At 40.1% G+C, this 60,948-nt stretch overlaps 1 protein-coding gene across 1 annotated transcript; it reads left to right on the forward strand.

Annotated features, from left to right (window-relative positions):
• Positions 1–32,236: 32,236 nt before the first annotated feature.
• Positions 32,237–59,091, forward strand: tekt3 (tektin 3). Its single transcript, XM_052033335.1, has 8 exons — positions 32,237–32,519; positions 35,721–36,310; positions 38,235–38,318; positions 38,406–38,476; positions 41,604–41,747; positions 43,843–44,065; positions 47,483–47,637; positions 58,875–59,091. The coding sequence occupies exons 1-8, from the start codon at positions 32,237–32,239 to the stop codon at positions 59,089–59,091; spliced, it is 1,767 nt and encodes a 588-aa protein (XP_051889295.1).
• The last annotated feature ends 1,857 nt before the right edge of the window (positions 59,092–60,948 follow it).

Raw genomic sequence — 60,948 nt, forward strand, 5'->3', positions numbered from 1 at the left:
AATAATGTCAGTAGGTGGGCAAATACCATAAAAATCATTTCCTTCCATAAATGTGTGAACTTCCTGGATAGAAAATTTGGAAAATAAGTTAAAGTGAACAATACAAAACGTCAGTGTTGTTAATTATTAATGCTTGCAATCCTAATGCCATTGTAGTAATGGACACGTGTTGAAGATTGGCAGTGTTCCCACTTTTACAAACAACAGGTCTTTGCATTGCAGCCCCCTACAGACAAGGCATGAAAATCCGATGGTAAGTTTACCAGTGTAGCGGCTGCTACCGCGATGTGAAAGCAAGACACTAGTCGGTGGGCTGCAGAACAAAAACTGATTTATTTCCTCGCCTTGCGCGGGCCTTTTAAAAGGAACAGTTCCCGCCCACCAAAAATGGAAGTGACGTATGCGCTATGTTGTCAAACTTTTCCCACACGCGGGTTCTCCCCATCGCTTGGGGAAGACGAAGGCCCAATGCCATTTTGGGCCTCGCCGCTCCGATGACGCGCGACCTGACTGCCGAGCCGGTTCACTTGCTCGGACGGTGAGTCGCTACACAACACCCCCCAGAACCAGCGATATGGTCCCCAAGGTTCGCGGACTGTGCTAGCCGTTGCTTAGGAGGTTGGCCTCTGCGTCACAGTGTTGGAATCTCGACCGGTTGTTGTAGACCTAAATGGGCTCGTTTGAGGCGGTCTGTCGTATAGACCTCTTCCTTGCCCTCAATGTCAAAAATAAAGGTGGACCCATTATTCCTGATGACCCGGAACGGCCCCTCGTATGGTCATTGCAATGGTGCCCAGGGTGTGCCCCTGTGAACGAAAACGAACTTAGTCTTGTAGTTCCTTGGGCTCGCAGGACGGGGCTTGACCATGCCGCGAAGTGGGAATCAGTGCCAAGCTGCCGAGCCTCTCGGGCAGTCTTTCCAGGACTGCCGTGGGTTGTTCCTCTTGGCCCTGAAGGGCGGGTATGAAATCCCCTGGGATGACCAGGGGCGCCCCGTACACGAGTTCAGCTGACGAAGCATGGAGATCTTTCTTGGGGGCAGTGCGTATGCCGAGCAGGACCCAAGGCAGTTCGTCGATCCAGTTAGGACCCTTCAGGCGGGCCATCAGGGCTGATTTTAGATGGTGGTGGAAACGTTCCACCAACCCGTTTGATTGAGGGTGGTAGGCCATGGTGGTGTGCAGCTGCGTCCCTAGCATGTTTGCTAATGCAGACCAGAGGCTGGAGGTAAATTCGGTGCCCCTGTCTGAAGTGATGTGGGCTGGAACACCAAAACGTGAGATCCAATTTGTGAGCAGTGCCTGGGCGCAGGAATCAGTCGTGATGTTGGATAGAGGGGTTGCCTCTGGCCACCTCGTGAACCGGTCCATGATGGTAAGGAGGTACCGGGCTCCTCTTGAAACTGGCAGGGGACCAATGAGGTCGACGTGGATGTGGTTGAACCTTCTACGGGTAGGCTCGAACTGCTGTGGCGGGACCTTGGTGTGTCGTTGAATTGTTGATGTCTGGCAGTGCGGTCAAGTCCTGGCCCACTCACTGACCTGTTTGCGCAGGCCATGCCAGACGAACTTGCTGGCGACCAGTCGAACAGTTGATCTGATGGACAGGTGCGCCAACCCATGTACCAAGTCGAAAACGCGTTTCTGCCAGGCTGCAGGAACTATAGGGCGGGGTTGACCTGTTGCGATGTCGCAAAGGAGGGTCTGCTGACCTGGACCGACTAAGAAATCTTAGAGCTGCAGGCCTGAGACTGCAGTTCTGTAGTTGGGCAGCTCGTCGTCGGCTTGCTGTGCATCAGCCAGGGCCATGTAGTCAACACCGATGGACAGGCTGTGGATGGTCGGTCTGGAAAGCGCGTCAGCAATGACATTGTCCGGAGACATGTTGGATATCCGTTGTGAATTTGGAAATGTAGGACAAATGTCACTGCTGACGAGCTGACCAGGGATCGGGGACCTTGGAGAAGGCAAAGGACAAAGGCTTATGGTCAGTGAAAGACCTGCCTTCTAAAAAGTACCGGAAATGCCGGACCGCCAGGTACAGCGCTAGAAGCTCCCAATCAAAAGCGCTGTATTTCAGTTCAGGTGGTCTAAGGGGCCTGCTGAAAAATGCCAAGGGTTGCCAATGGCCTTTGATTAGTTGTTCCAGTACTCCAACCCCAGTGTTGGATGCGTCCACTGTGAGGGTGGTTGGGATGTCTGTCCTAGGGTGTACCAGCATCGTGGTGTCTGCGAGGGTGTCCTTGGCCTTAACGAAGGCAGCCGCGGCCTCGTCGTTCCAGGCGATGTCCTTGCCCTTACCAGACATCAGCGAGAACAAAGGGCACATGATATGGGCTGCTGCAGGGATGAACCGATGGTAAAAGTTGACCATCCCCAGCAATTCCTGCAGGCCTTTGACCGTGTTGGGACAGGCAAAATGGTGGATAGCATCTACCTTGGCGGGTAGGGGTGTTGCTCCTTTGTTGGTGATTCTGTGGCCGAGGAAATTGATAGAGTGAAGTCCGAATTGGCACTTGGCCGGGTTGATAGTGAGGCCGAAATAATGGAGATGGGAGTACAGTTGGCGGAGGCGGGAAAGGTGTTCTTGGCAGTCACGGCTGGCGATTAGTATGTCATCTATGTAAATGAACACGAAGTCCAGGTCTCGGCCTACTGCATCCATCAGCCGCTGGAAAGTCTGCATGGCGTTCTTAAGGCCGAACGGCATTAGAAGGAATTCGAAGGGGCCGAATAGAGTGATGAGCACAGTTTTGGGGACGTCGTCAGGGTGGACCAGGATTTGGTGGTATCCCCGGACGAGGTCCACCTTGGAGAAGATGTGGGCCCTGTGTAGGTTCGCCGCGAAGACCTGGATGTGAGGGATGGGGTAGCGGTTTGGGGTAGTGGCATCATTCAGCCTGCGGTAGTCACTGCAGGGCCTCCACCCGCCGGTGGCTTTGGGGACCATGTGCAGGGGGGAGGCCCAGGGGCTGTCTGAACTGCGAACGATCCCCAGCTCCTCCATGTGGCGGAACTCTTCCTTTGCCAGGCGGAGCTTGTCTGGAGGTAGTCATTGTGCTCGGGCATGAAGGAGTGGCCCTGTGGTAATGATATGGTGCTGCACTCCGTATTTGGGCATCGATTTTGTAAACTGAGGTGCCAAAACTGATAGGAACTAGGGGCTTAGTGAACTCATTGCCAGACAGGGTAATGGAGTCCAGGCGCGGGGCTGGTAGTCTGGCTTCTCCCGGGGGTAGGTTTGGAAAGTTCTGGAGTGCACTAGCCGCTTCCCTCACAGGTCGACTAACAGGCTGTGGGCCCAAAAAAAATCGGCTCCCAAGAGTGGCCTGGCGACGGTGGCAAGGGTAAAGTTCCAGGTAAAATGGTTGTCGCCGAATTGTAATTGAACTGTACGGGTACTGAAAGTCCGTATCGTTGTGCCGTTTGTGGCATTGAGTACAGGACCTTGTTGCCTGTTACGAGTGTCGCGGCCAGTCAGGGGCAAAATACTGACCTCTGCTCCAGTATCAACAAGGAAACGATGCCCGGACTGCTTGTCCCGAAAGAACAGGAGGCTGTGTTGGTGGCCAGGTGCCGTAGCCATCAGCGGCGGCTGGCCCTGGCGTTTCCCTGAAACTTCCAGGGTGGGCAGCATCGACGGGCCTCCGCGCGCCACCTCTGATGGTAGAAACACAGCTGGTCGCCAGTGTTGTCATCTGTGTTTCTGGGGTGTGGTCGCTCAGTTGCTGGGACTGGTTTAGGTAGGCGTTGGGCTCGCGGCCTAGCGATTTGGCCGACGGACGACCCGCTCTCGCGTTTGGCCTTTCACAGGACATCTGCCCAGGCGGCTACCTCACGTGGGTTGCTGAAATTGGCGTCGGCCAACAGCAGGTGAATGTCATCAGGTAGTTGTTCGAGGAAGGCCTGTTCGAACATTAGGCAAGGCTTGTGTCCCTCAGCCAAGGCCAGCATCTCATTCACTAGGGCCGATGGGGATCTGTCCCCCAGGCCATCGAGATGAAGCAGGCGAGCGGCGTGCTCGTGACGGGAGAGGCCGAAGTTCTGAATAAGAAGGTCTGTTGAAAGCCTGGATGAAGTCTCCGGCCTGGGTGGCTGTCTCCTGGTCCAGAGAGCTGATCACATAGTAGTACTGTGTGGAGTCAGAGGTGATCTGCCGAAGTTGGAATTGTGCTTCAGCCTAGTCGAACCAGACGCTGGGCCGAAGCTTCCAGAAGGTGGGCAGCTTGAGTGCCACTGCGTTGGCTGCTGCATTGTTGTCCATTGTGCGGGTCCAAAATCCGCTTGGACTGTTGGGGTCACCAATGTAGCGGCTGCTACCGCGATGTGAAAGCAAGACACTAGTCGGTGGGCTGCAGAACAAAAACTGATTTATTTTCCTGCCTTGCGCAGGCCTTTTAAGAGGAACGGTTCCCGCCCACAGAAAACGGAAATGACGTATGCGCTACGTCGTCAAACTTTTCCCACGTGCGGGTTCTCCCCGTCGCTCAGGGAAGACGAAAGCCCAACACCATCTTGGGCCTCGCCGCTCCGACGACACGCGACCCAACCGCCGAGCCGGTTCTCTTGCTCGGACGGTGAGTCGCTACACCAGCGTGGTTTCAGATACAAATAGTTACAAAATAGAACACATTTTATGTAGCCGTGTGAAGCTAAATGGTGATCTGTGACATCCTTGAACTAGCCCTGTTTGCTGGTTTTCTACTAGTCAGTATCCAGATGTGTTTGTTAATAGGCACATTTATATATCTTGAAAGCAATTTAGATATTCTGATTATTGCTGCTTCACCACTGAAAGGTGATGACAAAACATGTGCAGACACTTGGACTGTTCATTTTCTTTCCAACTTTCATGTGGTTACTGAAAGCTGTTCTGTTGTTTCATCCTGTGCATTATATTTCTGAAAATGAGGGATAGTTCCTTATTCTGATATTTATCCAGGCTTAAATTGATCGTTCTGTATGCCTATAGACAAAAAGACAGACACTAATGGAAATCTGCTGTGCAACACCATCATTTAAACCTGTTCAACACATGCATTAAAAAACGTGTGGCACATGAAAAAAGGGGAAAAATTCCTTAGCAGATTTTGTGCCAATTACCCAGTTTTACACATGCAATTAAGTGTGTACTGCACAAAAGACAAATCAGATCCCCAAACCTTATTTCTGTTTATTAATCTTTTGATATTTTATATTGTAGTATTTTTTCCAATATCATTTAAATGTCTGTCTTCACCTGACAGAACTGATGGAACTGTGGGTTCTTTCCTTGGTATTTGATTCCTAATATTGCAGTTTCTCCTTTGACTTCTACAAGCTTCAGTTTTACAATGGTTCACAGATAAATCCTTCTCTCAACTTGAGGGCAGCTATTATCACGTGTCCTCTGTCATTCAGGTTCTGCTTACTTGTCGAGATCAGAACCATACTGGTGTATAGAACCCAAGTGGGTCCAATGAAACTGAAGTTGACAGACAGATTGTTAACGAAGAGATGTTATTTAATGCCAGCATCAGCAATCTGTTTACTGTTTATTATGAGGAGGTAGGTAGGAAATTTGTTGGTTAATATTTCCCTTTTCTTCTGAATAGAACATATCTGGGCAACTTTACAGATTGACACTGCCATACTGCAAAAACTGGTTAGCTAACCTAACTAATTCTGTTGCACAGATTTTCTGCACTGTATCCATGACATTTTACCCTCACCTGGAAAAGGATCCGTATAATGGAGACTATGGATGACCTTGCTATTGTAATTCGCCTGGATATCCATTGACATTCTTGGTGAGCTGTAGCAAGACTACTGAGGGTTGTTTCCATCTTCTGATCATTGGATCTTTTATTTCTAACCCTTTCCTTTGCCTACTTAGCAAAAGACAGCAAACGGGGAAGTTTTTTTCCCTTTTCTTCATTGGGCTATTGCATTTCAAGGGAAGTTAGGCTTGGCTAGAATGCAAACTGCTAATGGCTCCAACCTGCTTTACCATCCTATGGCTTGAATAGTAGGAAAATAAAACTGATTCTCTTCCTCGGATAGTGGATTGATCCTATCAGGAGAGATTCGGCAGAATGATCCTGTAATCCCTGGTGTTTAGATCCAGGGTTCATCATCAGAGTTCGGCATTTCCAACCCAAAATGAGAAGAATTTTCTTCAAGGTGTGGTGAATCTTTGGAATTCTCTATCCCAAGAGGGTTGTAGAGCTCAGGCACTGACTTTATTCAAAGCAGTGATCACTCGATTTTTAGGCATTAGAGGAACTAAGGGGTTAGTGCAGGAAAGTGGTGATAAGGTAAAAGATCTGACATGATCTCATTAAACCCATTACAGACGTGTGCTCCTCCTAGCCTGATTACCTTTTTTCACTGCATCCACATGACTTAATAACCCTGAACGCAGAACCAGGAAAACTTTCTCCTGGAATATGTTATAAACTGTTATATTGTTGGATTAATTCCATTCTTATTTACTTTAAAGTTCCAATTAGCATCCATATTTCAGAAACATAAATTTAAAAATATGTTGCTGTTAGCTAACTGATAATAATGGATGATTTGGAAAAAATCTGGAGATACAGAAATTGCTCTAATCAGTTGATATACATTTCAAGTTCTGAGTAATAGGGCACCAGTGATGTTGAAAAGTAAGTACTGGAGAACATCAACATGTCATCAAAGGAAATTTTCATTTGCCAGAACCATGCTTATTTCTCTGCTGTTAATGCAAGTACAATGGGACAATTCATTAAGTGCATAATGACATAAAGACATAAAAATTAGGAGCAGGAGTAGGCCATGTGGCCTTTCATGCCTGCTCCACTATTCACCAAGATCCTGGCTGATCTTCTACTTCAGCAACTATCCCCAGATTTTTGATTCCCCTTGATACCCAGAAATGTATTGATCTGTGATTTGAATGAATTCAACAACTAAGCCTCCATAATAATGGAGCATGGAGACATACAGCATGGAGGCCATTCCACCCAGCCACTCCATGCTGACCATCAACCACCCACTACACTAGTCCTACATTCATTTTTTATTCTCCCTGTATTCTCATTAAATCCCCACAGATTCTACAACTCACCCTCACACTAGTGGCAATTTATAATGGCTAATTAAGTTACCAATCTGCATGTCTTTGGGATACGGTCATAGGGAGAATGTGCTAACTTCACACAGACTGTACAGAGTATACCTGGAGTATTGCACATAGTTTTCGTCTCCTTATCTAAGAAAGGATCTAAAAGTATTGGAGGCTGTTGAAACAAGATTGACCAGGCTAAGTCTTAGGGTGAGACAATTGTCCTATCAAGAGAGTATAAATTTTCTGGACCTGCATTCTCTGAAGTTTAAGAGAATAAGGGTGATCTTATTGAAACATAAAAGCTCCTAAGGGGGTATGATAAGATAGATGTTGAGATGTTTTCACTTGTGGGAGAGCCTCGAATTAGGGGACAGTTTCAATAAAAGAGGCTGCTCATTTATAGACGAGGTGTGTAGAAGATCCTTCTCGCAGAAAGTAGTGAATATTTGTAATTCTTTTTTCCCGAGAGTGGTGGAGGCCAGATTAATAGAAGTATTTTAAGTGGAGGAAGGTAAATTTTTGAAAGATCAGAGGATTGAGGGCTATAAGGAAACTGGCACATAGAAGGAATTGAGGCCAGGGGCAGACCAGCCATGATCATATTGGTATTGGTATTGATTTATTATTGTCACTTGTACCGAGGTACAGTGAAAAGCTTGTCTTAAAAACCGATCGTACAGGTCAATTCATTACACAGTGCAATGCAGTTACATTGAGTAGTATAAAGTGCATTGATGTAGTACAGGGAAAAACAGTAACAGTACAGAGTAAAGTGTCACAGCTAAAGAGAAAGTGCTGTGCAATAAGGCAAGACAGGCTTGAGCCTATTCCTGCTCCTATTTTCTTGTGTTCTTGTGGATGCATGTCATCACCAATCCCATGGTGGACCACAGAAGAGAAGATACAAAGCTTTAACCCCCTCAAAACCACAGCCTTGAAGTCTTTCAATTATTTCAATTTTATACCAATTATAATGTTCTTCATCATTAAATTAAACTATTTAATCACATTTCAGTCTAAAACAAGTGACTATTCATTGAACATTTTTGCACATTATATAGTGTTGTTACCAAACAATGGTATTAGTGGAGAAGGACATGATGAATGAATCATTTAGCAGAGAAAACTAACAGGATATTTATTCAAAAGCAAATAACTTGCCACATTTTATATAAAGCCAATTAAAGAATCATTTCCATCTCCAGCTGTTTTGTTGTTTTCAGCAGGTCAATTGAATAAGGAAACAAGTAACTGAGCTCCTTGGTAATCAGACAGTTATGTCACTGGCACAGCACCTTTTCAGCTGTATCACTTGTGTATTCCACCTTAATTAAAGTTTCATAATTCACATCTATTTTCTACTATTCCCCCACATAATTACTTCATTTCAAAATAATGTTACAAGATTAACAAACCACCTTCTAAAAGTCATACAATGAAATGTATCTGCACGTGATTCATTATTGAAAAGATTATTCAATGTTTATTAATGTTTGTTGATTGACTGTTTTGGTGGAGAAAAACTATTGTTAATTTTTTAAAATATTAAAAGAGCACTTGGCAAAATGTTGATATGATCTGTAAAACACATCTGACAATTGGTTATCTTTGATTACTTTAATGCTCTAAGTCTAAATATCTATTTGCTATTAAAAATTGACTACACATATTGGCCTACTCCTTCCTCAGGCATCACCACTCTACATACCAACCATTAGATGGAGCTTCAATTGCTTCAGATCTTCTTAGCTCAAGTTTCCCCATTTCTCCACGATTACTGTTCCCATATTTTAATTGCTCCTCGATATAGCTTCAGCCAAGGGAGAACCAAACTTCGTGCCTGAAAACTATGTCTGTGTAAGCCCATATTGATTATTCTTCCCACATCATCTGTAATCTGTTTATATTTTCTCATTACGTTACTCCCACTTAGTTGGGTATTATTTTTCACCTTTGCGTAATTAATTTTTAAATTATTCCAGCTGAACACCAATGGTAAGACCAGGTTAAAAACTAACCTGCATCTGTAGAATGCGATATTTAATATCTTTGCATATGGGGCTGTGACTTTTTTCAAAGGTTGGCATTTTGAAAAACAAAATGATCAGCATTTGAATCTGGGCCAAAATGAGATATTCATAACTAAATCTAAAAAAAGCCAAAATGAGATTGCAGTATTTTTAATAGTTAATGCTTTTTGTTGCTATATATCAATTTACATAAGCCTAAACTGATGTAATAATATGTGAAGTAATACCTGATAAAACTCTGAATTATATGCCAACCAACATTAATTCTGTTACAGGCAATGACATTAATAGCAGCAGAGCAGCTGAGCTGTGCAGTGAACAATAAGTTGGCTAAATTACCACAACCATATTCCAACAAACCAGGTCATGGAGGTTGAGAAATAAATGTTAAACATTGTGCATTCTACAGCCATTTATAATAATTAACAGTTTTATCACAAACTTATATGCGTGCTTTCACACACTTGTCTTTGAACACTGGCCCTTTCATAGATGATAGCCATAGCAAATTTGCTTAATTTGTTGTTTATTTAGAGGTTAGAAAGAATTTGTGTTTATTTGGCATCTTTTCTCAGGAAGCCACCAAGCACTTTTACGACAAACAATCTGCTGGAGGAACTCAGCAGGTCAAGCAGCATCTGTGGGGGGGATAAGGAACTATCGCCATTTCAGGTCGAGACCCTGCATTAGGTCTGAGAGTGGAGAGGGAAGACAGCCAGCATGAAGCGGAGAGGGGAAGTTATGAGAGCAGAGGCAGGTGGATGATAGGTGGAGGCAAACAAAAAAAAGGCAGATGGAGTCAGGTGGAGGGAGGGGAGGGTGAAGATGGAGGCAGCCAGGTGAATGATAAGTGGGGACACAAAGACTACCTGTGCTGGAATCTGATAAGTAAGGAAGGTGATAATAGGAACCATAAGGGGAGAGGTAAGCAGATAGAATCAGATGGAGGGAGGGGGGGGGGCATCTGGTGGGTAAAATGTGTGGATGGAACCAAGATGGGGAGGGGGACAAAATGGGTGATGTAGGGCAAGGGCGGAGGGGATGGTATGAGAAAGGGGACAAAAATGAGTGGACCAGAGGTGGATTGGAATGGGGGTGGGGAGATAAAACCACTTTCACACCCTATAAATCAGAATGGCCAATCCTTCCACAGATATCAAAACATAACTCTTGGAAGATACAAGAAATTTAACCCCAGTCAAAAGCACTAAATAGCATTGTGTCATAGTGCCTTTGAAATTCTTTGGACTGAGAGTGAAGTTCTAATTCTTTTCAAATCCTTCTGTTGCCTCTGCCCTTCTTATCTCAAACATCTCCCAATATTGCAAGCCTCCAAGATCACTAATCACTAATATAGATTGCTGGCCATACCTTCAACTATTCTTGAGTTCTGGAATAAAAGAGAATTCTGGAAGACTGGGCAGAGAAGATACAGGTTGAAGGAAGAAGCAAGAGAGAGACAGCAGAGGTGGTGAAAGTGCAAGAGGCCTAAACTAAAGAACAGAGATACGTAATAATAAAGGAAAAGTGAGACAGGATGCTGGATAGCCCATGAGTAGGAGAACTTTGGATGGGCTGGTTTATAGAGGTCGAAACACAGAGACCGGGCAAGAGAAAAACTGAGTTTAAAGATGGCCAAGGTATGGATGGGAATTGTCACAGCACATGAGCTGTGGCAGGGGTGAAATCTGGTAATGTTCCAGAGATGGAGAAAGGCACTCCCAGTGTCATCTACCTCTGAGTCCAAATGCAAGATCACAGTATAATAATGAACTTAAATTTTAGCTTCAAAAGCTAACTGATCTGCTCCATGTGTCCAGCATTTTATGTTTTATCCTGGTCTAACAATATCACTCAATTCATGATTTTCTCCTAACTTTTGAATACAAATGTCAGTGATATCTTCAGTAGAATTGCTTTGACAAGGTTAACAGGTCGAACACAAAGAGGCAACTGAATTGGCAAAAGTGATTACAGCTAAAATGTCTCTACACTTGTGATAGACATGTTGCCAATCCTGATTGAACTTCAATATTTCCTTCAAATCAGCACTACCATCGTTGATGGGAAACATACATCAGAGACCCATGGAAAAAAGTGAAAGGATATTACAGTTACTTGTGTTTCCTTGTCACTCTCCTTTTAACTTTGAATTCAAGAACAACATGAGCATTAACATGTTCCTCTCACACAGTTATATCTTTTGTCTTCCACGGTAAGAAGTGACTATTTGTGACAAATAATCAACATTAAAGTTTTACTGAACATTGAAATATGGTAAGTGCCACAACTGAGGAGCAGCTAGTATTCAGCTTTCCACCACTAATCTGACAGGACGTAAAAATAATTTATCAGCCACGAAAAGATTTTGTTGCGCGATAGCTAATTACAAAACTGAGTCATACCTTCCATAATTTAGCCAAATGTCATATAAAATATATTCACATTTTACTGGTGCACATATTAACAGAGACAAGAAAGAGGCCTAGAAATTCTTCGATCCTCACAGGGACTCGTTAATCCATTCTTACACGCTGCAGCAGTAATCATTTTGGTTATGGGTCTGCTACTTAAAAATTTATTTGTGCCCAAGGCAGAGGAGCTATAAAATTGCTCTACACATTTTGGCGTTTATTGCAGGGCAAATGCAGAGCGTATGGAGAGAAGTTGCAAGTAAGAAGGTCTAGGCCCAAGACATTGTGGGGGAGGGGGAGGTGAGAGTGGAAAGAGAGGCCACTGATTGGGAGTTGGATCATGTATCGGGGCCCCAGTGGAGTCTGGAGAGGTCATGAATTGAGGCCATAAGGGCTTGTGCAGAGAGGTTGCTGAATGGGACCAAGAGGGGTCAGGGATCAGGGCCAATAGCATTTGGGAAATCAATGGGTGACTGTATCGATAGATTGGTAGATGGGGGACAGAAGGCAAAGTTGGTGACCTGGGTTGCAGGACCAGTGGGGTGGGGGGTGTTGGAGGAGGTATGTGAAGCCTGAGAGTATGCAGTTAAATTAAAGGGAACCCACCTAGGTCAAGGTCCCATTAACAGGCAGAAACCTGCTGAGAATGCTCCCTTTATGTTGCACTATAGCAAATGTAGTAGCACTATAAAAGTTGTACATTTACAGGAGTGCTTATCAACAGGTGCACTTCAAACCAAAATGACCTAACTTCCCTGGTGATGCTTTAATGGTGCTGTGAAGGGAATGGGGCTTTTCAGTGGGCAAGTAAAGGGAAAATTCATCACTGGCACAAATGTTATTTGCAGTAGGATGTGCCTGGTTGAATTTTCAGAGTGGCATTATTTGACATAGAAATAGTTGCAATTGCATTCCATTCTGGAAGATAAATCAATTCCCTATGCACTCAAAAAACAGCAGTGTTGCACCATCAAATTTCCATGTTAGAATGTTTTATTTTACTGAAGGAAGGAAACATCATGATTGCAATGCAATGAATGACCTTGCAGAGGCAGTATTTATTGTAGGCTCCAGCCTGATATTGTTACACTTTGTTGGAAGATTGCCATTGTTACTACCAGTCCAGTGAAACTTTGATTTTGAGGAATATACAACAATACTTAAAATGCCAAAATCATTTACAGATGAATTATGTTTTTTGGATCATAATAAGTAAGTTAGATGAATTTTCATTGTACAATCTTTTGTTTTCATTTTCTGCCCACTGTTAACATAGTAAAATTTACCTTAAGCCACTGATTTAAAGTTTCAATGAGCAGAATAACAGTTTGTGCAGTGGGACCCATCTTTAGCTATTATAATGAACCAAGGAAGTAAAAGTTGCAGTGAAGCAAGTAGGCACTGTAAACAAATTGTTTCTGAGATAACGTGCTGATGCTTGGCAGAATTGATAGAATAGAGGAAGGTATTATCTTCAATTCTTTTACAATATTGGTGGTTTAATTTTACCTTCTCCAATTTGTTCAGTAGTATTATTTAATTATCAGTTCCTTTTAATTGATGTCAAGCCTTATTGGCTACCGTTTATTTTCTGTGGTAACATATTTAATGGCAAAGTGAGCAGCTATTTACAATCACTGTAACTTCCTTTTTATATTCTTTAATTCATAGAATTATAGAAACATACAGCACAGAAACAAGCCCTTTTGCCCCACCTGTTCCATGCTGACTGTGATGCCTCTCACGGTCAGCATGGAACAGGTGGGGCAAAAGGGCTTATTTCTGTTCTGTACGTTTCTATGATTCTATGAATTAATCTCATTTGCCCACATTAGTTCCATATCCCTCTGTGCCTTTCTTATCCAAGTACCTGTCCAAAAGCCTTTTAAACATCATAATTGTATCTGCCTCCACCACCTTCTCTGGCAGCTCATTCCAGATATTCACCAACCTCTGTGTGAAAAACATACCCTTTAGATCTCCTTTAAATTTCTCCCCTCTCACCTTAAACCTGTGGCCATAATTCTCTACTCCCCTGCCCTGGGAAAAGGATTCTGACTGCCTATTCTATCTATGTCCCTTATAATTTTATAAACCTCTATTAAGGTCACCCCTCAGCCTCCTACATTCAAATGAGAATAAAGCCAGCCTACCCAATCTCTACAGCCCTCCATTCCAGACAACATCCTGCTGAATCTCTTCTGCACTCTCTCAATCTGACTACCACAGTATTCCTGTCTTGTGGTGACCAGAAGTGTACACATTACAAGTGCAATCTAACCAAATACAATGTGACATCCCAACTCTTATACTCGATGCTTCAGCCAATGAAGACAAGCATACCAAACACCTTTTACATTACCCTACCCATCCGTGTCATCACTTTCAGGGAGCAATAAACTAGCATCCCAAAGTCTCCCTGTACATCAGTGCTCCTAAGGTGCCTGCCATTTACTCTGTATGTTCTCCTAGAATTTGACTACCGAAAGTGCATCACTTCACACTTGTCTGGATTAAAGTCCATCTGCCACTGTTCTGCCCAACTTTTGAGCTGATCTACATCCCGCTCTATCTTTAGACAAGCTTCTCGGCTATCCACAACTCCACCACTTTTCAAGTCATCTGCAAGCTTACTAATCATATCACCTAATCATACATTGGTTTCCATATATAATATGTACGCACACATTTTCTTTCTTATTATGATCTGAGTGCCAGGAAGTTAGAATGCTATATTGTGTTCTTGGCAGTCCTTTATGTTTAGTGAGAAGTTACAGAGTTCGTTCCTTCTGTTTGTTAATCAGCTGACAATTAACACACCTGTTGCTTTTAAAAGTTCTTTTTTGCAACCTTTTTATATTGAAATTTATGTTAATACTTTTTGTGTTCATTGCGACTGCCAATGTTGTGTCAGATGCCCTACATAAAGCACAGATTGATGGGTGTGCTGAATGGTTGTAGGGCAGTTTTCTGTGAAATTATAAATTATGAAAGATATTATAAATATAATTGAGAAGCCCCAAGTTGAATTACACCACTGAAGTTCTGAACAGTAATTTATTCTGATTTATAATTCACCCAATTTTATCGGTACCTGTTAGGTTCTCAATCATGTGTGTGAAGCCATAATGTTCTAAGGGCTTGGTGCTATGCACATAGCAACATGAATAGTTAATTTATCATTACAGCAAACTTATCAAAAACTCTGCTGTTGATGACTAAGTTCATATTCAGTCTTAATTTTATTCTAGAATGATTTATAAACAGACAGAGGTTGTATATGAAGCTCTTCCAGATATTTTCATATATGTCACGAAAAACTGGAGTAATGCCAAAAGATTGGCAGGCACCAAGTCCTCTGATTCAAAAATACCATTGAGAACACTCAAGCAGTGAATTTAACTCATATGGAGATATCCACAGCAAATGGACATTTAGAACATTTGAGGGTGCAGGGAGTATTAAAACAATGTAGGAAGTAGGAGGCGTATTAGGTTCTATGACTCTGCACTTCCATTCAATAAGGTCATGGCTCTGCCACAACCTCATCCACTTTCCTGCCAGATCCACAAATCCCATAATTCCATTGGTGTTCAAAAATCTAATGACCTAATCCTCAAAGTACTTAACAACTAAGTATTCATGGCTTCTTGTGGAACAGTTTTCCAAAGATCCACAAACCACTGAGTAAAGGACATCTTTCTTTTCTCAGACCTAAATGGCCAATTGTTAGGTGGTTCTGGACTCTGATCGAGGTGGACCTGCCTTTCTTGCAAACTCTGGCAGGGATTGGCCCATTGCACTCAAACTCTCCTGCCAGAACAGGGTCCCCAATTCCAGAAACCAATCTAATGAATGTAAGCTACATTGCTTCCAAGACATGTATAATAAGAAATACTGAAAGTTCATTCAAATGAATGTAAATTTTTTCCTGCATCAGCTCTAGCCTAGTGCAGGATTTTTGAGCCGATTTCCCAGCATAAAATCTAGGAAATTACTGCAACTTCACAGTGCACTTCTGGTGAAGTACAGAGTCAGAAGGGAGTGGCCAGCAACTTCATGACTTCCATATTTATGTGTGCCTATGTGCAAACCTTGATCTTGGAGGAACTTAAGCAAGCAAATGCCAATGGATCGATGAAAAGTTGCTGGTGTTTCCTTACAAAATCCATGTCTTTATACAGCAGTATTCTGTGAGCAGTAGGAACTGTTCATTATATAATTTTCAGAAGCTATACTCAAAACAGAGTCACATCAGAATAAAAACTATAACTAGCAGGCTCAGATCCCTTAATACAGCAAAGTTAATCAAATTAGTTAAAAGTAATAGATTAAATAACTATTCACTGCTTCAAGCTAAGAGATTTCATTTGACAGAATAAACCAACATGGGAGCAAGCAAATTTAAATTTCACCTGTCCTTGGAAAGTTATTGGCATCGTGTTCAGCTACTACCAGAAGTACAAAGGCCATTAATGTTTGAATATTGAACTATTTTTAGCTTGTTCTAAGTTAAGTACAAGACTATTTTTGAAGGGGTCTATATGTACTCTTTACAGATAAGTTTTATTTGGTCTGTGCTATATTTTTTTAATTTTACTATTTCTAGATATCTATTTTTAGATAGGTAAACAAATCTGTATTAACAAAAAGAGTGTGAATTGTTTAATTACATTACCACATTCACATGAAAATAATGCATGACGTGAGGACTAACAAAACATGCCAGAATAGAAAGGAATCTTCAAGGTGAACCACACTTGGCTGAATTACCCAGTAAGGTACTGCATTGACTCAAAATAATTTTTAAAATGGATCATTCTCTTCTGTATCATTTTATGTCAAGTTCTATCAAGGGTAATAGAAGAGGGAGAAAAGGAACTGTCCCCCTAATCCCCCCATCAAAAGGATTTAAGACTAGGAGAGATAATGGAAACTTGAAATTCAAAACATCTGATTCACATTAAACACTTGGGTGACTGTGAGACCTGGACATTGGTTCATCCGTTTTCAAGTGCGGGAGACCAGGATGGACTTACTGAATGCCAGATGGTGCCACAAATGTCACCATGCTATGGATGTGGAATGCACTTGCTGGGCTATCCCAGCATTACACTGGAGAATCAACTATCCTGAGTCTGAACTGGATTAGATCCAGGACTCAATGGGTCCTTGTATTAGGAAATAAAGGGGGAAGGTAATTATCTTTTTAGTTATTTTGCTTCAGTTTAATGTTTTAATTATTTGTTTTTTTTGTATTTAAATTAACATTTTTATTAAAAAAACGTGTTAAATTATTTATTTCCATTTTAGTAGTTCTTGAATGTCTCTGAATGTTAAAAGGCTCTTGAAAGCCCTAACAGTTTTCATAGCTGATACAACCTTGCTCCCAGCACGAATAATTGCAACTACCTTACCCTTACCATTGTCCCTCAGAGCCACTTGCTTCCTATCTATTGAGTGGAGATGTTGCTCCTGCTCCAGGCCTAACCTGGCACAGGTTCAGAGGGTAAGTTCCCCATCTGGACACGAGTTTCAAGATTCCTGACATTTATACAGTTTGGTGCAGAACTGCCAGCATCTCCCAGCAGGGTCCAAACTAACCAGCAGGGCTCTGCAATCTGCTTGTGAGTATTGACAAGGCCCCGTTCTAATTGTTCTCCTTTAATAACTAACCAGAGTTATCATTGTTTTTTTAAAGTTTATCATGTTTAAATCAATAGTAATAATGTGCTAATAAATTAAAAATTACAGTTGAAACTTCAGGACCTGTACCATCTGGAGCTCAAGGATCATGGTTTTGTGCACAAAAATGAATGAGAAAAATGAAAATGTTAATGATGACTATTCTGATGCCAGATCTGTATACAGGCGGTCCTCTGGCAATGGACAGGTTCCATTTTTGCAGACTTTGTCCGTAAGTTTGAAAAAACACAAAAATCACTTAATGTGGTTGTCAGACTTCTCTCGTATTGCAATGAATGGTATCAAAATCAAATGAGACTGATAAGAAAGAACAATTACAATAAGTGAGAGGGAGAGGAAACTCGTTCTGCCATTTGTAGGACCAAATGTTTGTACATATGTCAGACTTTTGAATTTAATAGTATTATGGAAGCTCATTTGTATGTCGGGGTCTCCAATAAGATGGGTGTTTGTAACCCGGGGATGGCCTGTACTAATGTCTTACGTACTCTCACCATAGATGCTGCCTGACTTACAAAGTGCTCACAGTGATGTTAGTGATATCCACATGGGTTTCCAATAACACATATGATCAGAGTATTTCTATTTTTCAAATCTACTCCTTTATGAATGCATGGATATTATTGTCCTTTTGCTGAAACACAGCAGTTAAATTTTTAAGAACATAAACATATAGATTTTTGAAACATGCCTTTTGGTTGCTTTGTGCCCAGAAGAACCATCTTCATCTTATGAATCTCATTGTAGATATGTATTGGGCTCAGTTACTGGAAAATCCAGAGGATGATTGACTCAGTCTGGGGATGAGACCAGTTTTATGCTCTGGGCTATATTTAGCTTAATGTTTTTTTTAAACTAGTTAAAAAGACTACTGAAATTTGATTTACACTAAGTCTAATACACACATGAAGTTCCATTGTTGCTTGTGCCACTTTGTTTTTTTTCTACTGACTGTACTTAAAGAAATGGTACAATCTCATAGAAACACTGGGCCAGCAAATAAAATAAAACAAGTTTAAAGATACATAGAGAGAGAAAACAAAGAAAATGAGGAAAGTAAATCAACTCAGTTTTGTTTGACAAGATTTATAATTTGGACAGAAAATGCAACTTCCTTCATCTAATTTTACACCCACAATATAAATTCTAATCTCAACAAAAAATGTTGGCATCAAAATAGCAGGTCTCTGTGGTTCACTCTCATGGACTCCGGGCAGGAGAGTACTGAGAGGTTAGGAGAGGTAAAAGAAGAAGAATGAGAAAATAAACAAGAAAATATAACTTGCGTTATCCACTGATGTTATTTTGCTATTTTTAAATGTTGAGATTGATTATTTCAAATTATTTCACTTCTCAGAAATGTTCTTTCCCTTTCTCCTTTCAAATTTGCATAATTCCAAAAGAACATTCTTTGGATATCTTAAATATTTTCAGACCACGCTTTTGCAGTCTGAAGGCTGCAGTTTTACAGTCTGAGGTCTCCAGATGATATTTAGTGACAGTGAAGTAACAATACGCTAACAGCATGCTATTAATTAAAAGTTGTCATTCTTCCAGTACCTATCCTGCACTGAAACTCCTGCCAGGTTCCTAATTCCTGCAATAATGAAAAGTAAATGCATTTTTGTTACCTCATAATGTCCTATTAGTTGGTTTTGGCATGCATCAAAGCATGAATACCAACTCCCTGTATGTAAGTACCAGTTAGTCTGCAGAGTTACTTGGACAAACTTTTCAATCATGATGTCCAGTTTTATTTTAGCATAATTTTTGGTGAAGTTATTCTTCATACAGAACCTAGGCACTTTTTTGGAAAATTTTAGTAGATCATGTTTATTGATGTTGTACTTAGATAACTAGTTGAGTGAGTATACCGAAAATTTGAAATAAAATGAACTACTCTGTGTAGAGTATTGAACCAGTTAATCATAACTTTTTTGAAGAAAGGTTTTGAGATCTCAGCAAAGTCATGGTAGTGCTTAAAACTGATCAGCAGGGAAAGGCCAATTGGTCCATCCAGTCTGCTCTCTACATTGGTGGCAGTGACTTCCTCTACCCCATCCCCAACCTCAGCACAGGTATGTAATCTCCAGAGAGAAGCTAAAATCCAGTGAGTAAAGAAACAATGTTAACTGTGAAGCAGTTATCACAAAGCTGAACTATGTAAGCAAAACCGTGGTAATCATGTGTTAAATTAATTTTTTTAATTTTTATTTTATTTACAGCGTGGTAACAGGCCCTTCCGGCCCAACGAGTCCACACCGACCATTTTTTAAACCCATATTAACCTATCCTTACGTCTTTGGAATGTGGGAGGAAACCGGAGCACCCAGAAGAAACCCACGCAGACATGGGAGAACGTACAAACTCCTTACAGACAGTGACGGGAATCGAACCCCGATCGCTGGCACTGTAATAGCGTCGCGCTAACCACTACGCTACCGTGCCGCCACCCCCCCCGGGGCATAGTGTTCTGATCACTGTTTCACAGGGCTGATGTCCAAGTACTGGAGGGTGTTTAGAGAAGTACCATGAAATTAATATTAATGTTATTGGAAATGATGGGCATATTTCTACTTCTTAAGCCTTGGAATAAGGTAACAGGAGGCATGTAAGGTGATAGGTGATCTAGAAGTAATTAGAACAAAATTCATAGAATACCTTAAGAATCAATGTTATAGGAGGACTGTCTTTTTTCTCGGTTTAGGAGGAAGTCTGTGAAAAGGGCTCCACTGAGAGGTCTTCATAAACACAGAACAAAATCACAAAATCATTCAAAGAGAACATATTTACTGCATTACGATCATTCACAGTTTCAGGCAATTGTATTAATCAATCAGCTGTTTGTGGATCCAGATTTGAAAAATATTTCAGCTTTTCGGGTCTTCACCACAAGACATTTGTTCTTGATTTGAAGAGTCTTGGTGAGCATGTGGATATGTCTAGTGAACTTCAGGTTCTTCTCCCCCATACCAAAAGTGAGATTAGCACAAACCTAACGTGAATGCAATAATATGTTGTGGAACTGCCATGACAACTACCTAGCTGAATTATCCATCCACCATCTTGGTTGGGATTCTCAAAGCGAATGAAGAGAATGAATCAAGGACATACAGCCAGCCATAGACTTCAATCTGACCATCATATAATGATAATATACATTGAACAAAGCAAGTTTTTCCTCATTATTCTTACTATGAAGTGATACAATTTTTCATTATTTTGCTCTTTTTGTTTTCAAAGTCCTAACTTATAGAGTCATAAAATCTTACAGCATGGAAGGCCATTTAGCCCTTCATGCCTGTGTCAACCCTTTATAATAGTTGTCCAACATAGTCGCACACCACTTAATCCCATGTCATTCTTTTTTTTTCCCTACAATCCACCTACCTTTTACCTTGGAGAATTCCCATGCTAGCTAGTTCCACCACATCTTTGGGAGGTGTCTTCCAAATTCTAAAAAAAACTATATGTGAACAAGCTCCTTATTTCACTTCTAGCGCTTGCCTATTATTTTATGCCCATGGTCTTGGGTATAACTGAAGCTTCTTGACCTTGATCCATCCTGACAAATCTCTCTGTAACTTTTCCAAGGCCTTGCGATCATTACTAAAGTGTGGTGGTTTACCAGTGCTTGATACTGTTCTAGAGTCACTTTCCTGCTCTTACATTCTATTGGCTAATAAAGGAAAGTATCCTGTATGGTTTCTTAACGACCTTACCAACCTGTCAATTGGATTTCCGTGGAAGTTATGATCAACAGTTTAGTCAACATTCAAACACTTTATTACTTGGGATTAACAGCCTGACAACTGTTTCAATGAACAATAATTACCAGCTCAATATTTAACTAATGATAAATAACATTAGATTTGATTAAAAGTTGGAAAATAAGTCCTTTGATTTGCTTCAGATGAATAAATCTCTTATTCAGACATATATTTGTTCAAAATGGTCTTCAAAAAAAATCAGAGCCTTATTAAATCAGTCGAGTTTATTGTCATATGCACAAGTACGTGTATGCACAGGTGCAATGAAAAAATTACTTGCAGCAGCATCACAGGCACATAGCATTATATATGCAGCATTCATAAGAAAAACATAAAATAAACATAAATTATGCACAATTTTTACAAGAAAGAACATAATTAGAGCAAAAAAAAGTAAATTTTAGTGCAAAAGTGGTCATAGAGTTGCTAAACTGTAGTAATTAGGGTTGTTCCAGTTGGCACAAGAACAGAATGGTCGAAGGGAGGTAGCTGTTCCTGAACCTGGTGCTGTGGGACTTCAGGCTTCTGTACCTCCTGCTCGATGGTAGCTGTGAGAAGATGGCATGGCCTGAATGGTGGGGATCTTTGATGATGCCTTTTTGAGGCAGCACCTCCTGTAGATACTACCAATGGTGGGGAGAGATGTGTCCATGATATATTAGGTTGAGTCCACCACCCTATGTAGCTTCTTGTATTCCTGAGCATTCGAAATGCAGTCCCAGACCATGACACAACCAGTCAGGGTACTTTCAGCAATACATCTGTAGAAGTTGGTTAGTGCTTGGTGACAAGCCGAACCTCCTTAAACTCCTAAGGAAGTAAAGATGCTGGCGTACCTTTCTTGTTATTGCATCTATGTGCTGGGCCCAGGGCAGGTCATATGATATGTTAACGCTCAAGAATTTAAAGCTGCTGACTCTCTTATTCCCTAAGGAGTGAATGTAGCTACTGAATCACAGATGTGAATTCAATTTATCTTACAAATGTTCCAGCAAACATCTTGATTTATTACCAATTTCATGGCAAACCATGACTGATAGAAAGATGTTTCTGTGTTGCTGGTTTTCTGTGGCAGATACTGGATAACTACAACTGGTTAGTAAATAAGGTGTCTGCAGGATGGGGCTGTGGAGTTATTACAGCTGCTGAAGAAAAGGAAAAACTTAGGTGATTGGTAGTGAACTGGAATATTTTGCGGGTCCTGGAAGATAGTTCCCTCATTTCAAATGTGAGCAATCTTTTGGATTGATGTGACAATATCAGAGTGGTTGGATTAACTATTTCCAGTTTGCACCGCAGTCAAGCTTGTTCCAGTTATCTCCAGCAATAGCAGATATTTGACAACTTTCCATCATCAAGTTTGCACCTTTTTGGAAAAGACTACAAATTGTCATGAAGTCACTACACTGATAAAAGCAGAAGATACAAAAGCCCGAAAGCATGTACCACCAGGCTCAAGGACAGCTTCTATCCCGCTGTTATAAGACTATTGAACAGTTCCCTATTATGATAAGATGGACTCTTAACCTCACAATCTATCTTGTTATGATCTTGTGCCTTATTGTATACCTGCACTGCACTTCCTCTGTAACTGTAACACTGTACTCTGCACTCTGTTATTGTTTTACCTTGTACTACCTCAATGCACTGTGAAATGAATTGATCTGTATGAACAGAATGCAAGACAAGTTTTTCACTGTACCTTGGTACAAGTGACAATAATAAACCAATTCCAAATCCAATTCCAGAAAGGGTTTATGTAAGTATGTACAAAATGAAACACATCATGCAAAGAAAATGAATAACATGTGAACAAACAGCAAACAGAAAAATGTTACTGGAAATCTAAAATAAAAACAGAAAATGCTAGGAGTACTCAGCAGGTCAGGAAGCGTATATAGGGGGACAGAACTGGTTAATGACCTTTAATCAGAACTGGGAATAATTTGGATCAGAAACATTAACTCTGTTTTTCTCTCTTTACAGATACTGCCTGACCTCTTTAGCATATTATGTTTTTATTACGAATAATATCTTTTTTGCTAAAATGTAATAAAACAAGTAATTTTAAAAATCTATAAATGTTATTGCGAGGTGCATTGAATTTACTTACATTCTGAATGCCTGTTTTGCATTTCCTTAAATTAAATGCAGATCCTCTGTGCATATGACAAATGTGGATTGCATGTTCTGAATCTCTGCAAGGTTGTTCAATGTATGCAAAGAACTGGTGATTTGATGCAATTTTCATCATTAATTGAGGCTCAGTTTAATCTCATGTGCTGTTGGGAAGGTTGGAGCATCCAAGGTTTATCAGGAAGGTCTTCTTTTAAATTCTAATCTTAGTGTTTGCTCTTACCCATTGTCCTTGCTACTGAGTTTCTCAGATCATCTCTCCATTTGACCCCATCCCTATCTCCCAATCACCTGCCAACTGAGCTATATCTCTCACCCCTACTTGTCTCTCCACCCTGCCCCTCCTAAGATTTAATTTGTTTTCCAACCAATTGTGAGTCTTCCATATCTAATGCTCACATTGATTAACTCTGATTGATTATTATACAATTACTAATAATTAATTATTTCCTCTGCAAAATAATTTTGTCTACTTAAATTACAATGGCAGGAGCTGGTGGACAAAAGGTCATTGTAGTGATTTGGACTTTGTGTGCAACAATCTTGTTGTACAAAATGGGAATGGACTCTTGCTGTTCCACTTTTGTGGGTTGTCCAGAACGATCCCCCCCCCCCCCCCCCCCCCCCCCCCCCAATGCTGGTGAAAACTCCTGTGACCAGCAATAAAAACACGCCCTATTTTTATCATCTGCCAGAGCACTCAAGCTCTTGGAATGTCTCTGAATTCCTGATACTCAGAAGCCTTCCAAAAACTATTAAAATTTTAAATTGTTTAATTCTTCACTGAAAACACCACTGAAATATGAGTCGTAGCCGGGGCAGGATCTGTGAGCAGAATCCCTTGCATAAGTACAGGGAGTCTTAGCAAGTGCAAACTGACAGACACGCTGGATGGAATCTGTCAGAGATTCTGGACTTCTGTGTTCAGATATACATGAACTTCAACTTGCAGTGATGAATACCAGCAGTTTTCCATGGAACTGCTAATATTTACCAACAAGATCTGACCATTTGTTAGTATATTTATCCATGATATTTGTTAGTAAATTTATCAAAGTTCAAAAAAAATCTCACGGCTAACACATGACTGAGAAAATAGCTGGGTACTTTGAATATTCTATCAATGACAAAAGTTTTCTTCTCTGGGAAGTTTTGTGTAAATGTGCTACAAATCAAACAAGACTGATTCAACTTTTTGAAATCTGTTCCCTATATTTCCTTTTTCAGACAAGATTTCCAGCCAGAAAAAAGATACAAGAGCAAATTTGCTTAGTAATTGAGTTGCTTGAGGGTCAAGGAATAGGATTCCAAATTCCCCTTTTGATTATGCTATGTTTTATTTTGTAGAGTAACATTCAACTTTGATTTCAGATCTTGACAATACATTAAATAAAAAGTTTGCAAACTATCCTCGGAACATATTAAAAAGTTCATGAAATCTGGATTTTTTGGAAGATTCGGGGCATTGAAACCTTGTTAAATTTATTTACTGTTTATGACAAATCACTACTAAATGACAAATGCCTTGCAGCATGGAAAATAATAACTGAACTAGCTATCAATCAAAGTTATAGTCTTACTGATTGCAAAATGGAACAAAGATTCAATTGAAATATAGGGCCCAGGAATTCCTAGTAAAAGACACTCAAGCAACAAAAGTCATCTGTGCTTGCCTCTTACTTACTTGCCAAGTCTGCACTTATTTTGAACAAAAGGCCCTATGCAAACTTCCATGTAGAAGTTGTGCTGATCCTCATCAGCAAGACCCTGACTAGTGGATAGCCTTTTGGATATAAATCCCATTTCCAGGCCCGTAGGAATGATGAATAAGCATTGTCAGCCAGCTTAACTGGTTATCAAAGATATCAAAATTATTTCTGAATATCTCTGACATTTGGAAACATTAAATCTTTGTAAAGTATTCAAAACAAATGACAAATTACAATAATTGAAAAATTGAAAAAGTTTCAAAAGCGTTTAATAAACTCAATTAATTCCTTTGACCTATTCCTTACCTTTTTACCTGACAGCCATTCTTCTCCACTGAAATGAATGGAGTAATTGTTCTTGCACCAGGTCCAACTTGCTACAGGTTCAGTGGGCAAATTCCCCAGTGGTGGGGAGTAGCAAGAATTTTTGTGTTCAGCCTAAAATGTGTCGCACTCAGAAGTTCCAGATACAAAATTTGTCAAAAGTAAAAACTTATTTTATTACAGAGTTTTATAACGACAGTGAACATTCAATATGTTTCCTCTAAACTTATATTACTTACAATAAAAGAATATTTATGTACACTACAAATCAGCAAATTCACAATTTTCAATCTGCTGAGACAATCTGAATTAAATAATACTTTTAATAAAAGTTCTCATTATTGTAAAATGTAAGAATTCAAAGTTATTAACCATGGATTTCAGGTTATAGTTTCCAGAACATGAAACAAGTACTGACTTGCCTAAAGGATCTGAAGCAAAATATGAAAGACATGACCTAGTATTTAGGTTGAAGCATACAATAACCAACACATTACAGAATGGTCACTTGGCATTCACATACTTGATGGAAAGAGGATTATTAAAAACTGAAATTTAAGAGAGAAAGTTACATCAAATATACAGTTTGTTATGATGTTTAACATTAACAATGTTACATTTTCAGTGAAATCACTCCTAACAAGAAAGACTGGACAGGCTGGAAGTTGACCTTTTAAATTCGGAAGGGCTTTGATAGGACAGATATAGGAAAATTGTTTCTAGACCAAAATTTGTCCATATAGTTATAAAATAGTCATTACTGAATCAGCAAGGAATTCATGAGAAATGTCTTTATTTACAGATTGGTAAGAGTTGAATTTTATTGTGAGGATTAATGAAATTAGAGGAAAGCTAGTTACTTAATGACCAACAAAAAATAGGAACTATTGATAAAGTAAAATTCAATAAAATGGGAAAAGACGTGTGTGGAGCATAAACTCCTCCTTTGGTCCTTTGGGTCAAATGGCCTTTTTCTGTGCTGTAAAGTGCTACACAAGTAGGCAAGAAAGCAATATCCATCATCAAAGATCCCCGCTATCTAGGCCATGCCATCTGCTCGCAGCTATCATCGGGCAGGAGGTACAGAAGCCTGAAGTCCCACACCACCAGGTTCAACAACAGCTACTTCCCTTCATTTGGTTCTTGAACCAACTGGCAAAACATTAATCACTACAGTTTAGCAGCACTACTTTGATCACTTTGCACTAAAATGGACCGGTTTTTTTTGTTCTAATTGTGTTCTTCTTGTAAAACTTACGTATAATTTATGTTTAATTTATGTTTTTCTTGTGAATACTGCTTATATGATGCTATGTGCCTGTGATGTTGCTGCAAGTAAACTTTTCATTGCACCTGTGCATACATGTACTTGTGCATATGACAATAAATTTGACTTTGACTTTGATCACAGCATTTATATAGACAATGATTGGTTCATCAATATGTATGTGTATATAGATAAAGATATCTATATGCACATGCATATTGAAAAAATTTAAGATGAGGCCTGCGGCTGATATCACAGGAATACAGATCCCCAAACCTGGATTGGTACTGGTATTGGTTTATTATTGTCATTTGTACTGAGGTACAGTGAAAAGCTTGTCTTACAAACTGATCATACAGGTCAATTCATTACACAGTGCAGTTACTTTGAGTTAGTACAGAGTGCATTGATGTAGTACAGGTAAAAACAATATCAGTACAGAGTAAAGTGTCACAGCTACAGAGAAAGTGCAGTGCAATAAGGTGCAAGGTCACAACAAGGTAGATTGTGAGGTCAGAGTCCATCTCATTGTATAAGGGAACCGTTCAATAGTCTTATCACAGTGGGGTAGTAGCTGTCCTTAAGTCTGGTGGTACGTGCCCTCGAGCTTCTATATCTTCTACCCAATGGAAGAGGAGAGAAGAGAGAATTCCCTGGGTGGGTGGGGTCTTTGATTATGCTGGCTGCTTCACCAAGACAACGAGAGGTAAAGACAGAGTCCAAGGAGGGGAGGCTGGTGTCCGTGATGTGCTGGGCTGTGTCCACAACTCTCTGCAATTTCTTACGGTCCTGGGCAGGGCAGTTGCCATACCAAGCCGTGATACATCCAGATAGGATACTTTCTATGGTGCATCGGTAAAAGTTGGTGAAAGTCAAAGGGGACAAACCAAATTTCTTTAGCCTCCTGAGGAAGTAGAGGCACTGGTGAGCTTTCTTGGCCGTGGCATCTATGTGATTTGACCAGGACAGGCTGTTGGTGATGTTCACTCCCAGGAACTTGAAGCTCTCAACCCTCTCGACCTCAGCACTATTGATGTAGACAGGTGCATGTACACCGCCCCCTTTCCTGAAGTCAATGACCAGCTCTTTTGTTTTGTTGACATTGAGGGAAAGGTTGTTGTCGTGATACCATTCCACTAAGCTCTCTATCTCTTTCCTGTACTCCAACTCATTGCTGTTTGAGATACATCCTACAATGGTGGAATCATCTGCAAACTTGTAGATGGAGTTAGAGCAGAATCTGGCCATACAGTCATGAGTATATAGGCAGTAGAGTAGAGGCTAGATCAAGGACTGAGTATTTTCAGCTGTATGTCTCTCTGCTCCTTTCATTGAAGATTTAATGAAGGAAGATTGACTTCTTATTTGCATTACTCTGGAGTAAGGAACATAATTGTCTGGAGTAAGGAACATAATTACAATGCTTAGCTGCTAATTGGATCAGTCTTTCACCTTGCCTGTCCTTTAAAGGCCATTGCAAATGCTCATGGAACAGTGCTCTTGAGGTCAAGTGGAAAGTAACTGTTGAGGAAAGTATTGATGCATTGTGAGCACCTTATAAGTCTTCACTTTCTGACCTCAGAAAAAGGGTAGGTTATCCAGACAAGAACAAACATTTTTTTTAAACTTTGAAGCGGGACAGAAAAATGTAACGGATACGGTTGATAGAAAATTTAGGTATTAACAATGTGAACAATACCCTCTCTATTAATTTTAGATGTTTCCTCATACCAGGTGGCTATAATACTTAACTATATTAATACCTATGTTCCTCCAAGCTCTTACTTTTTCTTTTTAGAACCTAACTAATAAAGCATTTCATTTCAATGTATGGTGCAAGTAATGTCTCTTTAAATTTGATAAGATACCATTTACACTGAGTACGGCTTTTAGTTCCCCAGTGAATAATTTGATTCCCAGGAAGGTGTAACTTTCCATTCAGAGTATTTGGGTATAGCTAACTTTATTAATATTTAATCATAATTATGGGATTAGTTTTTGCACTGTTGCTATGGCACAGATGTTTGAAAATGCATATGCTCAAGGTTCAATAAAGGTACCAATTTCTGAATTCAAAAATATTTTTGGTCTTTTCCATCCATTTGTAAATTTTTCAAAAAGAATTCAATTTGAACACTGTGTGCAAGGAAACATACTAAATGCTTAAAGATGAAAAGATCAAGTGAATAATGTACAAATGTACTCTATTCAAATGCAGTTAATGGAACACATAAATGAATTCAAGTGTGTTGCATAATTTGACTGATTAGATGATGGATTAGTACATACATTTTGTCACTCACTTAGCTGAACTATTGATCTCAGTCAACTCCGTGCAGGTCCTAAACTCAAGCCAAATATTTTCACATAGTAAAGCAGGGCAAAATGATAATAAATGTCTTCATACACATCAGAATGTCTGACTTAAATCTAGCTCAGGTGAAGGCCTGGGGTTGTCTCCCTTTCTGTGAACTGTAAACAATAGAGGAAGTCAGATCAGCTGTAGAGTTTGATCCTCTCATCAAATGCACATAAATCTTCCCTCTTCTGTTAGCATTTGAATGGGATCATTTTCTCCACAACATCCTTATTCTTGCTTCAAACATTACCCATAAAACACTCTATTCCCAAAGTGGCTTTCTAAGGTGTGTACAGGAAATGCAAAACATTATCCTTTATTTTCTTTCTTTTTCAATATTTCACCCTTTTGCTCTGCACCTTTAACATTTTCATGGTTTAATTTCAATCCTAGTACAGACCTCAATTTTTGATCCTCCCAGATCTTTCTCTATTTAGCTGCATCCCATTTTTACCTTCACCTTGAAGTGCTTTATAAACCCTATTTGTGAGGCTATTTGTGGATAGTTGTGCATAGATGAAAGCATGGCTGTCATTAAAGCAAAAGAAGAAAATTAAAGTTCACGAAATGATTTACCATCTGAGCTACAGGCAAGTGTACCTGAAATCTGGTTTCAGAAGCTCAACATTATACAGGACAAAGTATCCCACTTGATTGGCACCCCATCCACCACGCTAAATGTTCATTCCCTCCACCATTAATGCACATCAACTGTTTATTTCCCTCCATAGATGCTGCCTGACCCGTTGATTTCCTTCAACATTTTGTGTTGCTCCAGATTCCCACATCTGCAGAATCTCTTGTGTCTCCACAGTGCTCTTAGTGCCTGCCATCTGCAAAATTGACTGCATTTACTCACCCAGGCTACTCTGACAGCACCTCCCAACCACCACAATCTCTACCACCACGAATAACAAAGTCACCAGTTGCATGGGAATGCCACAACTTGAAGAATCCTATCCAACCCCCACACTATTCTGTTTTGGAAGTAATATTGCCAGTCCTTCATTATCCTTGGCTCTAAATCCTGGAACTCTCTGTGCAACAAAACTATAGGAATACCTTCTCCAGAAGGTCTGCAGCAGTTCAAGAAGGCAACTCACTGCCACCTTCTCAAGGGCAATTAAGGATAGGCAATAAATGCTGGCCTTGCCCGCGATGCCCAAACTCCAAAAATGAATTTAAAAAATTGTTGCAGGTTTAAAAAAGGTTGCAGGTTTTGGGGTTTAATATATAAACAAAACATACTACGTTGTTCAGCGGCTGTCTGGAGCAACAGAGATATGTATTTGGAAATATTAAACCTTTGTAAAGTATTCAAAACAAATAACAAATTAAAATAATTGAAAATGTTAAGACATTTAAAAAACATTTAAATAAATTCAATTAATTCGAAAAAGGTAAATGACCTATCACGTAGCCAGGTACCTGACAGCTATTCCTCTCCATTTAAATGAATGGAGTCAATGTTCTGGCACAGTTCAGTGGGCAGATTCCCCGGTGGTGGGGAATATCAAGAATTTTGTGTTCAGCCTAAAGTGTGTGGAATGCAGAAGTTCCAGGTAAGCATAGGTTCTTATTACTTTTCATCTATGTGTATTTGTATTTATACTTTCATTGAGTTTGTACAGGATTATGTATTTCTAATAACTCTACTTTCAGAACGTAAAATAAGAAAGGAAACTCAGAACTGGAAGGAAAAAACATAACAGTATGTTAAATAATAAGGAAATCTGTTGCAAGTCAGTGAATATCGCCCTCTAAATTGTATTCAATCTTACTTGAATTTTAAGTATTATGCAATTATTTACATTCCTGTAAGTTTTACAAGTATATGCTATGGCTTCAAGCACTAAGGTGCCTTCTCTGCAAGCTGAATTCTCCTGCTGGAAGGGCAAAAATGGCAAATTTTCTCTCGTATTTATAGATATTAAATTCATTCTTAATGGCAGAAAATTGTTTTAATACATATTTCACTGATAGGCATCTCCAGATGGAGTATTTCCAAAATATCCATTATTGCACAAGATCTTTGTTCCACATCTATTCTGCTGTTCAAAACTTGCTCATATAGAGTCATTTAGATGACATCTGTGCCTCATATAAGTTCAATTGTCCCTAAACTGAAAGGTTGTGAGTTCAAACCCCACTCCAAATGCTTTTACATTAAAAAATAGGCTGACATGCCAGTGCAATACTGAGGGAATGCTGCACTGTTGTTGATGTGACCTTTCAGAAAGGATAACAGACTGAGACCCTGTTGCCCTTATAGCAGATGCAAACATTCCATGACATTATTTCAAAAATGAACAAGCCAATATTTACTTAACATTATTAAACCAGACTGTCTACTCATTACAATGTTTAAAGTTGAACAGAAGAGTTAAGACCAATAATTATCCCTCAGTCAACATCACTAAAACAGATTTCCTGGCCGCTATCATATTGAGGAGAGACTGGATAGGCTGGGTTTGTTTTCCTTTAAAGCAGAAGTCTTTTAAAGAAACTTGCACTTGCACAGCCTTCTTGCAGGAATAAGACATCTTTTGAAGAGTTGTCACCTCTTGAGGTAGGAAATGCATCAGCCTGTTTGCACAAAGCAATGTCCATGAAATCTTTTGCATTGTCCCGCAAGAAGTAGAGAAGACTGAGGGGGGATCTGATAGAGGTGTACAAAATTATCAGGGTCATAGATAGAGCTGATAGCTGGAGTCGTTTCCCACAGCACAGGTACCTAAAACAAGAGGGCGTAGATTTGGGTAAGGGGTAGGATGTTTTAAGAGGGGATCTGAGGAAGAGCTTTTTTATCCAGAAGATGGTTGGAATCTGGAATGCACCCTGAGTGGATGGTGGAGGCAGATACTCATGCAACATTTAAGATATATCTTGACGAACACTAGAATTGCCAAGGCAGTTAAGGCTGTGAATCAAGTGCTGTTAAATGGGATTAGTTAGGTGCTTGGTGGTCAGCTTGGACATGATGGGTCAAAGGGCCTATTTCTGTGCTCTGAGAGTTAAGTGTGCACAAATTAACTGCTGTGTTTTATACATAACAGCAGTAGCCACACTTCAAAAATATCCATTAGCTATAAAAATGAGTTGGGATGTCCTGAAGACGTTGCATCAATGCAGATCTTTCTAGTAATTATTTGCATGTTAAAAGTTGGAGTCAGGAATGAAAATTAAGAACTGGTTTGAATTCATACTCGGAATGTAAAGGCATTTCAATTTTATTTTTTAAAAAGCTTTAAATTTATTCTTAAGATTATGTTGGTTCATCAGTGGAAACACAGATGCATGCAAAGTGTTGGTTTATTTCTCTCCTGGCTTGTGTGCATTGGTTAACCTGGCAGCCAGTCTCCCTGTCCTCACTGCCCATTCCATCTGCAGTCTCTGTCCTCCCGGGGAGGTCGTTGCCAACTCACGGCGTCCATGGCAACGGTGCTCCAGGGTTTTCCGTACACACAGCGCAGACTGACCCGGAGACGAAGACCCGCCCCCGCCGCCCGCTCATTTGTTTATCAGCCCGAATGGATGTGCACCCGACCCGGGATTCCGTCGCCAGGTCGCAGACACGAGTGTCAATCAATCAACACATCCGACTCCCTGCCCCCGTGCTGTGAGCTTTCAGCTCTAGCCGTATACCTGCGCTGCACTTTTGACAGTCTGAAGACAGCGAAGTTGTCCTACCAGAAAAAAAAAGCCCTGTTATCTGGTCGGTAAAACGTGTAATATTTTGCATTGTAAGGTTTCTTTTTAAGAAAATAACTAGAAACTAATTCCTGGACAATTTGCACAACTGCAATGCATTTAAGTATTTTGTTTCAAGAGTTGCTGTGAATGCAAAAGTTAAATCCACAAATATTTGAATAGTTGAGTATTTGTCGTTTAGCAAATGCATTTAAATAATCAGGCTTTAACAGTTGAAAACATCCGATTAGGTATAATACTTCAATTTTGCGGGTGTTAAATGTAATGGAGTTTTTATTTAGGTCGATTAATTACCATGTTTGACTGTGTAAGTTTTCATAAGAAGTAGAAAGTAGTTTTGTTTATGTGTGCATATTGGGAGAATGGTGTCATTTAATTAAGATTGCAGACATTATATAGTTGAATATATGGAATGCATGTTAACCTGGATCATTTTAAGAGTTTGTGAACGATATTTGATGGATATTTCTTTGATTTTGTTTTGGGGTTCGCATCAGAATCAGAACTAATACTCTAGTCAGATATTTTGATCAATCAATACGGCACAGGACAAATGTTGTGGAAACCGGAGACTCTTCCACAGATGGGGGCAGGAGGTGAGGTGATGGGACCGGTAATTTGTGAGGAGCTGTGCTTCTTCTGTTGCTTACATGACTCCTCTAGGTGCTGTCCTCCTGGCCTGGAGGTTCTCAATACCATCTTGAATGCTCCTTCTCCACTTTGAGTAGTCTCAGGCCAGAGATTCCCAGGTGCTAATGGGGATATTGCACTTCTTCAAGCAGCCTCTGAGCACATCCTTGAATCTTATGGTCCAGCTGATAATCTCCTCCCAAGATAGTTCAGAATAGTGTTTGTTTCAACATAGCCAACTGAGATTAACTGGGACCTAAATGCCGGGGATGTTGCAGTGGCGGATTTTGCAGAGACAGTGTTAGTGGTGCTTTTCCAGTGCCTTGTGATGCCTCCTCTAGGTAGTCAGGGACTCAAAGCATACAGGAAAGCAGGGTGCCAGGTCTGAGATCCAGATCTTCAAATACCTTTTTCCTCAATCAACAACATTGAAGGTAATGGTGAGGAAGAGTAAAATATTTATTAAAAACTATATTGGTCATTATATTTTCCATACCTTCAATGTAAGAAGATGGACTAAATTTTGTCCATTTTAATGCCTCTTCTCCAAAGAGATGCCAGTTTAAAATATTCACAACCATAGTGACATTACAATACTTTGACAAGGAGCCCCTCTCCTGCATCCGCAGGAAAAAATATTTTTTCTTCATACAATTTTCTGACAGGAGGAAAGGAAAACTACTACAGCTAAGCAGTGAGGGACCTAGCCAAACCAACAAGTCAGAAGAAATTATTCACACATTTAGAGTTTATGCTCGAAGTAGGTCTTGAACAATTGAAAGGCTGCCAACATCCTCAGAATTTCACTAAACATTTTAAAAGTGGGTAGGAGCACTACAGAACCCTATAGGATATCAGAGGTCATTCTTTTCCTGCTAACATTGATTCCCATATATTCATCAAATACTGATCCGAGGACAGTTGCCATTTACAAAAATATATAACCCGGCTTTATAGAATATCAACTCAAGAACTGCAGCACAAAATATAGTGCATCAAACTATTTCTTGTACCATTTAATTTTGACCAGCACTAGAATTGGCTGCCATCATATTACCAAACTGTTTGATCACAATGTTAATGGCAGATGGGGTGAGGGGGAGGGGGGGATGAGAGACAGTAAGGATCTTTGACAACAGAATACTATTATTGTAAATCAAGGCTGTTTTAGTTCCTGCTATATAGTTCTTACATTCTGAGAACTTACACATTTTAAAGTAAGTCCTTCAGTATTGATTTACAATTGGTTGATGGCATTAATGGAACTCCTGGCAAGTTAATATCTGATTTAAAATGTAGAAGGTTATTGGGAATGGTTACAGAAGTGGTGAAAACAACAGTGAATTCATTGACCTGAATAAAATGTAATAATCTAAAGAAGATATAAAAATTATTCTGAGTTATGTACCTTCCGTCTAGCAATATCTGAGGCATTATTTCAATTACATTTGCGGGAGGTAATGGATAAATCATTAAGCGGGAAAATCAACCATGTTGTCCCCAGCAAGCTCTACTTATGAGTTATCTATTACATTGCTTAATGAGAATGGGAACTTTGGATTGATTTCAGTGCCCTTCCTTCAGGAGGATCGTGTAACTAGTGTTACTTTTCATGGATTAAACATCAAGTGGAGAAAACCTGTGATTTTCTCCATTTGTTCTCTTGACATATGAAGCTTGAATCATAATTTCATGAATTCAGCATTCATAGATTGGCAATGTTGAGTTGTGAATAGAATAGTGGTGTTAGGGTTGAGTTGCTGTTGTAAGAATACTGGCACAGAAGAAATGGGCAAAATGGCCTCCATTCAGTAAATGTTTATGTTTTGACAAGTAATGCATTTGAAAGTTTGGTGCTGCAATCTCTTGATTTCAAAGGTGATGTCCAATCTTGAAGTACTTGTGGAGAGAGACACTTAACATTTCCACTGAAGATAAAACAGCTTTTACCAGTTCAGATGGAAGTCATTAATATGAAACATTTACTGTCTCTCTCTCTCTCTCTCTCTCTCTACAGATCCTGTCTGACTTGCTGAATATTTCTAGCATTTTCAGTTTTTAGATTAGATTTCCATTGCCTGTAGCATTTTGCTGCTGCGCCCTATTGATTCAATTTGTGATTGTGGATTCCTTAAATGTACAAAAGAGCAGGGGCCTATATTCAGTGAGCCTATGTTCTGGTGCCGGTATTCTGAGTACTTATACAATTTAAAGTAAGTACTTCACTATTGATGCACAATTGGTGGATAGTATTAATGCTACTTCCAATAAATAACATTTGATTTAAAGTGTGGTAGATTGTTGTGAATGGTTATAGAAATAGTAAGAATAACAATGAATTCATAAATCTAAATAAAATGTAATAATCCAATGAAAATATTTAAAACATTCAGGAGCTGTATTTGAAGGAGATGAACATAGCTGCAACGATTCTTCTTTTGTCCTTCCTTTCAAAGTAATTCACTGCTGGAAGCAAAGGGCAAGTTATTTCAAGTATAATGTCTACACATGTTGTACAGTGTTGTACTGAAAAGAATAAAATTATGTCTTAAAAAATGATTTGTGTACTTTATAGGAAAAGGCTTCATTGAACTTTTAGATCCAACAATGACTGCTACTTACACTCGTCCTAGGCCAACTACTGCTAACTTTCTGCCAGCAATATCAACGATGGCATCAAGTTACAAGGGGCACTATCCTCTTAATGGGTATAGACACAACTTAATGATGCCTTGGAGGCCCAGCACTTATTACAAAGTGGCAAGCATTGCCCCTAACCTGGGCTCTTTTACGATGAATGTCCCTGGATCTGTTGAAGCCAAAAGTGCACATTTACCATCAAACAGAACAGCAATACTGACCAGATACACTCCCCAGGATTGGTATGAATCCAATCAGTTCAATTACAAGGAGTCAGAGTCCTCCAGACATATTGCAGAGAGACTAAGGATTGACACTGCTCGTCTGCTCCAGAACAAGGACAATATTACAAAGAAAACACAGTTTGAAACCAACAAAAATTTAGGAGAACGTGTCAACGACATTATGTTTTGGAAATCTGAATTAGATCATGAGGTTGAGCAGATGATTGGAGAGACTAATGCTCTCATACACGTCAAGAAACGATTAGAGCGAGCCTTGATAGAAACTGAGGGTCCTCTACAGGTAAAGTGCTCTCTAATAGTTAATTTTTGATCTCTTAATGCTCCAGTAATATACTATTGTCTAATATATGCATAGATAACGTCAGATACATTGATGAGTAATAACTACATTCAATTAAGTAACACTAAGAGAAAATGAAATGTTTTAAGGAGAAGATATTTTAATTATTTAAAGAATAACAGTTTACATAAAATTTTCCTCCATTTTTCCATTTTAACCTGTTCAGCTTCAGAAATCCATTGATCAATAGTCTGGGGAAAGTAGCTTTGAAGTCCATTTAGGCCCCATTATTCATTACCTCATGGTCTAATCTCTCACAGTATGATCCCAATGAGTTGAATGTTGATACAGTTGGGAAGAAGATTAGCCTTGGCCGTTATTGTGATAAATCTGAAGCATTTCACCTTTAATGCTTTATAATACTAACTTCTGACACTTTCTCTTATAGTTTTAAAATTCATGTGAATTCATACAGAATAGTCTGGTTTACTTGATACAATTGACTTAATAGCTGGTTGGGTTGGGATTGTGTCAGAAGTAAAAATTGAACAGGAGCTGGACCTGCCCAGAAAGCAGTTTTAACACAGAGAGGACTGGATGGTCAAGTGAGTAATCTGGTTGCAGGAAATTTGTTGGTTACTTAAAAGTGATAACAAAGCTGCCTGCCTTCATTTTCACAGTCATTTTACTTTTAACCACAAGCAACTGTGGCTCCCAGGCCTCAGAAATTCAGCAGTTAAAAGACGGAGACAAGGGCTGGCTTCATGAGGTGAATGTTTTGACATCACTGTTTGAGGGCCAGCAAGAAGTGAAGCGTTTCCTCTGCTCCAATGAACAACACAGCAACCCTGACCAACATCTACTCCTTTGAACAATATCTGCCCTTCCCCATCACCATCTGCTCTCACCTGCTGGACAAGATCTCTTCACCTTTGATCAATCCTGGGCACTTATAGTCAGGTCTCTCTGACCACCTTCAGACTCTTGCAACCAAGACCTCCAAGCATAATCAATACTACCTTCTACCCCCTGCCTTGAAGTCAGACCACCTTGAGATCCGGATCACCACTACACAATGACTTTTGGCAGTTCCCTAATATCTACTTGTTCTCATAGGCTTCTCACTTGTGAAGTGGGGTTCCTGCCCATAAGCCAATGACCCCACTTAAGTAGTCCCACTGTTAAATTTTGCAGGACAGTGGTGTGAATAGGTTCTCTTGGTTTTCCTTTTCCTTTTGCTACAGGATAAAATCTAGGGTGAAACTTACAGAATAGAATCTGAGGAAAGGGCCAAGCCATTCAATTTAAGTGCATACACTTTGTGGGATCCATCATAAATAATCTTCCCTTCCCATGGGGAGGGTTTTAAAAACAAGAGGGCATCAGTTTAAGGTGAGAGGAAGGAGTTTTATAAGGGATTTGAGGGGATTACTTTTACACAAAGAGTGTTTAATATCTGGAACTTGCTGCAAGAGGAGGTGGTGAAGTCATACACAATGACTACATTTGACAGAGTTTCAGGCAGGCATTTAAATGGGCAAGGCCTAGAAGGATAGAGATCTAATATGGGCAAATGGGATTAGTGTAGATGGGCAAACATGCATGACATGGTGGGTCAAAGGGCCCATTTCTTTGCTGTGCAACTTCATGACTCTATGACTCTTAAGGTCTTGCCTTCAGAAGAGGAATAATCAGTTATTTGTGGTCATTATTTTTGAAACCCATTCTTCTGGTTTTCTTGATCTTGAATTTTTTGAATTATGTTTCAAGATGTTGTGTTCAAATTGAATAATTTGTATGAAATTATATTGAGTCTGTTAGGATAGTCAACAATAAACTGCCGCATAATGTCCAGGGACCTTGCTTCCGATCCACTTGTTTTACACACTGTTCTTGATTTGTATGCAAATTATTAATACAACAGGTGGCACAGGAGTGCCTATACCAAAGAGAGAAAAGGATGGGGATAGACCTCGTTCATGATGATGTAGAGAAACAATTGTTAAAGGTGAGCGAATCTCAAGAATTCCAGACTTTTTTTGTTACAAATATATTTTGGTATGGCCATTGAGTAATATCTGCATTTTTTTGCCAGGAAGTTGATTGTATAAAGTCCTGTCAAGGAAGAATGAGAAGACATCTGGACAGAGCAATTGCCCAACTTGCGTAAGAGTAATAACTTAAATTACAATCTGAGCCATTAATTAAACACTTTCAGGAAAGATCTCAGAGCTACAACTTTATGTGGGGAAGAGAGTGTACTGCATAGCATTTTCATACCCTAAGTATATAGATTAATAGCATTGGGCAGTGATGTTTTCAAGCACCAAGTACATTACTCCAAGGTTTAATGTTGTTGTGAATGTAGTAGTGTTATACTAGAGAATTCTTTTCACCAAACAAATTGCAGAGACCCACCCTATCATCTCTGAGTTATAACTAATTAGATCTCTGAGACCCCCTAATCTCTTCAATGAAATTACATTGCCCTAATACTCTGCCTTCCCACTATTTAAATCACTCTGAACAAATTACCTTACGTCAACTATTCATTTCAAATATTAATGCAGTGGCTCATTGAAGATGCTGTTGTGTAGAAGCCTATCTCACTAAGATTGAATTTTCCAATAGTTTCATTATACTGTCCAATGAAAGGATAAAGGAATTTAATGACCCTAAATGTGTGCAAGTTGAATTGTGAAGTTTAACTCAATGAATGATTCTGCACATGTTTGCCACTTGGATAAAATGATGGGGAGGTACTTATGGAATTCTTTTCATTTTAATGCTCTTTGAGTATTGGAGTGGAGAGGACTGTCGACTTTGGGAACTAAGGGAAAAGTCAACCATTCAGACATTAACAAAATAGAGAGAGACAATACTGAAAAAACAGGTGCAGGAATTAGAGAAGCAGAGGTAAACCATAGCTATAATGGAAAATTATCGCAAATATTATATAAAAACAAATTGAGAAGTTATCTATGTTATGCACATTTCAGGAATATGAAAACAGAAAATATCACAGAAGTAGGGGAGTGAATGAAAAGAGAGTTTACAGAAATCAGAGAAAGACAAAGTAAAGCATCCGGAATCCAAAGAAAAGAGGTTTTATTGAAATTGTGGAAATACAGAAGGAAAAAAAAGTAGAGTAACTCAGATAAAGTCAGGAAATAATTGCAAATACAGAAAGAATAATAAGGGAAGAAGAGGAATCAGAAATTATCCCACTGTTACCTGAGTAATTTTAAATGGCATAGTGTTGTCCAAGATGAATTTCAATCAGGTTTCTCATGATAAAATAGTGGAATATTTCTTGGATCACCTATTGGTTTGCCTTTAGTCACCAATAGTCTAAAATGTTCTGAAAATCTGACAAGGTGGCTGCATTTAACTGGACGAATATTAGTTTTCATATGTTTATTACATTGCTAATAAATCTGTTTTCTTTAGTGAAATGAATTAAGAGCTAAAACATCTGGGTAGTGGCAGAGTATTAAAACCCCACTAAAATCAAATCCTTGCTTTGAATTTCCACAGCATGCAGATTCATATTTCAATTTGGTAAATATCGTGCATTCTGAGCTAGCTATTAATGTAGTTTTGATATTGCATTAAATATCATTCTGATCACACCGGATCTTAATGTCTGGACAAAACACTAAAGTTAATGAGAGATATTCATTAAGGACAAATGTAGGATGTGGCCGTTTTACCGATAATCGTAATGATAATTGCCAGAATTAAAATTGTTGTTGGTTTTGAATTGTAAATTGATTTTTCCAATCAAAGGCATGCACATCTGTAGAAAATCTTAAACATTTTTTTTAACTTGTTCATTGCCAAAATGGTATTTCCTTACAAGCATTAGTTTTGTGATATTTTACAGTGGAGAAGCTAACTTGTATATCTTCCAAATGAATAAGCCAATGTGATTGAAGAATAATATGACATTAGTTGATTAGGAACTGTCAACCAGTTGCTTTTCAATATTTATCTATTTCTATAACCCCTTCAGTGAGACATGGAAGCCTAATTTCAAAGTAAGGATCCTGTATCTCTCCAATTTGATTTAAAACATCCTTACAGCCTGACAACCACAATTATACAGCACAGAACTATGATTAGACAACCTAATTAAAATTCTAAATTGCAGTTAGGTTTCCCCAAAAGGCTGAGATGTACAATTATTTGAAATTAAAGAAATTAAGTAGGTAGTTAAGAGAAGATAATTCTCTTCAGTAAATGATAAATCCCATGCCTATCTAGTTTCCTTCCAGCTTGATTTATTGGGGAAGTGGCACCAAAGGAGAAAGTATCCAAGAGACAGCAAAAGGATTCTCAGTAAGCTTTGCTACAGTCTTTTTTCCACAGGAGAGACAATAACCATGACCATCAAGAGTAATCTAATGACTGTAGGCTGAGTCCAGATTTATGAATCAAAATTTGCCAGGTTAGAGGAACAATCTGAAGTGGTAATCAATGTGCCTATTGTAATATCATGCACGTTAGTTCATGCAAGTAAGTCATATTACATTCTTGTCATTTTTGGCTAAATGTCACCATCAAAACACACACCATTCAATGCCTGCAGTTTACTATTGTATTCAAATTTACAGATATGTAAGAAATAAAATCAGAAATTGATGGATATATTCAGCAGGTCAGGCAGCATTTATGCAGAGAGAAAAGTTTCAATTCAATTATTTTTTGTTCTGCTGATAGATCATCTGCTCTAACATTGGGCTGAACGTGCTGGCTGTGGCTATCAATTCTGAAGGCAATTGCTGGTGTTCAGTCTGCATAAGTCTAAGACTTAGCTGTGGGCTGCTGAACACAGGCAAAAAGTCCAGGCAGAGGGTTGAATACAACTCATTTTGGCAGGTTAATCAGTTTCCGCTGCCTCATGAATGCCTGGCTCACCTGCTGAGTGCTTCCAGGATTTTCTGCTTTCATTCCAGTTTTTTTTTTGTTTTGTTTTTGTAGAAAAGTAGGAAGTCTTGCATTCTTTATAACCATAAACTAAGGGTAAATTTGTGCATAAGGCAGATGTTGTGGATCTGTCTCCCACTATAGAAAGCACCTCATGCTTACTTGCACTGAAATCCATAGAAATTAAATGGAATGTACTTATAAAATGTCATCAACTTGAATCATTAACTCCATTTTTGACCCTCTGCATGCATCTTCTGTTTTTATTCCAGGTTTCGAGCATCTGTGGTATTTTGCTTTGGTACAACTTTTCCCAATTTGTTTCTTTGCAGTACTGAAACAACAAGGTTGTTCATTTTTGCAGATCAAATAGAGGAGCTCAGCATGAGCTGGAACGGGATATCAATGATAAAAGCATAGCTTACAGAATTGATGGAAAGTGTCACCAACTACGAAACACATCTGATGGCATCGGTTACTATAGAGGAGTGGATCATATGGATGCTACGTAAGATATAACAACATTGATGAGTTACTGAACTGTTAATTCTTCAAATAAATAAATTCCTGTTTTTGGGTAATCTTAACCATGAAGGTTTGCATAATTATACGTTTTGTGGCACCTAAGCACCGAAACACATACCTGTTACAATGACTGGCAGGAAGTATATTCAGCCTTGTTAACATAAAATGCCTCCATAACTAATATCTATGTGGGAAAATCTTCAGAAGAACATCAGCGTAAAAGAATAAAGACAATGCATAGTCATAAGTTCTTTCCTTTTAGTTCTTTCATTCTCTGTACACTAATTTGATTGACAGTTCAATCAAATTGTCTTTTAAGGTGTTTAGAAGCATGCTAGTTTTGAAGTTACACTGGCAATAGAAACAAATGCTTTACACATTCAGTCTTGATACTTTATTCTGATGCATTAATGCTTTTACTTTTGCATTAATGTAGAAGATGTTATTGTATTCTAATCTTTTGTAGGGATGGAATTTACTCTCTAGGAAGGATGATTGAGAGTACATTATGGATTGTCTTTCAAGTCTCTAATGATATTTTCAGGCTTACGTGGTAAAATTTTAAATTACTCCTTTCTTCAATATGAAGGTCAGATTGTCCCTTTGAACCTTGTCATTTCCTTGATTTATTTAATAGGTTTTGCAGTTTTTGTGTCAGCATTATAAAGATTCGGATGCTTGTGTAAATTGCCTCTTTACCATGTATGTATGACAACAATTCCTTAGTGTAAATTAGAGTTAAACATGGTGTTCATTCATTGCTTTGTAGATTTCTATGTTGAAATCTGTACAAATGGTTGTGTCGCTTTGGGTCTTAAGGCTGAGAAGTGAAATAGTCAGACAGCTATTTGAAAAGCTACTGTTTGATCAGAACAAAGATTCTTAATAGTGCTGGTCCCCAGTTGAGGTAATAAACTTACATAGGAGATTTAAGAGAGCATAATGCAAACTGAGTTTGACATACAAAACTAGACAGTTATTCTTTGAAGTTACAGAGATATTACACAAAAGCTATTAATCTCTTATGGGCATTGTAAATATTATAAACTGGTGCAATTTAGCTAATGTTTTCCATTATGAATGTCTGTAAATGAAGATACTTATTTTCATCTTAAACTCTTGCAATTTGTGGAATCTCCCCAGTTTATAAGGGAATCAGTTAACAACCTGCAGCCAGGTTAGCTCCAGTGTTCTTCAGTGTGCTTCATCCAAATGTGCTCTGTTCCTGAACCCTAAAGAGGAAAAATATACACCAGTGGTCCAAGAGGAAAGTTCATTTAACTACTCCATATTAGGTGATAGCTATTGCGGAGTGTAACCTGTTGCCTCTGAGTCAATGGGTTACAGCTTCAATTCGTACCCAGAGACTGGAACATAAACATGCCTGTGGAGTACTTAGGAAGGTTGCACTGTTCAAGTTGCCACATTTCAGATAAGCTGTTACACTGAGCTCCCATCTCCCTTTATTCCTGGATGTACAAAATTTCTGAAGTCGCTATTCTTAAGAAGAGCAAGTGCCCTGACTAATATTTATTCCCACTGCATATCATTAAATAAATTACCCATTCATTAACCTGGAATATCTGGTTATTGCCCTGACATGGATTTCAACAGGTCTATCAGGAGGATACCAGACTAGAAAAGCTAAGGAAGGAGCAGGGAAGTTTGAAAAACACCTGCTTGATTCCTGTGTTTAAAGCGGCATCTATCTCTGGACATTGCTGTCTGATTTACTGCATAATAGCAGAGAGCTGTTTTCACCTCTGAATGTAAAATCTGAATTTCTTTATCATGCATAATAAATTACCAATGAGATTAAAATTTTATCTTACAAATTCTCCTCAGTATGAAAACTAATAAGATAAATTAAGAATGCAATGGTAGTAAATTGTTGTCCAACTATGATAACAGCAAAGACAATGTAGTGGACAGAATACATTTTGGAAATACAGTGCAAAGAACTGACGTGATTGTTTGGTGCATTTGTGCAACTGACGGAAATGAATTTCTAGTTACCAATAAGAAAACAACAGGTAGGAACTAGTTGCAATCATTTTAATGTGTTTTTTTTCAAACAGAACTTCAGTTCCAGAGACTTGGGCCAAGTTCACAGATAATAACATTTTACGATCACAGAGTGAACGGGTCTCTTCTGCTAAAGTCCGGGATGATATAGAAAATCTCCTTAATTCAACATCCAGTGAGATGTGGAACCAGTTCAATACTCTAAATGTGTCATTGACAAACCGCATCTCTGAGACAAGTGATGCCAAAAATAAATTGCAGATACATCTTGCTAAGGTAAACAGAGGGTTCAGGTTAATAATTCTGATAACAGTCGCTAATTATTCAGTTTCATGGATTATAGGGTAAGGTATGTAAAAACATTTTTGCACGATGTCCAAAACAGTATATGGACAATTATATAGTTAATGTCATGTTTATTTATATATATCATTACTTTAGTTAAAAAAAAATGTCTCTAGACATTTACTAGCTGAAGTGTAATGGGTGGTTATGTTTTTTTCCTAAACTTGAAAAGTCTGTGTTCCTGCCATAGGCAACAAACATTGCCCATCCCTAATTACCCTTAAGAAAATGGTGGGAAACTGCCTTCTTGAACCATCATAGTCCTTGTGGTGAAGGCACAGTAACCGCCTTGCCCCCCCCCCCCCCCCGCGCCCCATCCCTCAACTATCCACACTGACGTTTGGCAGAGAGTTTTCATGCACCATCCCCAGCACACCCTATTCACTAGGGTTGTTTAGTAGGAAATTCTCTAGATTTTGACGCAGTAAGAATAAAGAAACAGGCTATGTACAGGCATTCCTCAAATTACATTTGATTTTCTGAATTTTCACAATAATGACACTGAGTCTTTTGGGCACAGATCCTAGATTTACAAATTTATTTTTCACTGTAACAAATAATGCACCTCTTCCTGTGCATAGGAAAACATGGTACAAAAATCCCATATTGCATTTCACCTTGCCTTTTTGTACAAAATTCCACTTAACAAAATGTTTTCTAGGAACATATCCCTTCCATAGATCAAAGAATGGTGGCATTTCCTGCTGCCTTTATCCCTCTGGGTGGTAAAGGTTTAGTTTTGGCAGGCACTGTTGGAAAGTCTTAATAATCTGCTGCATTATAGGTACTGCATCCATTGTCTGCTTGAAGCAGTGGACTGAATGAATGATAATTGTGATGGATGAGCTCCCAATCGAACAGACTGCTTTGTCCTGGACGTTTCTGAGCTTCTTTAATTTTTTAGGTGCTGCAATTATATGGGCAAATGGGGCGTGCTACAACAAACTCTTGATGTTTGTGTTGTGCATATCAGAGAGTTTGACTTTGAAGGATTTGGAGTTGAATCACGCACAGCAGAATAATTTGTCTCTGAACAGCTCTTATAGCACAGTATTTATGTGGCTGATTCAGTTAAGTTTATGGTCAGTGGTGACCCACAAGTTGTTGGCTGTAGGGATTCAACAATAATAATTTGAATGAATGTGGTTGGATGTTCTGTCACTGGAGATGATTGTTGCCTGGCAATAGTGTCACTTCACTTATCAGTCTAAACCTGAATGCTGTCTAAGTTTTGCCACCAGACAGTTAGGGACTGCTTTCTCATTCAAGAAGTTACGAACACTGCCCAATTTTCAACTTGTATTTCAATTTGTAATTTTCAATTTGTATTGCCCTCTGTCAAGTTGAAGTCCTGGGAGCTGGGCTCACAGTAGAAGACTGCACCAAGGCACATGCTGACACTGACAGCATGGTCCAGAGGCAAGGAGCAAATAACTTCAGGGCAACAGAAGATCTGTCCCATGGCATAAATGACTGGTCAAAGAGACTGACCAAGAAGCATCTTAAGAAGGGATGGAAAGATATTGAAATTTACATGAGGAATTTCAGAGTTTTGGACCTTGACAAGCATGGTCAGTAATAATAGTGAAGTTAAATATGCAGGTGAATAAGAGGCCAAAGTTGGAGGAGCACAGAGATCACAGAGGGTTTAGGGCCAGTGCAGAAAACAGCAATTGGGCAGTATTTGTGGGCCATGGGCTAATAGCAACACTGTCCCAAATGTTGCTGGTGATTGAGAGCAGAGTGATGGGCAATATTTTGTTGGTTTATATTTGTCCTATCTTTGATGGACAAGACATACCAGGCCATTTTTATTTACTGTGTTGGGAGGTCCCAGCATTGTCACAGTACTGGAACTACCTGGCTTGATATCAATTATACTCCAACTGGAATTCAGTTTTTGTCCTTGCTTAACCGTGAATGGATCCAAAAATTCATGATGGAACCCAAACCGAGCATCGGTGAGCCGATTATTGTTGAGGATATGTAACATTCCTTTTGGCATGGGGCAGTTGAACTTTTGTCTACAAACTTTATCCAGGCCTCAGAATTACACCTCGAGTAACATAGTTTCAATAAGAAAGGTTTAGGGGGATATGGGCTAAACTCAGGCAAATAGACTAGCTCAGGTAGGCACCTTAATGGGCATGGGCAAGTTGGGCCTACGTAACTATAGTTACTTAGCTACATTTGCTTTAATAAGAACTATGGTAGTGCTAAAGGATGATTAGATTGCATGTTGAAATATCATAGTAGAAATTATGTGTTTTAATCTATTCAGTTATAATATTGTACAATGCAGTTTTAGGTATATTGTGATGGGCATGAAGTATTTGCTAATTCAAGATTGTTATTGACAACTCGGATTCTAAAATTACACTTCGTACATCTCTATGTATCTAGGCGAGATGTTGTGAATCTAACTCTCAAGATAATCTTTATAAAAATTAACTTTTCAAATAAAACTATATGGATTGACATGAGATAGCATGGTCCAGAAAAGTTTCAACTCAAAGATGAACTGAGAGACATTATTACCAAGACTTGTACAGACCCAGAAAGTGTTGAAGAAAAAAGATGCAATGCATTGAGGAGCAACTCCTGTAAACAAAGTTAAAGCATTGCAAAGATATATACAGTAAAACCTGAGTTTACAAGGCTTAAAGGAAAATTAAAGGGACATGTGTTTTTTGTCTTTTTCATCATCTCTCAGTCTGTGAAAGTTGTACTAGTAATGTTTAATAACATTTTAACTGAGCAATGTAAGTAAGGGAGACTCGACCTTTGAAACTGCTATGCTACTGATTAGCATATACTTTTCCAATGAATGTTATTTTACTGCAGTAGGGATAGCTGTGTTACATATTTGTTAAAAATACCTACAATTTACCCGCTGCCACCAGTATTTAAATCAGTATGAACCTCTTAATCCAACATTAACCCTGCAACAACTTTGTGCTTTGATAAACCCACAAATTTAGAAAGGGGATAGTTTACAGAGAGAAAAGAATGTAATCATCTACTCTATTGACATATAGATTGTATATCTAAAGTTTGAACAGAAACAAATATAGAACAATGCAGTCCCAAGGTTAGTCAGTGATTATTTCTCTAAGATAGCATGAAAACTAAAATACCAGACAATTGCCTTAGTTTTTCCTACAGATGAAGAAAATACTCTAAGATATTGTTGTGATTTGCCACTAATAAGATCAATAAACCAGGTACAGTGGTCTCTGAACATGTATTTTCATGATGCTATGTAAAAACAGCTGGATATTAGTCCCAGCAAATGCTGCAGGAACACATCCATGATTTCCCTCCTGTGTGTTTTCTCTGGTCGTGCAGACTCTTCAAGCGATCTTCCAAACTGAACTGACAATTGGAAACATCAAACGAGCAATCAAAGATAAGGAAGGACCTCTGAAGGTAGCTCAGACTCGTCTTGATGAACGTACACGGAGACCAAATGTGGAGCTCTGCCGAGATCCAGTCCAAATTCAGTAAGTTCAGAAGTAAAGATACAATATATACATGTCAGCTAAGCAGCAACCACAATTACTGAGGTAATGCTTTTCTCTTTCTTGAAAGGAATCCATTAACCCACAAAGTCTCTTTCCCTCTCATCAGCAATAAAACCACCAATCTTATAAACGTACAAATATTAAACACAGACAAATACCACAGGTCCATTCACCTTGCCCTACACTCATGATGTCTTATACAACGCAATCCATATAATCTCCATAAACACAAAGCCGCGTAATCTCGTTGAGGATTTTTTTTGTTGAAAAGATCAGTTAGAATGATAAATGTTATAACACTGAAGAAGGGTTTAAAGCCTCCACTTAGAACTATCCAATTACTTCCACACCCCTGTTCTATTCGTGTGGCCTGTAATTGTTTTGACTTCAAGTATTTTTCCAATTTTCTTTGAACGTTGCTATTCAATCTTCCTTCACCACTGTCGCAAGCATTGTACCTCAGATCACAATTCATTGTATTGCTCTTTTTGTCACTTTTTTTTGCAAATGTCTTTGAACCTTAGTCCTGGGATAGATTTTCAGACACCGGTATTAGTTTTTCCTTGTTTAGTGCATTAACATTTTTTGTGATTTAAACATCTCTATCAAATATCTTCATTACTTTTCGTGCTCCCAGATTATCAAACACAGTTCCTCCAATCTCCACACATTATTCTCAACTCAAGGATCATTCCAATAAATCTCTACCCTTCAGAAGGTTTTGTAATCCTTGCTAAATGGTGGGGCTCAGAACGGAACACAGTGCCTTATTTGAGGCCTAACCAGTGTTTTATAAAGATTAAACTGGAGGGAATGCAATAATCATCTCAGACCCAAAGGTGATTAAAATGTATTCAAAAGATCACATTAACCTGGTGTTACAATACAGGATCCCTACTCCTTGATTTCCATCTCAGTCAGAATTAAATCCAATGAAAGTCAAAAAATTATAGATATAGGAAATCTGAAGTAAAACAGAAAATTCTGGAAACATTCATCAGGTTAACATCTGCGGAAAGGGAAAAGAGTTAATGTTTCAGGTCAAAGACCTTTCAGCAGACCTGGGGAGGAGAGAAAATAAGTTACTTTAAATTGCAGAGAGGGTGGGGGAACGATGGATAGGAAACATGGAATATTTCTGATTGGGTTGCCATGGTGATAAGTCATAATGGTCATCTGGTTAATGGGGACAGTGATCTTGAATCTTTGTATATCAATATCTCCTGGAGTGGAAAGTGACTATGGAGTTATTGAATCAATGAGTTAATGTATCAGAGAAAATGAACAAAAGTCATCAGATAAGAATATCAGGGAGTGAGAACACAAACAAGGAATGTAAAAGTTGCATATTGCAGGGCAGTGGAGAGAGAGAAAATGAGCTAATATCACAGACGGAAAACCTACAACAGAAATCACCAATTTGGATATAGGCAGAACAAGCAAGTTACCTGAAGCTGCCAAATTTTGTATTGAACTTCCAGATTCAATATTCTCCCAATGTCAACCTTAGCCTCACCCTGAAAAGGTTTTCTGAGAATTCAGTCCAATGTGAGCTTTATGAAATACAGTGATTTGGAATTCACCCTGCAAGATAGCACCTGTTCCCAACTCCACTCCTCCCCTCCCCTACCTAGCTTGGTCTGCCAGTCATCCTTCACCCCTCTTCAGTCCATCAGTCACCTCAGGCTCCTGTCTCACCACTCCCCCGTCCTCTTTATACTGGCTATCTCCCCTCTCCACTGTCAGTCCTGATATAGGGTTTTGACCCAAAACATCAACAATTCCTTTCCTTCCACAGATGCTGAATGACCTGCAGTTATTTGTTGCTCCAGATTCCAGCATCCACAGTCTCTTGTGTCTCTTGTTCTACATTTCTGTCTTTTGATGGTCAAAGAAAATTGCCTAAAAATGTGATGCTTAGCACTTTTTCAATATGCTATGTTTATGAAAATTGATACCTCCTGGAATGGAACATGATTACAGAGTGTGTGAGTTGCTCTGGAAATTCAACCAGGCACTTCCTGCTGCCAGTCATGCTTGTAGAGAACAGTTGTTTTCTGTTTCGGATGCACACATAATGACTTCATTCACCATGCATTGCTCTTCCAGGCTGCTCTGTGCACTGGTGTAGCACCAAAGCAGCACCAGACCTTACATTTATGCCTCAAGCACTACCAAATTTTCAAGCAGTAAGCCCACAGCCAAAGTGATCATGGATGCACCCAACTGTGACCTAGATGTCAAAAGTGATTGGGTTATTGTAAGCATGACTATCCAGTACGTACTAATCAATTCTGTTTATGTGGAACAGTTATTCCACATAAATATATCATTATTTTCTAAATCCATATCAAGCCATCCCTGAATTTATACTTCTCCAAAGAGTAGGAAACCAGATCTAACAAAGATCTGGTATGTTCATTGCATGGTGTATTATCCTGTAAGTACAACCTAGAACTTTATATGTAATGGTCCTGGGTCATTCCAGAATGATGCACTATAACAACCATTTATACCACCACTTCTCCACATAGAGTCCATGAGAGTTCAGGATTTAACCTGCTCGTGTGTACAACACTATACTTTTCTAAGTTAAACATAATTTGCCAAACTTGAGTTAACTATCCCAATACATCAAGATCTCCTTGTAATGGTCAACTATTTTCCATGATCCAACCTCTCGCACTTGCAGATAATTTTCCAAACATGTACACGTGGTTTTTAATTAAATTAGTAAATAACAGTTTTCAGAAAGGCAACTCATCATGACCATCGTGAAGACTATTGGAGTAGGGAATTAAACATATCCCATTGATAAATCTTTTCAAATGTCCAAACACCAACTCTGATGGAAAGGTATTGGTAACCAACTTCTATGGAGATCCAAATCAATTAGTAACTAATAACTTTATACTACAAGCATAGCACCAACTTTCAATCCACTATAGCTGTCTGCTACTAATTCAATATAATTCCATCTCATTTCAAAAGCTTTCCAGAGGTCCAGCTCAATAATGTTGCACAGGTTACCATCGTGAACTAACCTGATGACTTACTGAAAAATTTCAATCTGATTTATTAGTGATTACCTTTTCCAGCCACACCTGATGTAATTTTCTGTATCTCTGTGAAAAATATTTGATTGCATCCATATGTCTTAAAAACTGGAATAAAAATTTGCTGACAGGCAGTTGAGGTAGTTACAAGGCCCATAATGCAACTGACATTTGTTTGAACTGTGTTCATTGTTTTACTCCCCCCTTAAATGAGTAACTTGTAGCGACTCGCCGTCCGAGCAAGCGAACCGGCTCGGCGGTCGGGTCGCACGTCGTCGGAGCGGCAAGGCCCAAGATAGCACTGGGCCTTCATCTTCCCCGAGCGACAGGGAGAACCCGCACGCGGGAAAAGTATGATGACGTAGTGCATACGTCATTTCTGTTTTCGGTGGGCGGGAACCGTTCCTCTTAAAAGGCCCGCGCAAGGCGGGAAAATAAATCAGTTTTGTTCTGCAGCTCATCGACTAGTGTCTTACTTTCGCATCACGGTAGCAGCTGCTACATTGGTGACCCCGACGGTTCAAACAGATTTTGGACCCACACAATGGACGACAACGCAGCAGCCAACGCAGTGGCACTCAAGCTGCCCACCTTTTAGACGCTTCAGACCCACGTCTGAAGCACAATTCCAACTTCGGCAGATCACCTCCGACTCCACAAAGTACTACCACATGGTCAGCTCTCTGGACCAGGAGACAGCCGCCCAGGTTGGAGACTTCATTCAGTCTCCTCCGGAGGAAGGCAAGTATCCGGCTTTCAAAGCCCTTCTTATTTGGACCTTCGGCCTCTCCCGTCACGAGCGAGCTGCCTGCCTGCTTCATCTCAACGGCCTGGGGGACAGATCCCCATCGGCCCTGATGAACGAGATGCTGGCCTTGGCTGAGGGACACAAGCCCTGCCTGATGTTCGAACAGGCCTTCCTCGAACAACTACCCGATGACATTCACCTGCTGTTGACCGACGCCGATTTCAGCAACCCACGTGAGGTAGCCGCCCTGGCAGATGTCCTGTGGAAGGACAAACGCGAGAGCGGGTCGTCTGTCAGCCAAATCGCCAGAACGCGGGCCCAGCGCCTACCTAAACCAGTCCCAGCAACCAAGCGACCACACCCCAGAAACACAGACGACGACACTGGCGACCAGCTGTGTTTCTACCATCAGAGGTGGGGCGCAGAGGCCCGTCGATGCCGCCCACCCTGCAAGTTTCAGGGAAACACCAGGGCCAGCTGCTGCTGATGGCTACGGCAGCTGGCCGCCAACACAGCCTCCTATTCGTTTGGGACAAGCAGTCTGGGCGTTGTTTCCTTGTCGATACTGGAGCGGAGGTCAGTGTTTTGCCCCTGACCGGCCATGACACTCGTAACAGGCAACAGGGTCCCGCACTCAAAGCCGCAAACGGCACAACGATTCGGACTTTTGGTACCCATACAGTTCAATTACAATTCGGCGATAGCCGTTTTACCTGGAACTTTACCCTTGCCACTGTCGCCCAGCCACTCCTGGGAGCCGATTTCCTTTGGGCCCACAGCCTGCAGGGGAAGCGGCTAGTGCACTCCAGAACTTTCCAAACCTACTCCCGGGAGAAGCCGCCTACCAGCCCCAACATGGACTCCATTTCCCTGTCTGGTAACGAGTTCACCAAGTTCCTAGCCGAGTTCCCATCAGTTTTGGCACCTCAGTTTACAAATTCGATGCCCAAACATGGGGTGCAGCATCACATCATTATCACAGGGCCACCCCTTCATGCCCAAGCACGACGACTACCTCCAGACAAGCTCCGCCTGGCAAAGGAAGAATTCCGCCGCATGGAGGAGCTGGGGATCATTCACAGGTCAGACAGCCCCTGGGCCTCCCCACTGCACATGGTCCCCAAAGCCACCGGCGGGTGGAGGCCCTGCGGCGACTACCACAGGCTGAATGACGCCACCACCCTGGACCACTACCCCGTCCCTCACATCCAGGGCTTCGCGGCGAACCTACATGGGGCCCACGTCTTCTCCAAGGTGGACCTCATCCGGGGATACCACCAAATCCCGGTCCACCCTGACGACGTCCCCAAAATTGTGCTTATCACTCCATTCGGCTTCTTCGAATTCCTTCAAATGCCGTTCGGCCTTAAGAATGCCGCGCAGACTTTCCAGCGGCTGATGGACGCAGTAGGCCGCGACCTGGACTTCGTATTCATTTACTTACATGACATACTAATCGCCAGCCGTGACCGCCAAGAACACCTTTCCCACCTCCGCCAACTGTACTCCCATCTCCCGCCTCACTATCAACCCGGCCAAGTGCCAATTTGGACTCGACTCTATCGATTTTCTCGGCCACAGAATCACCAGCGAAGGAGCCACACCCCTACCCACCAAGGTAGATGCTATCCGCTATTTTGCCCATCTCAACACGGTCAAAGGCCTGCAGGAGTTCCTGGGGATGGTCAACTTTTACCATCGGTTCATCCCTGCAGCAGCCTGTATCATGTGCCCTTTGTTCTCGCTGATGTCTGGCAAGGGCAAGGACATCGCCTGGAATGACGAGGCCGCAGCTGCCTTCGTTAAGGCCAAGGACACCCTGGCAGACGCCGTGATGCTGATACACCCTAGGACAGACGTCCCAACCACCCTCACGGTGGATGCATCCAACACCGCAGTCGATGGGATACTGGAACAACTAATCGAAGGCTGTTGGCAACCCTTGGCATTTTTCAGCTGGCACCTTAGACCACCTGAACTGAAATACAGTGCTTTTGATCGGGAGCTTCTAGCGCTGTACCTGGCGGTCCGGCATTTCCGGTACTTTTTAGAAGGCAGGTCTTTCACCGACCATAGGCCTTTGTCCTTCGCCTTCTCCAAGGTCCCTGATCCCTGGTCTGCTCATCAGCAGCGACATTTGTCCTACATTTCCGAATTCACAACGGATATCCAACATGTCTCCGGAAAGGACAATGTCGTTGCTGATGTGCTTTCCAGACCGACCATCCACAGCCTGTCCCTGGGTGTAGACTACACGACCCTGGCTGACGCACAGCAAGCCGACGACGAGCTGCCCAGCTACAGGACCGCAGTCTCGGGCCTGCAGCTCCAAGATTTCTTAGTCAGTCCAGGTCAGCAGATCCTCCTTTGCGACATCGCAACAGGTCAACCCCGCCCTATAGTTCCTGCAGCCTGGCGGAAACGCGTTTTCGACTTGGTACACGGGTTGGCACTCCCGTCTATCAGATCAACTGTCTGACTGGTCGCCAGCAAATTCGGCTGGCATGGCCTGTGCAAGTAGGTCAGTGAGTGGGCCAGGACTTGTCCGCACTGCCAGACATCAAAAATCCAACGACACACCAAGTTTCGGCCACAGCAGTTCGAGCCTACCCGTAGAAGGTTCGACCACATCCATGTTGACCTCATTGGTCCTCTGCCAGTTTCAAGAAGAGCCCGATACCTCCTTACCATCATGGACCGGTTCACGAGATGGCCAGAGGCAACCCCTCTATCCGACATCACAACTGATTCCTACGCCCGGGCACTGCTCACAAATTGGATCTCAGGTTTTGGTGTTCCGGCCCACATCACTTCAGACAGGGGCGCCCAGTTTACCTCCAGCCTCTGGTCTGCATTAGTGAACATGCTAGGGACGCAGCTGCACACCACCACAGTCTACCACCCTCAATCAAATGGGTTGGTGGAACGTTTCCACCGCCATCTGAAATCAGCCCTGATGGCCCGCCTGAAAGGTCCTAACTGGGTCGACGAACTGCCTTGGGTCCTGCTCGGCATACGCACTGCCCCCAAGGAAGATCTCCACGCTTCGTCAGCTGAACTCGTGTACGGTGCGCCCCTGGTTATTCCAGGGGATTTCATACCCCCCCTTCGGGGCCAGGAGGAATAACCCACGGCAGTCCTGGAAAGACTGCGCGAGAGGCTCAGCAGCTTGGCACCGATTCCCACTTCGCGGCATGGTCAAGCCCCATCCTGTGAGCCCAAGGAACTACGAGATGTTTTCGTTCACAGGGGCACACCCCGGGCACCGTTGCAACGACCATACGAGAGGCCGTTCCGGGTCATCAGGAATAATGGGTCCATCTTTATTTTGGACATTGGGGGCAAGGAAGAGGTCTTCACGACGGACCGCCTCAAACGGGCCCATTTAGATCTACAACAACCGGTTGAGGTCCCAACACTGTGACGCAGAGGCCGACCTCCTAAGCAACGTCTAGCACAGCCCGTGAACCTTGGGGACCGTATCGCCGGTTCTGGGGGGTGTTGTGTAGTGACTCACCGTCTGAGCAAGCAAACCGGCTCGGCGGTCGGGTCGTGCACAGTCGGAGCGGCAAGACGCAAGATGGCGCTGGGCCTTCGTCTTCCCCGAGCAACGGAGAAAACCCGCACGCGGGAAAAGTTTGATGACATAGCGCATACGTCATTTCTGTTTTTGGTGGGCAGGAACTGTTCCTCTTAAAAGGCCCGCGCAAGGCGGGAAAATAAATCAGTTTTGTCTGCAGCTCATCGAGTGTCATACTTTCGCATCGTGGTAGCAGCCGCTACAAATTTACCAAATGAATACCTCCATATCTTTACCCCAGGTGATGTCATTATTTGTGTACTTACATCAACTGTACCTTATAAATAGAAAGCAAATAAAGGGTACACATAGTATAAAAAGGTATATAGTGTATAAATAGTTCTTTATGACAGGTCTATTTTTCAAAGTTCTTGTGTATTTACATGGATCAAGTGAACAAACTGTCCCTCTAATAACACATAATAGGGCTTTGAATGTCATCCATTCATGAAAATAAACATGAAAGAGAAATTGTACAATCGATGAGACCACACTACCTTCAGGTGGTGACAACACCTCTTTGGCCAGAGAGCAAAAACTCATCAGGGCCTGACACTCCAATGGGTGTAGTCACTTTTCTCACCAGTTGTCACACAAATCTACTAGGTGAGGTGTCTTGCAAGAGCAGTCACTTGAGAAGGGGACAGAGACCTGTGGTGGCATAAAGTCTGCAGTAGTGGCCATCAGACTCAGAGCAACAAAATTCATGCTGAATATGTCAGCACAGTCACCCACAATCAATTATATGGAAACAGTTTGTATTTCATGGTAGGCTCATGGAAATGTTCTGATTAGACCACTGAGAATTTAGTCATATTTGCAATGGATGTCCATCATTCTTTAACCAAGCAAGTAAAATATTCTTCAGGCTGTTTAATCTAATTGTACATTTAACAGATGCATTGATTTTAAAACCCCCTTTCAGGGATGAGTCAAATTATATCCTATTATTCATGGTTTTGCAGCATCTCAGAGTTATTGCTCAGTTGGATGATGTGGGTGTGAAATGTAATAGACATATGAAATTCATGATAGCACACCAAATATTCTATGATGTTTTGCAGTTCCGTTCATTTATTGTTGAGCAGAGGTTTAAAATGTATTTGTTCTATTTCTAGACTTATATTGTAATTTTAAAATTAATTCCTCAGAGAGACAACAGAACTTTGAGATGCAATTGGGTTGCATTACAAATTCTTCCTGATGCTGTCATCTAGGTAACTAAAGAGGTGAAATTTTCTTAAACAAGTACTTCAAGTAAAAGTCTACATGGTGACCTTCTGATTTATAAACCACGACAACATGAAAATAACTTTCCTGAAATTTAGGTACTCATTCTCTTTATTTCTTATCCTACAAAGATTCCTCAGCTGCTTAACAAGATGATGGTTGCTTTTGCGTGAGTTTACACAATAAATATCAGCAAGCTTTCTGATCTCCAGTTTAATCACCTAATAAATTTGTCTCTCAAAATTCATACTCCAAAGACTTGTATTAAAGATTGGTGCAGTGTAATATCAAGCAAGAGCTCTAATTTGATTGGTTCCTCTTCCATCGTGGAGTACAGACAAATATGGAGTCCATATTGACATCCTGGTGGAGATCACTTGGCGGACCATGGAGGGAGAATCAAACATTAGACCTTTCACCCTCTCAATGCCCAGCGCCATAATGAATAGTGCATTTTTCACCAAGTCGCTGAGGTTTTGTTCTTTTGAAATCTTAGCCCTATTAGAATCAATTTTTGTAACTTTAGCATGCAAGGCATTCATAGTATGCCACAAAGGGATCTACTCTCAGTCAAAATGGTGTTCACCCTTCATTGATGACATCAGATGAGAATTTCCTTCTCTGACTAATCTATTAAAAATGTCCTTGTAGGAGTCTAATCACTGGCAAATTGCTCCTTAATAACTTAATAAATCCTGAGTTTCAACTCCATCTGTCAACTTCTATCCATTGTTTTAAGCAACCTTCTGCTGGCCTCAATGTGTCATCTGAGTCATTAAATTGTTACTAATCCCATTGTGAAATGTTTATTGTAAAAACGTGGAAACGGTATGAAAATGATACAGCAACAATATGGCTGTAACAAACATAGAAACTGTTGCTATGAACACAGCAACCCGGCAGCTTTTCAAAATGTCTCATAGATGCTTTCTCCACAAAAGACTTAAGCTTGTTGGAACTTTAAAAGAAATCTTTCTACTTGACATGCAAATGATACTTAGTGACAACGATGGGAGACTCCCTTGTTTATGAGATAGTGAGGTTGGTTCCCGGTTTTGCCAGCTAGCTTCCAAACACTGCTGTACCCTGTAATTGGAAGTATGCAGCATCCAGAAGGAAGGAAGAGAAAAGAATATTTTCAAATAGTTCATTAAATCCAATGGGATAAGGCAACTTCAATTTTAGCTTTAACATCTGAAAGTCATTTTTACAACATGAAATGCCGCAAACATTAAAAAAAAGCCCTGGGTTATTATTATTTGGGAATGCAAGTTACTTTGTGCTTTTATTTTCCACTTTGGCAAACAGACAGATAATAAGTGAAGGACACAAAGGATAGTAGATATGTGAGCATACCTCATGAATGAGAAAGGTCACCAACCCATGAAACTTCTGTTGTTGGTATAGACTGTAATTTGAACTTCTAATTATGTGTATGTTCTTGTTCCTTATAAACTGTACAATGAACATGCATGGTATTTGGTTTCATTTGGCTTCATTTGGATGTAGAGCAAAGTGAGGTTTGTCAGGATCCAAGAAACATGCTTTTTTTTAGTATATCAACAAAATGATACTGATCTATGAATTATGTGCACACGTAACTACAGCAAGATAACCCTTAACAAACCTACTTATACTGAACATCATTTTATTTTCGTTATTTTATTCAAAATGAAGTTTGATGGAATTAAGTCAAAAGCATGGACTTAGTGTGTGACAGAAAAGAACATTTTTTCACTGCAGGGTTTCAGTGATAATAATGATAAAATAAAAACTAGCCACTCGAGATAAAGTTCTTTTTCTAACCTTACTCACTTTCCTGCAAAGATTTATTTCAATGGTTATTAACACTTTCTCAGTTTCTTTTGTTCTCTGCTTATTTATTCAGGACAACTTGTATTCTTTGTTTTATCTTAAGTACTCCGTACATGATGAAATTATAGCCAGCTTAATGCTGAAGGACCAAAAAGAAATTGCAAATGCTGGAAATCTAAAATATAACAGAAAGTGTTGGAAATATTCAGCAAATATTGCAGTATCTATAGGCAGAGAAACAGATTTAACATTACAGGTTAACGAGCTTTCATCTATTTCAGCTCTGTTTATATTACAGTTTACTTTTCAGTGACTATACATGTTGAAAGAGTACTGCAGGTTTCAATGAAATACATTGTTGGTGATAAATAGAATGGATCTTCTTGCTTGCAGTAACTGATCTGACCTTGAAATGTGATTAATTTAGTATAAGATTTCTCACATTTTCACTTATTTTCATGTATGGTCATGGAATTTTTCTTGTAAAAATTGCAGAGATACTGCTGGTGTTTTATAATCACAACAGGAAGTTCATGATTGAAATGAGAGTCCTTATTCTTCCACAGTAATTAGTAGGACAAAGAAACTGCATAAAAAAACAGGCTAAGCAAGTAAACACAGTATTCTTCAATCAGAAGGACAAGAAATTAATAATAGATGTTATAGCTATGATAAGCAACTGACAAATAATGTAGAAAATGGCGGAAATAAAGAAATATTTTCACCACTGGGATTGCAATATTAGGAAGAATTTTGTAGTCATTATTTTCATTGTCTTTTATCATAGCCTTGTTAATGAAGTTCGGGAGCTTGACACAACCATCCAGACCTTGCAGCAGAGGCTAAAAGATGCTGAAGATACTCTACAAATGTTGGTACAAACAAAATCAACCTTAGAGTATGACCTCTCTGTTAAAGCAAACTCACTTTTCATTGATCAGGAAAAATGTATGGGAATGCGCAAGAATTTTCCAAGCACTCCAAGACTGGTTGGATACACATGAATATTGAATTGGTACTTTACACTGAATGAAACTTACTTTGCATCATCATGGGTACAATGGCTTATAATCATATTTAGACTGTTTCACTGGTGCTGGGGAACTATAATAGCTCCTTACTGAGTTTAAAAGACGTGTAACTCACAACTGCAGATGTCACTGAGTTATGATCTTTTAATAAAGTAAAAACTAAAACTCAACATCATCACTGAACTATTTTCTTAATGACTGCTTCATACCTCAGATAAATCTTTTAAATGAATGTTGGTACAATTCATTCATCTGACTTGGATTACTTCACACAACCTGCTTATCACCTTTGATTTTTACACTAAGCATACCAAACAGTAATGCAAAAAATCATCAGTTTAGAATAGATAATCCATAGAAATTTTCACAGGAGTGTTGGATATATACTTGAAAGGGAGAGGTTTGAAGTTGATCTCTCTTTCAACAATTGAATGGCCTCCTTCTGATTCTATATCTTTGTGAAATTTTGTTTTCTTTACGCGCAGTGATAATCAAAAGATTGTGCTGTGAAAGCCATCTTTCTCTGTTTTACTCAGTGACCGATGTAAATTGTTTGCTGATGTTCAAAACAAAGCAGTTTCCTTAAACTTGACTTGTGTTCTTATTACTGATTTGATAAAAAGGCATTAACTCTTTTAAGATTCTTGCGGTCTTTCTTCATGTTGCAACTTGTATCTAAAGCAAAATAAATCATTCATAATGGTTACTAAAAGGTATTCTTTATTATTGCCTATGATTTCTGTACTAACTATATTGAGCTGATTTTAATGAGATAGAAGTTCGTAGTAAAGCTTTTGTTTTATAGTGCCAAGCAATGATTTATTGGTTTGTGCCTAAGGTAAAAGTGAAATTTATACTTCACAAACTACACCATATTTTATTTTGATAATTCTGAGGAATAATGAGCTACCATAGGTCAGACATTGGGTTAAAATTTATGAAATCCTGTGAATTCATAATCACACATGTACAATGTTAATAAAAAAATGCAGATGCTGCAAATCTGAAATAAAACAGAAAAAGTTGGAAGAAGTCAGCAGGTCAGGCAACATCTGATGAAGGATACCAGAACTGAAATGTTAACCATTTTTCTTCCACAAATGCTGCCTGACCTGAGTTTTTCCAGCATATTTTGTTATGGTCCAAATACTTAACCACTGACTTCACTGGTTCAAGTCCCTGAACTGAGTTTTGTTTTCATCTCAGGCACAGATACTCATAACATTGTGTGCAAATTATTTATGGATTAGCATTTCTTGTTTCAATTCCATGTGTTACTAGACTTCTATTCTTAGCTGGATCAGCTGCAGACTACAATTCCAATACTATTCTAGTCAGCCTCCTGTTCCCCTTGATGTTTAACTCCATTCATGGTCTTTAAGCTCCCAGTCTCTGTGATCTCAAATTGTTCTACAAATCCATCCTGCCCCTCCCATCTTTTCTTCATTTCTGGCCTTAAGTATATAGTCCCCCATTGTTGGCAATTAGATCTTTTAAGCTATATAGGCTCAGACTCTTGCATTCCTTCATCAAAGCTATGCCCACCTCCCTCTTCTTAATATCTTCCTCACGCTCACCTTTCCATAAGTTTTCTAAGGATTCCCTTCTGTGGCTTAACATTCATTGTTGTCTAAGTACTTTATATGAAGTGCCTTGGGATGGTGACGATGCCAAATTAGTGAAAGATTTTATTTTAATTGAACAAAAGGTTGCTATTATATGACAGGGATATCCTAGCATTCATTTCGTTATCAGTAAGGATAGGCAGCACACCTCCGCCATGATTATCCTCAACACTAGTGCCCCGCAAGGCTGCGTCCTCAGCCCCTT

Source organism: Pristis pectinata, chromosome 18 (assembly GCF_009764475.1).
Source record: "Pristis pectinata isolate sPriPec2 chromosome 18, sPriPec2.1.pri, whole genome shotgun sequence".
Taxonomy (NCBI): Eukaryota; Metazoa; Chordata; class Chondrichthyes; order Rhinopristiformes; family Pristidae; genus Pristis; species Pristis pectinata.

Coding starts and splice junctions, on each gene's coding strand:
- tekt3 (XM_052033335.1), top strand. CDS start 32,237: ATGGCAACGGTGCTCCAGGGTTTTCCGTACACACAGCGCAGACTGACC. Junction 36,311..38,234: donor AAACTGAGGGTCCTCTACAG/GTAAAGTGCTCT, acceptor TTAATACAACAG/GTGGCACAGGAGTGCCTATA. Junction 38,319..38,405: donor TAGAGAAACAATTGTTAAAG/GTGAGCGAATCT, acceptor TTTTTTTGCCAG/GAAGTTGATTGTATAAAGTC.